Source organism: Mesoplodon mirus, assembly GCF_964341445.2.
Source record: "Mesoplodon mirus genome assembly, chromosome: 6".
In the NCBI taxonomy this organism is placed as follows: Eukaryota; Metazoa; Chordata; class Mammalia; order Artiodactyla; family Ziphiidae; genus Mesoplodon; species Mesoplodon mirus.
The window spans coordinates 8,151,609-8,210,055 of NC_138982.1; the positions used below are offsets into that span (position 1 = coordinate 8,151,609).

At 41.4% G+C, this 58,447-nt stretch overlaps 1 protein-coding gene and 1 pseudogene across 3 annotated transcripts; both read left to right on the forward strand.

Annotated features, from left to right (window-relative positions):
- Positions 1–709: 709 nt before the first annotated feature.
- Positions 710–45,960, forward strand: LOC309806520 (annotated as a pseudogene). The gene is made up of 10 exons: positions 710–889; positions 3,023–3,175; positions 6,863–7,010; positions 9,255–9,385; positions 9,725–9,946; positions 26,110–26,245; positions 32,909–33,015; positions 40,905–41,017; positions 45,593–45,675; positions 45,795–45,960. The product of its transcript is annotated as an uncharacterized misc_RNA (transcript).
- Positions 45,961–46,701: 741 nt separating this feature from the next.
- Positions 46,702–53,106, forward strand: RNF7 (ring finger protein 7). 2 transcript variants are annotated; one of them, XM_082624620.1, is made up of 3 exons: positions 46,702–46,987; positions 50,532–50,579; positions 52,160–53,106. In XM_082624620.1, exons 1-3 carry the CDS (start codon positions 46,820–46,822, stop codon positions 52,214–52,216), a joined length of 273 nt encoding a protein of 90 aa, XP_082480746.1. In that variant the 5' UTR covers positions 46,702–46,819; the 3' UTR covers positions 52,217–53,106. The 2 variants fall into 2 exon arrangements, with proteins under 2 accessions (XP_082480746.1, XP_082480745.1); XM_082624619.1 differs by having other exon boundaries at positions 46,713–46,994.
- The last annotated feature ends 5,341 nt before the right edge of the window (positions 53,107–58,447 follow it).

A 58,447-nucleotide genomic window follows, 5' to 3' on the forward strand; every position in this document is an offset into this window, starting at 1 on the left:
GCACTGGGACTTCCCTGGTGGCACAGTGGTTAAGACTCTGTGCTCCCAATGCAGGGGGCCTGGGTTCGATCCCTAGTCAGGGAACTAGATTCCACATGCGTGCTGCAACTAAGAGTTCGCATGCCACAACTAAGGAGCCCAAGTACCACAACTAAGGAGCTGGTGAGCCACAACTAAGGAGCCCACCTCCTGCAACTAAGAAGCCCACCTGCTGCAACTAAGACCCAACACAACCAAATAAAATAAATAAATAAAAGTAGGAGGGCTTCCCTGGTGGTGCAGTGGTTGAGAGTCCGCCTGCTGATGCAGGGGACATGGGTTCATGCCCCGGTCTGGGAAGATCCCACATGCCGCGGAGCGGCTGGGCCCGTGAGCCATGGCCACTGGGCCTGCGCGTCCGGAGCCTGTGCTCCGCAGTGGGAGAGGCCACAACAGTAAGAGGCCCACGTACCGCAAAAAAAAAGTAGGAAACTTTCTAATGTACACATGTATATCTGCAAAAAAAAAAAAAAACTGCCCTCAAAAGGCTCTTTAAAAAAGAAAAAAAGATTAGTGAAGCACTTTATGATTTTCAGAGAAGGGTATGCAGCAATACTTGCTAATTTTTAGTGGGGAAAGTGTGATCTGCTCCTTAAAAAGACATCTTGTGTTGGGTTTCAGGGCAAGTTACTGTTTTCAGAAACCAAGTGGAATCTAACACTATGAAACAATGCCAAGAAAAAAGGAAGGAAAACGCAAAACTAAAGGAGCACCCCTACCCATTGTTCCAACTCTTCAAAAGTTTCTGAAAACATATGAGAAGCATTGTGCACAGACTCAGACGTCCGTGTGTCCAGCCATCAAAAGGGACTTGAAAGCCAGCATCAACCATGAACGGATTCTCAGGAAGGTGAGTGTGTCCTCTCCCCTCCTTATTCTTCCCTGAAATGAATTGATGAGGGTTTCCTCCCAAGGAACATGGGTCCTTAATCCCCTCAAGCCCAGAACTGGTGGTGTCACCCCCTCTGCGTTCCTGCTGCGTGCTGTCCAAAGCCTGACGCTGGCACCAAGGTCTGCTCAGCACTTCTCCTACCATCCCCCTCCTCTCTCCCCATCTGCCCATCCCCGTCCTTCCAGCAGGTCTGCCTTTTCTCACACCATTTCACCTCTGGAATGGACAACCCACCCCTCCTCCCATTCTACGTCTGGAGAACCCAGCCCCAAAACACCACTTCTGTCATCATTGCAGGGCCTCCCTCCCCAGCACTCCTGACCCCTCCAAAAGAATGTCTCCTTGCCTTGACAGCTGGTGTGTCCATGCCATCAGGCCAGACTTGCACACACTCACGCCTCCATTCTCACTTGGAGTGAGATCAGCAAACACATCATTTGGGTTTCAGAAAAAAACCTGATGTCTTATCTTTGCTGAGATTAAATCTAGGGATTGGGTGTAAGGGGAAAAGAAGAGAGGCCAGCAGTTAAGCTAAGTGGTCAACTCTTGGGGTGGAGCACCTGACAGACCAGAAGGGGGAGACTGGCACCCAAAGACAGACTGTCCAGCTTTACAACTTTTCTATCACCAGCCCAGAAAGACAGTCTGTGTTTTAATAATCACATACCTACTGATTTCCTAAAATGCTGTGTTAAACAAGACAACAAACTAAACAAAATAATTAGATAGAGACAGGTGCTTTTAAAAATCATTGCTTTGGACTTTCCCTGGTGGCACAGTGGTTAAGAATCCGCCTGCCAATGCAGGGGACATGGGTTCGAGCCCTGGTCCGGGAAGATCCCACATGCTGCACAGCAGCTAAGCCCGTGCGCCACAGCTACTGAGCCTGCGAGCCACAACTACTGAGCCCACGTGCCACAACTACTGAAGCCTGCCCGCCTAGAGCCCGAGCTCCGCAACAAGAGAAGCCACCGCAATGAGAAGCCCACGCACCACGGTGAAGAGTAGGCCCCGCTCGCCGCAACTAGAGAAAGCCCGCCCTCAGCAACGAAGACCCAACGCACCCAAAAATAAATAAATAAAGTAAAATAAGTCATTGCTTTAAGGTGACTTTGACACAAATCCATTACACCCATATTTTTCCTGAATGTGTTTGGGGGTGGAAGGGTGATTACATTGCACCCCACACAAAGAGACCCTCCTGGAGTTCCTCTCTACCATCTCTCTCTTTCGCCTGAACTCCCACTTCCCAGGGCAGCTGCCCTCCTCCCTCTCTCCTCTGGTCCCTTCGGTCTCTCCCTCTCCACCTCTTCCACTCTGCTGTTCCCCACCTGCCCTCATAGGTCTTTCTAATTCCTTCTTTTGCAGTTGCTTCTCTGGGCTCCCCCAGCACCCACATATCTCCCAGCTCATCCCAATGGAGGAGCTTCCCAGTCATCCTTTTTGTGGTAAAATAATTATTAATTCATTTTTTTCCTATGTAGTTTTTATAATTAGGCTGCACTACTTAATCATAAGGGTTCGTCATAAATCTCGTTCAAATTTATAACCTCGTCAGCAATGTTTTCCAAACATTTTTAATTACAGTCACCATCAGAAATATAATTAACATCATGACCCAGTATATAAGTACTGGAGTGAATCAGTATGACCATAACAGCTGTTTATGTTGGGTGGGTTGCTTTGGTTGGATCTCCATTTTGATTTTGAATATCACTAAAATAAAGGTCTCATGAGACAATTATTCCTTACAGCATAGTATACACTCAGATCATCTCCCTTCTTTTCTATTTCATTAAAGAAAGAAAAAATAAAAAGGTGGTTACAATCCACTAAATTGATTTCCCAACCCAAAGAGGGACAGTAACATGCTGGAAAAATCTCTACCCTGTGGGACTTTTCATGGAGCTTTGCATATGGCAGGAACACCCTAAGTTTGTGTTGAATTATCACCCCAACGCACACTTGATCCACAGTTAATAACTATTTTAAATGTTCTTATGGTGTTGTCTAATGACAATATTCTTTCTCCACGTATTTTATGACCTCTCTTTATGGTGCCCACCTGTAGTTTTTTTTCTTACATTCCAGTTTATACTTGTAAGACCCGATGACTCCCCGCCAAGCATCCTACCAATTTCCTTGGAACCTTTGCTCATGACAGTCCAGGATGAGTGTTACATGCTGGAGAGAGAGATCTGCATCTGGGGCTTTCAGCTGAGCAACCCAGAGATCGCCAGACTCTTGAGTCATGCGTTTTAAAAATAGCTCTGCAGTTAACCTTAAAATTGAATATAAGCATATTACATCATGTGTTCCAACTATAGTTTATTTGGTTGTTTTGGAAAAAAAAACAAGTATTTTTAATGAAATATTTCAAACATATAAAAGTGTAAAAAATAATAGAACTGACATCTATGTACTCACCGCCATGTAATATACTTTTTAGGGAATGAAAATTGCAGATATTTACAAATACGATAGCTAAAGTGTCATCTTACTTCCTTTCCCTCATCTACTTCCCAGAGGTACCACTAGCCTAGAGTTGATGTGTATCAACCCCGTGCATGTTTTTATACTTTTTTGACATATGCATGTATGTTTTTACTTACATACATGGAATTGTACGTTGTGTATGATTTTGTGGCTTACTCTTTTACTTATATTATGTTGTCAAGATTTCTCCATGCTCATTACTTTTGACTGCTATCATATCACACATAATCTTCATTCCTGAATGACAGTTTTGCTGGATATACACTTATAGATTAAATACTATTATTTTTTAAATTGAACTTCCATTATTGTGACTGAGAAGTCATGTACAGGACTCTGCTTCTGGAAAGAGCAAATCAGATAATTCAGATCAATCCTTTTGCTGAGGGCAACAAGAAGCTAAAATACACAATATGGGATATAAAGCAGCTTGATTCCTACTTCACATCATACCCCAGAATCAATTCCAGATGGATTACAAATTTAAGGCAAAACAATAAAGTTTCTAGAAGGTAATATAGGACAATACCATCATGACTCTGGGGTTGAGAAAAACTTCTCAAACAGGACCCAAAGAGCACTAATTTTTCTAGTCCTTTGCCTTTTTGAAAATCCCTTTTATTTCTCTGAATGTGTTCAACTTTTATTTTATAATCTGTGTCTAATAGTTTCAATAATCTGAATTATTTTAGAGTCTGATATTGCTGACTCTTGCTTCTTCTGGCTCTTACTTATGGTGACATTTCTTTGTATGTTTTTGTCATTTCTTTTTGACTGTAAATTCATATTTCATGAAAAAAAATAGTTGTAGCAATTCCTTGAGCTCTGATTTGCAGATAGCTTTCTCCAGAGAGGATTTGTAGTTGTTTCTGCCACATACTCAGAGCTACATGAAATTAAATTCTTGATCTGAGGTTTCTTTGAGCCATCCAAGTGATGTTAATTCAGGGTGCAAACCTGTGCTAAGGCTAGTTTGTGAGTTCTCAGGGGATGTGTTTTTTCCCATATACTCAGTATCAGTTTGAGATGGGCCATTTTCCCTGGGATCCTTTGAGGAAGGGAGAGTTGGGTTTATTTCTAGTTCATCCTTACTCTAAGGACATAGCACTATAATCCACTTTATGTTTTGGGCCACACCTCTATGTAGGATTTCCTGTTGGACTCCTCACCTTGGGCCTAATCTCCTATCCCCGGACTGTATGATCCATTAAAATCATAGCTCAAATCTGCTGTTTTAATGATGCTCTCAAAAGGAAATCTGGCCTCAGTGCCCTCTAGGGTCCTACTTTCTCTCATTCATTGACCTTTGTGTATTCCTCACTAACCTGCCAGTCAATCAACACATTTTAAAAAGATATGTTTAAAACTCTTAGAAGAACGCATGCGGAAAAGCTTCATGATATTGGATTTGGCAGTGATTTCTTGGATATGACACTAAAAGCATAGGCAACAAAAGAAAAACTAGATGCATTGGACTACATCAAAATGAAAAACTTCTCTGCTTCAAAAGACACAATCAACCGAGTGAAAAGGGAGAAAATAGTTGCAAATCATATATCTGATGAGGGCTAATATCCAGAATATATGAGTTCTTTAACTCATATAACTCAACAACAAAAAAAATAAGCAAGCTGATTTAAAATGGTCAAAGGACTTGAATAGACATTCTCCAAAGAAGATATACAAATGACCAATAAGCGCATGAAAAGATGTTCAACATCATTAATCATTAGAGAAATGCAAATCAAAACCACAATGAGATACCATCTCATGTCAGCTAGGAGGGTTACTATCAAAAAAAGCAGAAAATAATGTGTTGATAAAGATGTAGAGGAATTGGAACCCTTGTGCACTATTGGTGGAAATGTAAAATGGTGCAGCCACTATGGAAAATAGTATGGCGGTTCCTCAGAAAATTAAAAAGAGAACTACCCTATCATCACTACGTATCATCTGGGTACATACCCAAAAGAATTCAAAGAAGGGTCTCAAAGAGATATTTGAACATTCATGCTCATAGCAGCATTATGCACAAAAGCCAAAGATGGAAGCAACCCAAATATCTATTGACAGACCAATGGGTAAACAAAGTATGGTATATACTAGAATATTATTCAGCCTTAAACAGAAAGGAAATTCTGACACATGCTACAACGTGGATGAACCTTGAAGAACTCATGCTAAGTGAAATAAGTCAGAAACAAAAGGGTATTGTATCATTTCACTTATATGAGGTACCTAGAGTAGCCAAATTCATAGAGACAGGAAGTAGAATGGCGGTTACCAGGGGCTGCAGGGACGGGAGAATGGGAGCTTTTGTTTAATGGGTACAGAGTTTCAGTCTTGCAAGATGAAAAAAGTTCTGGAGGTGGATGGTGGGGAGGCTTGCACAATAATGTGAATATACTTAATGCCACTGAACTTTACCCTTAGAAATGATTAAGATGGTAAATTTTATATGTATTTGACCACAACTTAAAAATAGAATTTTAAAAAGATATTTTAAATATATAACCAGAATTTTTGGTTGTTTTTATTCAGATGGTTAGTCAGGGTACCCAGTCCATTCAAGCTGGAAACAGAAAGCTGTCCTTGAATGTTCACAGTGATCCTTAGCAGTTCCTTAAAATGTACCCTCCTCGGTAATCTGGAGGCTGCTGAGGAATTCTATCCGCGATGGCCGTGGTCTTGCCCACAGCAGTGCGGGTGCCCCAGCGGGGGGACACTGCAAACCACTGGCTGAGATCTTCTGGACTTGGTCCAGAGTTTGTTTTGCACAGACCAATGTTCGCATCAGCAGTGATGTGTCACGTGGCCTCCTCTGTCAGAAACACAGCTTCAGAAATCTGATCCAGCACTCAAACTAGACTTTCTCTCTTTAAAGAGGCCTCAGGCACCAGCTCTGTAGTTAAAGTTGCAAGGGCTTGTTTATGCTCAACCGAGGTATAATTTGGAATCCTATCTCTGACCAACATGTCATTACCTCACAAAACCCTAAATCCTCCAAACCCCACCAAAGTCACTTTCAGGCTTAAATTCTGAACTGAGGGAATTCTCAGGTTGTGGTGATTCTAATTGCTAAAAGGTGGCCTTCCTGATTTGATACTCTCTCCTATCAGTTAGGTAGGGATTTAACTGTCATTGGGATCCTTTGTTATCACAAGAAATGACCTTGCCTTAGGCTTGTGCTTATAGTGTGCTGCAATATATCTTCTCTCATCATAAAGCTTGATGTTTCCCATACAATTTTTCAATGAGTCTTCATTTTAAAGGGAAATTATTTTGTGTTCATGCCACTTTCTCCTTGGGTAATTAGAAAGTTATCTTAGAAGCCAAAATGTTGAGGTAATTAACATGAGTGACTTTGAAGTAACTTATAAAAACACAGAGCATATTTATCTTCATCGTGTCAGCACTTTTTACCTACGTTCTCAGGCTTTGCTTCTGGAATCGAAGGGGCGCAACCCCTGCCCATTTACCACCCTCGAACTAATTGATTGCAAGATGGATCCGTGGTCTTTGGGGAGACTTGGGAGGGCTCTGCAGTTCAGCAGTTGCATTTTCTTGTCCCCAATTACTGCAAGTAAGGTGGAATGAGGAGTTCCTTCAAGGCCCTTCCTGCTGTCAGCAGAGGGTAGGCAAAGGCAGGGGAGGGAAATGTCCTGGTTTCTTGTGCTTCATCAAGTCATTGCTGAAAGGGGACACTGTGAAGCCTCCTTAGAGTTCATGTCCCTGAGTAAATGTTAGGGTTCTCAGAAAGAGTCTCTAGCCATTCATTTATTCTTTCAACAAATATTTGTTGAAGGCCAGTTTGTACAAGGCACGGTGCTTGTTGCTAAGGAACGTATAAATATATTTAAGGCGATGCCACTGTCCAAGGGAGTCCTTGGTATAGTAGAGGGAGGAGACGTGCTCTTGATTATGTATAGTGCAAGGAAGAAAGTCTGAATATCACAGAATATGTCCATATACATTTTAGTGGTAGTTTGGATAAGGGAAACCACGATTCCCTAGGTGATGGGTCAGTATTCACCAGGAGAGGAGGTGGGAGGAAGGGTAGTGATAATAACAATAATAATAACAGCTGATGGTTATTGAGTGCCTACTGTGTGCCAAGCACAGTGCATGGATTTTCTCACTTTTTTCTCCCAACAATAAATAGATGTTTACCATTACGTAGAGATGTATGATACATAATGATAGATATGTACCATTTCTAACCCTTGAGTATAGGTGAGGAAAGACTCAGGGGGATTAATTGCTTTGTTCAAGGCCATTCAGCTCTTAGGGATGGAGCCTAGATGTGAATTCAGGTGTCTGAATCAGAGCCCACCTCTGATCCATGCTACTAGATTGCTGGGGTCTATAATTTACCATCCATAAATAATTTCAAACTGCTTGTGTGATCTGGGGTAGGTCACGTGACTTCTCTGATCTATAATGAGATGATCTCTTCCACTTCCTAAGTCTATGATTCTGTGATTCTTCCCATGGAGTCAGGTGATGGCTTGTACTCAAAAGGTCAGTGGGCTGTGAAGTGAAAGAGATGAGTCATGCCTGAGAAGTGATATCACAATGACACAAAGGCCCCATTAAAGGACTAAGATCTTATCAGGGCCCTGGTGGTGACAAGTCCATCAGCAAGAGCTGGGGAGAGCCAGTATCCTGTGGAGGTTCTCCAGCTTTCTGAATTGCTGGGAGGAGCCGTAGTCAGGGTCTCCTAACACAGGGCAGCAGAAGGTCAGGGTCCTTGGGATACCATGCAGTGATGCAGGATTGGCCATGGGGTCTCCCCAGCTCCCCAGCTGGGCCAGGCAGACCCAGCTCCACTGCTAAGAGACCCCTCTAGACTCCAGTTCCTGTGCTAGACCCAAAGATCTGCACTGGGGAGAAGAAAGAAGGAATTTCCATCTTCAGGAAACAGCTTACTTTAATCGTCAGTGGAAATCCTGCTGTTGCTAAGACGCCTAGATTTGTCAGGGTTGAGTAGGTGGGGTCAGCACCGAGACCTCAACACTGGTCAGATTGCAGGTTATTAGCCTCTGGGGATTGGAGTTCCTTCCTCACTGTCTTCCCTGATAGGCTGTGAAGTCTAGCAGGCAGGATACCCCTCCTTCTTATACACAGCTGCATCCTCACAGCCGCCATGGTAGCTGGCCCTCAATAATTACTCACTGAAGGAATTAATAAATTTTCAAAGTTATTTCTGTTAATACTACTCACTTCATTTTAAAGTTCAAGCCTTGACATTCCAAATTCCCTGAAGATGTCCCGTTACCTCATTGGTCCTCAATTTATTGACCTAATACCTACCTACCCCTAGAGGCTGTTGCCGGCATGAATGAGTTGATGGGTGTTCACTTTGCAGACTCTAGTGACTGTGCAATACAAGGCAAGGAGAACCTCAGGGCCAAGGAGAGCCAAGAGGTTGAACTTTCTTGAACCTGCCCTGGACATGTCTTAGAAGACTTCTCCTTACAGAGTCCTAGTACCACTGGGTCTTCCCCGCCTCCTTGGTCCCTGCCAGGTGGGCCACCTCTCCTGTCTTCAGGGTTCACAGCTTGCTCTCTGTCTGCTCCCTGAATGGGTATTTCAAACAGTCCTCCGCTCGCTTTGCCCAGGAGGCAGACTCTGGTTCCCCCTCCTTCACACACAGGCTTCCCCCGCAAATCATCCCAGCCCACATCCCCCCCCAGCCCTGGAAATCCAAACTGAGGACCAGCAAAAGTGCCTCTAACTGCCCTGGGGAGTGCCTTAAAATTAATAATCTAATGGTGACATAGTTTTAAAAGTTACTTATTTGCTCCTATCATTTTTTTTTTTTTAGATTTGGAAATGAAGAAATTGAGAGTATTTTCTCAGGCCTGGAGAACAACCAAAGGCTTCAAGGCCTTAGTCTGCGCTACTGTGGGCTAGGGCCACAGAGCGGGTCGAGGCTGGGCTCCGCCATACGCCAGAGTGCCATTTGGTGAGAGGGTCCCCTGCTCCCCCTCCTACAACTTGGCACTGTTCTGTCTTGACTTATATAACTAGTTACTTACAGAGCCTACTAGCCCATGAGTTCCTTTGATTTTTTTGTTATGATGTTTTTAATCATCTTCTTCCCCTCCAGTTATTTTGTTTTCCTTTTCTTAATTATAATAGAAAGATCCCTTAGTTACATTTGAGAATCAAGGATGTCATGTTAAATGCATATTTTGGCCAGTTGATGTGGCTACTAGGTCTATTTTTTATGACGTGGTCTATTATTATTTATTATGATTATTTATTATTTTGTAACTAGGTCTATTATTTTATGAGGTGAAGACCCAAATCCAAGTTTGAGAACGTGGAAAGAACAGCAAATGAACGGTGTATTTCACCCCTTCCCCAGTGAGCTGCACCTTGATGGCAATCACTTTCAGTGTTCTGGAGCTCTGGGTCTCCTCTGACCCCTAGCAGAGTATGCAGAGACGCAGGGGAAAGACCAGCCAACCACTTCCTCACCAGACCCCAGGAATCCCCCTCAGGTGCTCCAAGGTAAGCAGTGGGGAACTTAGTGCTAAACTCTGTTGGGGCCATCTGAAAGAAGGAACATTTGCTTTGCGATTAAAAGTGACCTCCCCAGTGATCAGTGGAGATTCCTCTTCCTGAGAATGTGTGGGAGCAGAATAAAAGACCCCCAAAGATGTCTTTGTCCTAATCTTCAGAACCTGTGACTATGTTACCTCACATGGCAAAAGGATTGTTATAAGAGGAAGGCCGGAGGGTCAGAGTCAGAGAGAAGGAGATGGGACAGTGGAAGGAGACGTTGGAGTGAAGTGGGGAAGGGGCCATGAGCCAAGGAATGTAGGCAGCCTCTAGGAGCTGGAAAGGTCAAGGAAACGAATTCTTCCCCAGAGCCTCCAAAAGGAACGCAGGTCCACTGATGCCTTCACTTTTGCCTGTAGGACCCATTTCAGACTCTGACCCCCAGAACTGTAAGGTAATACACTTGTATTGTTTTAAGCCGCTAAGTTTGTGGTCATTTGTTACTACAGCAATAGGAAACTAGTACAGCATGTTAATCAGCACTCTTTCAGTTAAAAGTGAAAGCAACTCAAACAGAACTAAAGATAAATAGGGATTTATTGGCCCACATAACTGAGACATCCACAGGTGGAGCTGTCTCAGAGATGGCTGAATTCAGGAGCTCAAACCGTGTCATCAGGAAACCCCGAGTTTGCTGCTCGTGACTCTACTTCCCTTCCCAGCGTTGGCCTTCTCTCCCAGGGCAGACAGGCTTCCTCCAAGCAGGAACAGCGGTTGACATGTCCGCCAGCAGTCCCAGGGCTATATCATCATTACTTGTAATCACCCAGAGAAGTGTGAACCTCTTTCTTCTGGTGACTGTGGGTCAAATCCCATTGAAAGGCTCTAATTGGCTCTCCTTGGGTCACATATCTACCTCTTGGACCAATCCCTACAGTCCAGGTCATGGTAAACCATGATTGGCCAGGACTGATCACACACCCCATGGGGGTGGGGTGAAACACTGTGATGGGAGCACTACCAGAATCACAGTATTTCCAGCGGGGAAGTGGCAGTCCCCCTCAAAGAAGTAGGCAGATGAGGAGCACAGATGCAGGACAGATGAGAACAACAGCTGCTTACTTCCCCATAAGAGGGTTATCGTTTGTTTTCATAGATCCCAAGTACACATATTCATGACACGTTTTAAAGCTGACTACTTTTAATCATTGGTAACAGTAAATGGTAGCAAGTTAGTAGCATAGACTTAGAGTCAGACCTGCGTTCAAATCCTACTCCAGCTGTGAGTGACTCTGGGCAAACTCAAATTGATCTAACTTCAGTTTCTTCAGCTACAAAATAAACATAACGATAACTACCCCCCTGGTGTTTAGTGCAGTTTAAATGACATAATGTAAAGCAGTTAGCACATGCCTTACACACAATAAGTCCTTGAGGGATGTTAGTTATCATCATCACTATCATCGTTATCATTACAGCAAAAACAACCCTTTCCTAGCTTGAAGCATGTTGGTGACCACGACCACTCTACTTGCTGGAAAAAAGTGGAGATAAACAGCTGAAGTCTAGCGTACAGCATGGTGACTATAGTTAACAATGCTCTGGTGCATATTTGAAAGTTAAGAGAGCAGATCTTAAAAGTTCTTATCACGGGGGAAAAACATTTGTGACTATGTGTGGTAATGGATGTTAACTAGACTTATTGTGGTGATCGTTTCACAACAGATACAAATATCGAATCATTACGTTGTACACCTGAAACAAATGTTATATGTCAATTAGATCTCAGTGAAAATTACTGAAATACAATTATTCTCTGACCCTTTTGCTGTGTCCTCACATGGCCTTTCCCAGGTGTGTGCACCCAGATAGAGGGAGCTCTCTGGTGTCTAATAAGGACACTATCCTAACTGATCAGGGCCCCACCCTTATGATCTCATTTAATCTTAAGTACCTCCATAGAGGCCCCATCTCCAAATACAGCCATATGGGGGGGTTCAACCCAGTTTGTTTCAAGGCAGAGTTGTAAAGGTCAGGGACTGGGGAGCTCCAGGGGTCTGGCAGGATGTGCTACAGCATGGGTTGTGGGGGGTCGGTGCTGGATTTCTTGGCTCAAGAAGCACATTTGAGGGTGGCAAAGTCCAGCTGGAGGGGCTTTGATCCCACACCCCCTGGGGCCAGGTGAGGGCTGGCAAGATACCATAATCATTTTTATTGCCTCATATGCCTCTTCTTTTCATGTGTGGCTAATCCTGCTGGCAAAGAAGTGAAATCAAGATGGGAAAACTAATTTGCCTGAGCAGAGGTCTATCAATCCAGTTCTGAAACAGAAGGCACTTTTACTCTGTGCTGGTGTTACCGTTATGGACTGAACGTTTGTGTCATCCCCACTCCCCCCTGCCAAATTCATAGGTTGAAGTCTTCACCCGCAAAGTGATGATATTAGGAGGCAGAGGCCTTTGGAAGGTGATTAGATCATGAAGGTGGAGCCCTCATGAATGGGATTAGTGCCCTTATGAAAGAGACCCCAGAGAGTTCCCTCGCCCCTTCCACCATGTGGGGTTATAGCAAGAAGACGGCCATCTGTGAACCAGGAAGCGGGCTCTCACCAGACACGGAATCTGCTGGTACCTAGATTTTGGACTTCCCAGCTTCCAGAACTGTGAGGAATAAATGTTTATTGTTTATAAGCTACCCAGTCTATTGTGTCTTGTTATAGCAGCCCAAACACACTAAGAAAAAGAGTACACACAAACTTCCCAGTGGCTATGTTTGAGGGGGTGTGGATGGTTTTTTAAAATGTCTGGATTCTCACCTTCCATAATGACCCAGTACCTGTGGTTAATATCGTTGGTCACAATCATCATTCTACTCGGCAGACAAAGGTACGCTTGTCTCCCATCCAGTATCTCATCAGAATATCTCCTCTAGGGAGCAAAAACAAAGAGACAATTCAAAATATGAATATAAGCGTTAAGAAAATGAATGGCTCTAATAACTCAGTGACAAATCAATTTTTACACATTGTGTGGCTTCCAATTTTTGCTTTTAACAAAATTGAAGGACTTAAGTTATCAATGGACAGATCATTAAAAAAGATTTTTTTGATCAATCACTATATTAATTTTTAGCCTGAAACTCAGGAGTTCAAAGAATTGAATAATACTGCTGTGATAAAACTCCTTCTAGGATTTATTTGAATTTTAGATGAGAAACAAATAATGTATTATACGTATGTTCCATGCAATGTTTAGGATACACTTAAAATAATTATTCTTGTTTATCTGACATTAAATTGAACTGGGTGTCCTGTATTTGGGGGACGAGGGAGATTAGGTCTGGCATTATTCCATTGCCATCCACCTGAACAAGATTTCTCAGCAGTTCCAACTATAACAATGAAAAATAAAAAAACATTGATGCTGAAGCCTGCCTCATTTTAGCAGTAATATTCTTTAATGAATACATGAATTAATTATAAAAACAAATAAATAAAACAGCACCATCCATCTCTTTGGGCAAGGCAGTCAATAAAATTTTAGTTTTGTATTTAATTAGGATTTATCAAAATATATAAAATACATATGTTGTATTAATCAATTGCATACTTCTAAAATTGAGTAATAACTGCAGAAGAATTTTTAATACTTTAGAGGTTTACAAGCCCAAGAAATTTTTAAAATTTAAATATTTGTAAATGAAGCATTTTTATTACAGAGAAATATTACAGGATGGCCTATAAATGACTTTCAAATATAAAATTCTGCAGAGTTAGTAAAATGGAAATAACAGTAAAAACACAGGAAAAAAAGGGAATCATGTAAAACTTTCAATCACTCAAAAAGAATTGCTCATGTTTTGAGCTGTTTGGGATTTATTAATGCATGATGATGGGTATCAAAGTGCTTGGAATTTAGATTCCATCTGATATACTTAAAAGAATGGTGTACCAGACTTCATTTTTATTGTTTTAAATTTATTTATTTTATTTTATTGAAGTATAGTTGATTTACAATGTTGTATTAGTTTCAGGTGTACAACAAAGTGATTCAGTTATATATACATATATACCTATTTTTTCAGATTCTTTTCCTTTATAGGTTATTACAAAGTATTGAGTAGAGCTCCCTGTGCTATACAGTAGGTCCTTGTGGGTTATCTATTTATATATAGTAGTATGTATATGTTAATCCCAAACTCCTCCCCCCTTCCCAGATTTTACTTTTAAACGTCAACATTTTCTACATGCTAGAAATTTCATTGTTTGAAATTTTAAAACTTACGATGAACAAGTTTAGATACAAGACTAAAAATGTATGAGACTGTACATAGCTCTTCCATATTCCTCTAGGATGTTATGAGGGCAAAAATGTTCTGAGGCCAGTGCTCCGTAAGGCCCAGATGTTTGGTTTCCTCTCTGTTCTGTGAGCTGCCCCAAGCATCCTAGTAACTTTCCTTGCCAGAGGTGGGCACAGAAGCCTTCTGTTGCCCACAGTCAAAGAGGCACAAATGCCAACGAAAGTTTGTTTCCTTAATCGCTTGTTATAACGTGTAAAATGCAATCGGTAACAATGCTCTTTCCTTCCTTCCTTCATACGTGTGTGTGTGTGCACCTGTGTCTTTCCTTACACACATTAGAGCATAAAACTAAGACCCCTGCCCCTGAGGAAGGGCTGGGAATGCTGTGTATGTGTGTGCCTAGGTGTGTGTCAAGGGTGGGGGAATCAGACAATTTTTAAAAGTCATAAGAAATATAGAGCCACTATAGTTTATTAGAAGATGATAACTGCTATGGAAAAATGAAAAAAATCAAGGAAGATAAGCATGTTTGGGAATCTGGTGTAGGAAAAGATGGTTGTGGTGTGAACTTATTTTATTTTTCCCCCAAATCCAAATAGCTTTCTTGTTTGCTAACTTTCTTATTCACACTCACACACACACACACACACACACACACACACACACTTTCATGAGCAAATGTAACCAATACTGAAAATTCTTAGAAGTGGAATTATAGGGCCAAAAGGCATGTAAATTTAGAATGACTTTAAATAGATGGTTGGGTATAGGCCTCCTTGAAGAGGTGGCATTTGTGAACAGACACAGAAGGTGAGGGAGTGAGCCTGCGGATAAATGGGGAGCATTCCAGGAATGCCCCAGGGCTTTGCACAAGGAGCAGAAGGTGCCTGGCCAATAACAGGGGCCAGGGGGTCATGGGCCTTGTTAGCTAGGAAGGCGCCAAGGAATCAGGACTTAGTTGGGACTTAGGTTTGAGAAGGACCCTCAATCTGCATAGCAAACAGATTGGGTGTGGGTGGAGGGCACAGAGATCTTTTGGGAGGCCGTTGTCATCCAGATGAGAGGTGGTGGTGAGAGGTGAGAGGCTTCCACCCAGGTGAGACTAGGGCAGCAGCAGAGGAGGTTCTACATCTACACTGTGGCCTGATGGATGGGATGTGGGGTGCAAGAGAAAGGAAAAGAAGGGTCCAGAATGACTCCAGTGTGATAACGCACCAATATGTATTTTTAAACATGCCAAAACTGTGTTCCTCTCTGCTACGTTCTTACTAATTCCCGAGATTGGAGCCACTTTTTTTTTTTTTTTTTTTTTTTTTTTGCAGTATGTGGGCCTCTCACTGTTGTGGCCTCCCCCATTGCGGAGCACAGGCTCCGGATGCTCAGGCCCAGCGGCCATGGCTCACGGGCCCAGCCGCTCCGCGGCATATGGGATCCTCCCAGACCGGGGCACGAACCCGTATCCCCTGCATCGGCAGGCGGACTCCCAACCACTGCGCCACCAGGGAGGCCCTGGAGCCACTTTTATAGAGGGCAGCTGTGGAGCAGAAAGAAGAATTTACACAAGGCCCTGCAGGATGATTCTTGGAGCCCTGCTTGGTTGCATAGTCTCCTCAAGCCTTTGAGGGGAGAAACATGAAGAAGACAGGACTGAAGTGAAGTCAATGGGTCAGATAATTCTCTTTTATGAGAAATACCTCTGTCCAAAGTGTACATAAAATGAAGGCAATAACCTATATTGAAGTGTGTCAAAAATCCATTCATGGGCTTCCCTGGTGGCGCAGTGGTTGAGAGTCCGCCTGCCGATGCAGGGAACACGGGTTCGTGCCCCAGTCCGGGAAGGTCCCACGTGCCGCGGAGCGGCTGGGCCCGTGAGCCATGGCCACTGAGCCTGCGCGTCCGGAGCCTGTGCTCGGCAATGGGAGAGGCCACGGCAGTGAGAGGCCCGCGTACCGCAAAAAAAAAAAAAAAAAATCCATTCATGTGGACTTCCCTGGCGGTCCAGTGGTTGAGACTCCACACTTCCACTACAGGGTGCACGGGTTCGATCTCTGGTTGGGGAACTAAGATCGCATGCTGCACGGTGCAGCTGAAAACAAAAAAAAGTCCATTCATGCAACTTTGAATTATCTTTTTTTAATCTTTTCTATTTTTCCATACAGCCAGACAGAGAGGAAGTACAACCTTGAACCAGATTACAAAGTCATCTGGAGGTGTAACAGTGAAAACTACTTCAGGGAAAAAGAAGAGGAAAAAAAGGTATTTTTGTGGTTGTTTCAACTATTCCTCCCACTTCCTTCATCTTGTAAATCACTTCCTCCTTTCATAGGCTGTGTGTTCCCCTTACTAAAGTAATTACCCCAAACAGAGAGAAAAACTCAAGTGGAGAAAAATAAGACTCATCTGATGGCTTCATATAAACCAAATATAGAACAGCTTAGCCATATCCACCACAGGAATATGTCTTTGGCACATTCAACAGGGCCAAAAAACAATTATGGAAATATCTCTGCAATAAACAGCCAGCAGGACCTGATAAATTCAGCTTGGAAACTTTTCTCCTATGCTTATTCCTTAGAAGCAGAAATGGAGTCATTCAGAGGGAACTTTAAGAAGTCACCAGCTCCATAACCTCTGAGCCGGATTAAACTAAGGGAGAAGCTGTCCAGTGTTAAAGTTTTGTAGGGAACCAGGATTCTGTTCCCAGCACTTGCCCTGATGCCTAGGTTTCAGCATCCTGTTCTGCAAGTCGAGCACTTGTGCTCACAGCTTCCTAAATTCCACTCCAGCTTTAACAGTTTGAAGTTATGAAGAGACAGCACAAGATGATCAGTCGCTGAGTGTGTCAGCAGCACAGTCTTTGAGAAACTCCTTGTGGAAGCTAACCTAAATGTCTGTTATTCCGTTTTAGTCCACTTCGGTTTTTTTGTTGGTTTGTTCGTTTTGTTCTGGTGTTCTTGTTGGTTTCTTTCATTTTGTTTTGTTTTTAATAGCCTGTGGAAGGCAATAGGCCCTTATAATGAAGCTCTTCACCCTCTGGCTTTCTCTTCCTCAATTTTAATCTGTTCTTGTGTGGTCTTTTTTCTGTCCTTGAATTATCCTTGCATCTTTTCTGTGAAATCTCGCTGAATTCAAAAAATACAATTTTATGATCTAAAAAGCCAGATGAAAAGGTAAAGTGAGAACATTTATCAGACCCTGGCTCTGTTGTCTGATGTAAATATAGTCTTTCTGCTGGATAGTGCTAGTAGATTCTGGAAAATCTACTAAAGGGAGAAGGAGGAAGGAGTTGGGGTGGGGGAGCAGCACCATGCCAGGTCATCATTTGTGTTAGACAGTTACCATCCGGGAATAGTTTCAACCAAGGATGCTTTCAGAGAAGTTCCTCTGGGGACGAGGAGGATCAGTGTCTCCGAGACAGGCAGCCACAGAGAGGACAGTCCTTACACTGGGCCAGATGACATCTGAGGGGAGAGGACTGCTGGGCCACTCATTCTAACTCTGCATCTAGACTTTACAGAAAGTAGTAGCGGGGACAAAGACGAGGCATATGCATCATGCTGTGCAGTCACGTCGGCACTGCAGAAAGACCAAAAGGACAAAATCTATCTGGGAACTTCAAGGCTTCCCAAGGTTGGAGAGAGTCTCTGACCGCTTCCATTTGTTAAGCTACTTGAGCTAAAAAATTTTTTTCAGTTAATTAATAGCAAAGGTTTAAAAATGCATACTATTTGAAGTCTTTATATTTAACAAGCAAACTCTTCTAACACACATAAAAACACAGAGAATACCTGCCTGCCCTCATTAGGCGATGACACCAGGGTCTGAATGTGAGTCCTTCATGAATATGACACCTCCTGTGCACCAGCCCTCACTCGAGCCCTCCAGACCGCCACCCTTAAGTAGGCCCTGAGATGTTAAACCCTTACGGAAGGTGAACAGTTTGAGGAAAAAGTTTTTTCTAAAAAGCAATACTATTAGTTATCCTTTAGCTCTTAAATAATAGCTATGTTAAGGCCCAGGTCACAATAACAACCTTTCAGTTACTAAAACCTGACCCGAAAGTACCAAACTTGCTTCTTCTGACCTTCATGAACTAGCTGTATACAGTCTCCTGCCAGGCCCCCCGGGGAGTCCAGTATCTTACAGTTTTCCAGGCTCTATGTCATTCTTTCAGTCAACACTAATGGAATTAAATGTCCTCAGGGCCATTTTTGGCTGGTGTGTGAGGGATGTAGGAGAGAGATTCCCGGTCTCTGCCCCAGGGAGCCATCTTCCGGTCACTGCAGAAGATGGTTATCAGGTGCCAGCTCTGTGTGGGGCCCAAGGTGTGCTCTTGCCTTTTAGGGGTGTATTAGTTTCCCAGGGCTGCCATAGCAAAGTATCACAGACTGGGTGGCTAAAACAACAGAAATGTATCATCTCACAGTTCTGGAGCCTGAAAATCAAGATCAAGATATTGGCAGAGTTGGTTCCTTCTGGAGGCTTTGAGAGAGAACCTGTTCCATGCCTCTCTCATGGCTTCTGCTGGATTAATGTCCATCTTTGGTGTTCCTTGGCTTGTAGATGCATCACCCCAGTCTTTGCCTCACGTTCCCCTGGCGTTCTCCCTGTGTGTGTCTGTGTCCAAATTTCTCCTTTTTATAAGGACATCAGTCATACTGGATTAGCGGCCCACTGTGCTCTAGTATGACCTCATCTCAACTAATTATATCTGCCATGACCCTATTTCCAAATAAGCTCACTTTCTGAGGAACTGGGGGTTAGGACTTCAGCATATGAATTTTGAGAAGAGACATGACTCAATTCATAACGAAAGGACTCAGAATGTAGTTTTGAGACAGGATATACACCTAGGAAATGAAAAACCACACAAGGCAGCATCTGCCAAGGGCCAAATATGGACACTGGGTTCAGAGGGCATTCTCCCCAGAGATGGAATTGGAGAGAAGGCTTTGTGAATGAGCTAGGAGCTAACCTGATGTGAAAAGAAAGGACTTATATGGAGAAAGACTTAAGTGAGGAAGAAAGGCCTGAATGCAAGCCACAGAGGAGCTGAATAGACATTTTTCCAAAGAAGACATACAGATGGCCAACAGGCACATGAAAAGATGCTCAACATCACTAATTATTAGGGGAATGCACATCAAAACCACAATGAGATATCACCTCACACCTGTTAGAATGGCTATAATAAAAAAGGCAAGAAAAACAAGTGTTGGTGAGGATGTGGAGAAAAGGGAAGCCTCAAACACGGTCAGTGGGAATGTAAATTGGTGCAGCAGAGATTCCTCAAAAATTAAAAATAAAACTACCATATGATCCAGTTATCCCACTTCTGGGTATTTATCCAGAAGAATGCAAAAACACTAATTCAAAAAGATATATGCACCTCTATGTTCATTGCAACATTATTTACAATAGCCAAGATATAGAAACAACCTAAGTGCCCATCAATGGATGAATGGATAAAGAAGTTGTGGTGTATATACAATGGAATATTACACAACCATTTAAAAAAAAAAGAAATCTTGCCATTTGCAACAACATGGATGGATCTTGAGGTTATTATACGAACTGAAATAAATCAGACAGAAAGACAAATACCATATGATTTCACTCATGTGGAATATAAACAAACAAACAAACAAAAACCAAAATAAATGAACAAACTGAATCAAAACAAACACATAGACACAGAGAACAGAGTAGTGGTGACCAGACGGGAAGGGCATTGGGGTGGAGGGTGAAATGGGTAAAAGGGATCAATTGTATGGTGATGGATGGAAACTAAATTTTTGGTGGTGAGCACACTGTAGTGTATACAGAAGTAGAAATATAATGTTGTATACATGAAACATATAATGTTATAAGCCAATGTTATCTCAATAAAAAATTTAAAAAAAATTTTTTAACTAAAAAACAATGCAAGCGGGGCTTCCCTGGTGGCGCGGTGGTTGAGAGTCCGCCTGCCGATGCAGGGGACACGGGTTCGTGCCCCGGTCCGGGAGGATCCCACATGCCGCGGAGCGGCTGGGCCCGTGAGCCATGGCCGCTGAGCCTGCACGTCTGGAGCCTGTGCTCCGCAGCGGGAGAGGCCACAACAGTGAGAGGCCCACATACTGCACACAAAAAAAAGAAAAAAACCCAAAACAATGCAAGCCACAAGCCTACAAGTTTAGCTGGAACAAGAGGATGCAGGAGGATGGACCTGGCAAGACGGTGTGGGTCACATTAAGGAGGACTTTGCATGTCAGGCCATGAGTTTGGACTTAATCCAATGGACAGTGGGAGCCATTAAAGTCTTTTGTCTCCCAAGGAATCCTGTGCCTCAAATCAATAGAAACAACTTTGTATCTAAGATGTATTTACTTTATAGCTTCTTTTCAAAGTAGAGCATTTTCATGCTATCCAGACTTCACAAAACAAATTAAAAAACAGCTTCCCATATTGGATTATTACTTTCATAGTCATAAGGTGTTTATTTGTCTGGGGATGAGTTTGGTCTTTGGTAGAAGAGTTTTACTTGTTTCAAAATAAAGGGTCAGATTGAGCTGATTTACATCAACCTCCTGGGTGAGGAGTCCAGATGGTTTCCATTTGGTTCCAATTGGAAACAGCCAAACTATTTTTATGCTCGCCCCTTTGTGGACAAGAGGCTTTTGGCCTGCTGCTTGGAAAGTTGAACTCACAATATTGTATGAGTCAAAACCCCCATTCAGAAGCCTGACACACTTTATTTTCCTTCCAAATGCATGATTACAAGAATGTGACAACTTTACATTTAGCAGCCATCTGCAAGTTGATAGAAGAGGCAAAATATTCCATTTCTATGCTTGCAGAAGGTAGATGTCTGTTTGTCCAAGCCAGTCTTGCCTCAAAGCATCACTGAATATGAAAAATTATTAGAACAGTGTTTCTCAAACTTGAGCAGCATCAGAGGCACCTGGAGGCCTTGTTAAAACACAGATTGCTGGATCCTGCCCCCCCAAGGATCTGAATCAGTAGGTCTGAGATAAAGCTGGAGAATTTGCATTTCTATTAAGTTCTCAGGTGATGCTGATGCTGTTAGTCCAGGGCCCACATTTCGAGAACCACTGTTTTAGACTTGAAGAAAATCAGATTGCCTACTCTTGATTTATTTTGCTGAGCAAAGAAAATCAGAAAGCAGAGTGAGGCTCCTAGATGCCTCTTCTCTGCCATGGAAAGCACAGAACAAACAGGGACCAGACCTGTTTCTGTTCTGGCTTCTTTGTCTCTTCTAGACTCAGTCTGGCCACCTCTGAGCCCCATGGCTCTGTACCAAGGGTTTACAAGAACTGTCGACCCTGGGCCTGGAGGGTGATCGGCACTCACTTGGGTGATGTCTGGCTTGACTTATCCTAGTCACAGGCTTGTCAGGTTCATACAGAGCCAGAAGATGGCTGAAGACTGAAAGTCACAGAAAGGTCATCAGGAAGAGTCATCTGCAGATAAGGCAGCTTCCCTGCGCCCCTTTCAGTCCCCAAGCTTGGGATTGATCAGACCCTAACTACAGTACTAATGCCACCCAGGTGGCAAATTCACTTCCCAAAATAAAGCATTATTGCTTATATCATCGACAGAGACCATAGGGATGCTTAGTGGCACTAAGGAATGCAAGGTCAAGTTCAAAAGTCAAGATGAAATCTTCAAAACAGCTTTATTAGTTCCAAGTCAGGAAGTTACTGGTTATAATCCAGAAATTATTTTACTCAGGATTTTATCGTGAGTGATAGCTAAACAATGGAAACCGTTGTGGACAGGTTCCAAGGTCCAAGGTGTGAATCATCCAACACTAATTACACTTCGCTTCCTTAAGTCCTGCAATCAATAGAGTTTATATTCTGGCTGATAAACCTCTGGTAATTACACAGAAAATCACGTATGCTCCTTGTTGATGGAAAGAAGCTGTTTTAATAAGTTAAAAAAAAAATCAACGTCAAGAAGAAGGTCCTACCGGGACCTGGCATCCACAGATGAACATTTGAGAAGTGGTTCACAGTCTGATGTCCACAGGAATGTGTGATGCCCACCTGTTGGTCTCAGAAACGGCTAGATGAGGACCCTCTCTGGGGAACTTCTGGTTCCATGAAAATTTACACTTGACCTTTGGGAGTTGGCCCATATGGGAAACAGAGCTCTCTCTGGAAGGAATGAGAAGAAGTTCATCAACTGGGAAAGAGAGGGCATTCTAGGTAAAGGGAACCACGTGAGAAGAGGTTCACGGGATGAAAGTGCCTGGAGTGTTCAGCATATGGGAAGTGTGACATTGACCACAGAGTGGTCAGGTCATTGGTAGAGGGCTGGAGGATGTAGCTGGAAAGGCCAGTGGAGCCCACATGGCCAAAAGCCATGCATGCTGTTAAGGAATAGGACTTGCTCCTGTGAGCAAAGGGGGAGCCATGATGCTTTTGCAGCAAGACAGTGACATAATAAGAACTGGATTTTTACAAAGAACTTCCAGCAGCCTTACAGAACTTGTTTTAGAGATAGGGACATCTGGATGACGGGAGATGAGTTTGGAGATTTTTACAGTAGAAGATAAAGTGCAGAACTGAGCCTGCAGTGATGGAAAGGTAGAATCTAGATATATTTAGGAAGGAGAATTGACAGGACCTAGTAGCCAGTGCAATGAGGGTGGTAAGAAAGATTCTGAAATCAGGGACAATTGGGGAATCCTGGCAATTAACCAAAGAGAAAATGGGAGAAAGCTCAAGGTAGGGCAAGTCCACACTGGATCTGTGGTGTGGCTCCTAAGGGAGGTATGCAGTTGTCGTAAATATGTATCCGATCCTCAGGCAGTGGCAGAAGGGGGACATCTTACACACGGAGGTTCTCCATCAGGTTGCACCCATTCCAGGGTTTCAATGACATGAAGTCCAGCAGTAATATTTGCTGTGCACTACATGCCTCTACAACCATTGTTTCACCATGCTTCCTAGTCAATCTTCACAATACCTCTAGGAGGTGAGTATTATGATCTATACATCAGCAATGAGGATATTTAGGTTCAGAGAAGTTAAGTGACTTTCTGGGGCGTCACACAGCATTTTTCAGAGAGGTTTCAAACCTGGAGATTCTGATCATTTCAGTACACCACCCTGTCTCAGGCACAACTGGCATCTCTGGTTGCTAAATTCTCTGAGACAGAGGAGCGTAAATTAAAGTTGTCATTGTTGGTGAGCTTGTTTTTGTTTTAAAGTAAAGGAAGTGTAAGATTAGGTAAAAACAGGTTGGAGTGAATACAGCTGGGGTGGATCAAGTATTACCAGGGGCTGAGCGTGTACTTACTCTTACTCCAAGGAATTTGTTTCCCATTCAGAGAAAAGAATTTGGTTCTGCTTGAACTTTAGTTAGAGGCCTGCAGCAGGAAATCCCTGCGCTAAAGCAGCATCAGCCTTCCTACCCTCTAACAGGGCACTGGGACTAAGTAGAGGTCTAAATTCTGGAGCATGCCTTGGACAAGCATTTTCCAAGTTGCTTATTTTTCATGGGCCCAGATGACATTGTTACCTCTCTTACCACCAACTGGAGGGAGATTTGGATTGTTTTTTCCCATAGGGATGCAAGCTGGACCAGGCCAATCACAAGCCTGGAAGCTCCCTTCCTCTCCAATGGCACACATTTATGCCATGCTGGCTTAGGTCGGGGTGTAGACTGGCTGAGCCCATTTTGTTTCTTTTCCTGCAAAGCTGAGTGGCTGCAAAGGAATTTGGCCTCCGGCCTTTGGCCTTGGTCCCCTTGGCCTCATGCTTCATCACTGCTGCTTTCTGGCATGCCAGAAGGGGGCAAAAAGAAATGAGTGCCACATGCAATTAGGATCCACATGGCTAATCATCCTGGGCCGTCAACTCTTCACAGGTGTTTATATTTGTGAAGAGATTTCAAAACTAGAAAAATCATATTTTATCCATGTTCCTGAGTTGTCTCAGGGCATTATTAACCACGCTATGCTTGGAAAAACAATGAATGGTGAGATAAACTTTTCCACGATATGATTACACTGTTATTCATTAATTCACTCATTTATTCAACAGTTACCTATGGCGTACCAGATACTGTGCTGGTATATTGTTATATTATTCATAATGGCTGTCATTTGCTATCATTCCCACACCCTGAATGTAAGGAAAATGAGATTTGGACAAGTTAGGCTTATCCCCAGTAAAACTAAAGGATGGGCTCGTTTTCACCCCTCCAACTGTGTTTCGAAGGAAAATCAATCCTGCCTATTTCCTTCAATAACTCAGCAGATTAGATTCATATCCAAATAAACCAACTGAATCCTTTTTTAAAGCGTGCTTTTTTTTTTCTTTACTGGCAGAGTAGAATGACCCAATGTCAAATTTATCACCTTTCCCTAAAAAGTCAGTTCTCTTTCATGACCTGAAAACATCCCCTGAGTTATCATCCACTCTCCTCTCTTCCTGGCTCTTCCCACACACTAGTTAACATTCACTCTCAGCTTTATGAAGGCAGGAAGTTTTGTCTCTTTTCTTCCCTGTTGGATTCCCAACAGCTAGAACTGTGCCTGGCACATAATAGGAGCTCAAAAATACTTGTTGAATGCTGAATGAATTCAAGTACAGAAGAGTCCCATTTAGCCCTGGGGTTAGGTTCTCAAGTCAGCATGTCAGGCAAAATTATTGTGTAACTAAAGGAGCCTTTTTTTTTTTTTTTTTTTGGCCACACGGCTCGCGGGATCTTAGTGCCCTGACCAGGGATTGAACCCGCGCCACGGCAGTGAAAGTGCTGAGTCCTAATAACTGGACCGCCAGGGAATTCCCTAAATGAGCCTTTTTTTTTTAATTTTATTTTTTTATATAGCAGGTTCTTATTAGTTATCTATTTTATACATATTAGTGTATACATGTCAATCCCAACCTCCCAATTCATCCCACCACCACCACCACCCCGCCCCCTGCTTTCCCCCCCCTTGGTGTCCATATATTTGTTCTCTACATGAGCCTTTAAAATCCCTTAAACTGCCTGCACGAGACAACATATAGATATATTATCTCTAAGTTCCATGCATTTTCTTCCCCAACTTTGGAACAGATCACTGGTTTTCAGTCGGGCCCCCGCATGCAGTAGTTGGCTGGGGTTCCGAGGGTCATGTTGCACATAAAGCGTCTACCCTCAAACGCTTGGAGGCCCCCGGGAAGTGACAGGCTTTGAGACTGACTGGAGGTTCAGCTCTCCCATCTCACACTTAGAAGTGGATAAGCCAGCGTTATGTCCACGGCTCTTTTCTCCATCCCCTTCCTGTTGTTTTCTTTGCCAAACTCCTAAACTTGTAAATCAAGTGTGAACATGATGCCACCCCACAGCATTGACCCTGAACTTTGTGAAAGCTGGATAGAACACGGATGTACCAGACTCCAGGACCACTGAACTCAGTCATGAAGTCTACGAAGGCAGGACAGTTCTTCCTCCACATTTGTCCTTCTAGAGCTCAAAAAATATGACAACTTTGCAGGCTCTTTTAGAAGGGTGAATCCCTGTAAAAGGGCTATCATTTCCCCGGGACCAGCAGACAATGCATTCAGCTTCTACCGAGAACTTCTAGAGACATCGATTTTCTCTTTAGCCAAAGTAAAGGCAACAATTTAAACCTTAAATGAGATTTTCTTTCATACAGAGCAATTTTGGGCTTGCTGTTGTAAAGAATAAAAGATGTACTGGGTATTTTTAAAAAGGACTTCTTAAATTATATGTATTTCCTTGACTATATTGCCAAATGCATCCACTCACACAAGTAAAATCAGTATAATCTTAAAAAATAAAATCAACTTAGCTGGTCGAATGGGGGAAATATTGTCTAAAAATAATCAAATACTCTTATCTTTTTATAGGAATCAAGAAAAAAATTAAAGATTTGACCGAAGCTGGTCCTTGTTTAGTGAAGTTGTATTTGGCAGATAATGGCATAGATGGAAAAGGAAAACAAGGAGAGAATGATTTGCTGGAATTCACTCAAATTGTAACAAGGTGAGTAGAAAATTAAGAGGCTTTATTTGTTCACCTTCCAAAACGAGGTGCTTGGGTTAATCATGGGGACAATGATTTAATTGCATCTTGTTAACAGTGCCAAGTGAGATTTTTCAGCTGAGAGGGAAGGAGTGACCCATTTTGGTCTTCGTATGTGATCTTATGGGAAGGCCTGAAATCATAAAAATGGCATGGCGGACAGTTGCATGGAAGCCCACAAAGGGGTCTCAAAGACCTCACTAGAAGCCCCATTTTAAGAAGTTGGCAACTAAGGAAAGGCAAGAGGTATGACTTCCAGATTTTTCTTCCCTAAGGTCAAGATATGTAAATTTTACAATGCAAAATGTAAGCGATGTGACCTGAGGAAGAAAGGCAGCCTACTCAAGAGGGAACACTCCTTTGTGTATGATTACAAAGTTATCCCAACCTCCTTAGGGAGAACGAGCTATTCTCAAAAGCTTCTGAAAAACAGAATATTTCCTTGCCACGTTTATCTCCACAACCTTGAACGTCTCCACTTTTCTGGATCCACATACCCAGTAGGCCAAGCCACAGGTGAGCATCTGCAGCACTGTAAGAAAGCTTTCTGGATTGTCTCTAGGCTACACCATCTTAGGACATCAGTACTTACAGCACCTTGGGGCAATCAAGGGCAACAGAACATAGCCAAGATTGGAGGATTGAGGGCTTGATTGATGGCTATTTATTATTTTAGAAGAAAAAGATTCCTTCTCTAATATACTTCCTTATTCAGGAAGGTTGGGAAGATTTACAATTTGGATAGCTTTGCTGTGATTTTTAGAATCAATATATTAATAAACATTTTGTTAAACTTTTAATATAGCACTAGATTTAATATATTGCTGATGTACTGTCCTTTTAGTATATTGCTAACATTTTGTTAAGAATTTTTGCATCTATGTTCAAGAAAGATATTAGTCCATACGTTTCTTGTAATGTCTTCAGATGGTATTGGGGATCAGGGTAATTCTGGCCTCACAGAATGAGTTAGGAAGTGTTCCCTCCTCTTCTATTTTATGAAATAATTCGTGTAGAATTGTCATTATTTCAACTCTAAATATTTGATAGAATTCACTAGTCTTCGAAGACATCTGGACCTGGAGTTTTCTTTATGGGAAGATTTTAAAACTACAAATTCAATTTTTTAATAGATAGAGGGCTATTCTGGTTATTTGTTTCTTGGGTAAAGCTTTGTTAGTTTGTATCTTTTTAAGAAATTTGTTCATGTCATGTAAATTTTCAAATTTATTGGCATAAAGTTATTCATATATTCCCTTCTAATCTTTTTCATGTAGGATCTGTAGCAATGTCTCCTCTTCCAAGTTTGAAACTGATAATTTGTTTTCTCTTTTCCAATTAATCTGATTGGAAACTTATCAATTTTATTGATCTTCTCAAAGAACCAGCTTTTGGTTTTCTCTAATGTTTTTCTTTTTTCAATTTCATTGATTTGTTCTTTTGTCTTTATTATTTCTTTTATTCTGCTTACCTTCAGTATAATATGCTCTTCTCTTTCTAGTTTACTAAGGTAGAAGTGAAGCTTAAGTTATTGATTTTAAACCTTTTTATTTCAAATATAAATGTTTATATTAACACTAAGCACTCTTTCATTGCATCCTAGAAATTTTGATATGTTGTATCTTTATTGTCATTCAACTCAAGCTATTTTCTAATTTCTCTTTTGATTTCTTCTTTGACCTATGGGTTATTTAGAAGAGTGCTGTTTAGTTTCCACATATTTGTTAAACTTTTAGATATTTTTCTTTGGTTGATTTCTATGTAAATTCTGCTGTGGTTGGAGAACACGATTGTTTTATGGCTCAGACTATGATCAATCTTAGTAAATCTTCCATGTGCACTTGAAAAGAATGTGTATTCTACTGTTACTGGAGGAAATGTTCCATAAATATAAGCTAGCTCAAGTTGGTCAGAAGTGTTGTCCAAGTCTGCTGTATCTTTACAAATTTTCTGTTAACTTGCTCTATCAATTATTGAGAGAGAGAGATAATTGTGACTTTGTTTATATCTCCTTGCAGTTTAATCAGTTTTGCTGCATGTATTTTGAAGCTCTGTTATGAGGTGCATAAAGATTTAGGATTGTTAAGTCTCTTGAAGAATTGACCCTCATTATCATTATGAAATCCTTAGTAATATTTCTCTCTTATCTCTGGTATTATTCCCTTCTCTGAAATCTACTTTGACTAATATTAATATAGCTACTCCAATGTTATTTTGATTAATATTAGTGTGATATATCTGTCTCTATCCTATTACTTTTAACCTATCTATATTATTATATACAAATTGGGTTTTTTGTAGACAGCATATAGTTGAGACCTTTCAAAAAAATCCACTTGGACAATCAGTCTTTTAATTGTTGTTTAGACCATTATATTTAATATGATTATCAATATAGTTGGATTTTTAATCTACCATCATGCCATTTGTCTTCTTTGTCTCATTTGTTCTTTGTTCAATTTTAACTATTTTTCTGCCTGTTTTTGGATTGACTAATATTTATAAGTCCACTTTTATCTCTTTTTTTGTTTCATTAGCTATACTAGTCTTTTTTTTAGTGGTTGCTCTCGTGTTTACACTATTCATTTTAGTTTATCACAATTTACCTTCAAATAACATACTACTTCACTTATAGTTTAAGAATCTTACAACAGTACGTTTCCATTCCCTCCCATTCCTTGTTTTATTGTTGCCATATATTTTACTATTACAAATGTTATAAATCCCAGAGTACGTTATTATTATGTTTGTTTTAATCAGTTAATTTTTTTTAAATAAGAGGGGAAGTTTTTCATACTTATTCACATATTTACCATTTCTAGTGTTCTTCATTCCTTTGTATATATCCGAATTTCTATCTAGTATCATTTTCCTTTTTTTTTTTTAACACTTCACAAATTTGTGTCTCATCCTTGAGCAGGGGCCATGCTAATCTTCTCTGTATTGTTCCAGTTTTAGTATATGTGCTGCTGAAGACAGCACTAGTATCATTTTCCTTTTATCTGAAGGATTTTCTTTATACATTTCTTATAGTCCTGACCTGCTGGTGATGAATCCTCTGAGTTTTAGTATGTTTAGAAAGTTTCTTTTGCCTTCATTTAAAAAAAAATGTTTTTCTGAATATAGAATTCTTGGTTGACATTTAATACTTTCAAGAGGTTGCTCCACTGTCTTACGCTTGCATTGTTTCTGAAAAGAAGTTCACTGTCACTTTTATCTTTGTTCTTTTGAACATAATTTCTTTTTTCTCTAGCTGCTTTTAAGACTTTCTCTTTATTACTCTAGTGACCTACAATGTAAAGACAGCTTGGTCCAAATTTAACATCCATGGCCTTTGTATCATTCACCTATTCTAGGCCTTTTCAACCTCACTTTATCTCATAGGCAGTGGGTGATCTTCTGACGTGAGCTACATGCTCACCTCAAGGTCAGCTCCCCTCCCCACTTCCACTTTTGCAGATCTAACACACATTTTCCTTCTGCACCTCTCTGCGGTGCTGATAGGCTGGTGCCCTGGAAGTAGAAGCACCATCTTCCCAAGCCTCCCCCTCTACCCTAGCAAGTCCAGTTCTGGGCCAGCTGTAGAGCATGTTGGAGGATGATCAAAAAGGCTCCAGGGCTTCCCTGGTGGCGCAGTGGTTGAAAGTCCGCCTGCCGATGCAGGGGACATGGGTTCGTGCCCCGGTTCGGGAAGATCCCACGTGCCGCGGAGTGGCTGGGCCCGTGAGCCATGGCCGCTGAGCCTGCGCGTCCAGGGCCTGTGCTCCGCAATGGGAGAGGCCACAACAGTGAGAGGCCCGCGTACCGCAAAAAAAAAAAAAAAGGGCTCCAGGAGCACTTTGAGGAACAGATTTATGGTTCCTCACCTTTTATCATTGAGGGTCCTGAGTATCTACAAAGGAGGAGCTCAGTGAATGAATGGGGAGGCAAGGGACTTGTCAGGGGGCCTGCTAGCAAAGTCAGCTCCAGGGGTCTGCTTAATTGAATATTTACTTGGGGTGGCTTATGCATATGCATTTATATTGGGGTAAGATTTGGTGATGGAGATTATGGGGCACTAAACACCTGCCTGCCTACTGGCACTATTCACCCTTGGTACCACATGGGTCTAGCATCACCTTCAGATTAGCTGGTCCAGGGTCAAGGATATCATGCCTTTTGTTTGTGATGAGGCTTTACCTAGCTCTGCTGCTTAAGTCTATCCCTAAAGGCAGTATCGATGGCTTCTTTAATTTTAAGGCAGGAACCAAATGCCAGTCTGGGTGCAGAACCCTGCTGGTTCTGCCCTCATGAACGAGGCCTCCCTCTGACCACGATTCACCAAACAGAGGTCTATAGGGCTGACAGTTACTTAAAGCTGACCATTTGTTAGATTTTGCTTTCTGCTCTGACCACACTAAACATGATAGCAGGAAGTGGCTACAGAATTGGTTGGGACCCAGTGCAAATGGAAACTCATGGGCCCTTGTTCAAATATTATTAAGAATTTCAAGATGATGATGATAGAGCTCTAAACCAAGTGAGGAGCCCTTCTGAGATCGGGGCCCTGTGCAACGCTGGCCGTGTGTGACAGGGATGTAAATACCACTAACAAGGTGCACCAGTGCCAGGAATTCCTTTCCCGTGTTTTTGGTTTTTTTTTTCCAGTTCTGACACTAAACACTTACATCTTTTTGTTCTCTTTTTTAAAGTTTAAATATTGAGAACTACTGACAATTAAAACATTTTCTTGGTTTATGTGAATCATGCTCCATGGTTATTTTCAAACAGACTGCCTGAGTTCACATCCCTGCTCCATGATTTAATCTCAGGCAAGCTAAATAACTTCTCTGTATTTCAGTCCCTCATTTGTAAAAATGGGATAATAATAGTGTCTAAATCAAGAGATTGTTACAGGGTAAATTAGATCATATATGTAAAGTGTTAAATATAGTGCCTAAGGCTCCAGCTAGCACCTTTATACGAATTAGAAAAAGAGCCCTTCTGGGCAGATGAATTAAAAGGCACTACCTCTCACCAATGAGTCAGAGGAAGTTACCACTTCCAGGTCTATGCTTCATGCCCAGGACTTGGCAAACAGAGCTTGGGTGGCTTCCAGCCCCACTCACACCCTTGCAAGGCCCCTTTGTGCCAAGCACAAGTGCTTAAGCATGTGGATGGCCATGATCATATCTGATGCATAGTGAATGCTCCATAAAACCATAGCTCTTGTGAGGCCTGTGTAGCACAGTGGTTAAATCCATGACCTCTTTGGGGTCATGCACAGAAAAGAGAAAAAAAATCCATGGCCTCTGGACTCAGACTAGATATGGAATTGTTGAGTTGTAAAGTTTGTCTTCAACACTCTCCACTCTCCTTCTGTGCTTCCCCTTTCTCCATCTCCTCCTTGAAGCATCCCTGCTCTCCCTTATCTTGTCTGAAGGAATTGGACATAGTCAGGCAGCTCAGGAAGCCAAAGCCTGTCCACTCCTGATTAGACACACTGTTTCCTTGGGAGCAAGACCTTCGAGAGGCGGAGTCTGGCAGGACCATTCAGCCCTGGCCTTGAATTCTGGCTGCTCAATCAATAGAAAATGTGTATGGGAAGCAACAGAATGGCCTTGTATTCACTACTGACCCTAACTGAAATTTCATATCCCCAGCACATGGTAAGGGCTCAAAATTGTTTTATTGATGGTCATAGGATAATTTCTTTCAGTGCAGAGGCCATGTGTTAAATTCCTTTTAATCCCTGCAATGTTAGGCACTTAATATGCATTTAGTAAGTATGAACTCAGAATTAATAGCATCACTGATACTGTGTTTTGCAAGATGCTTTCATAGAAACTGCTTCATTCTGTTTTTCCACAACCTTATGAAATAGGTAGAACTGCCCTTTTGAGGCCAAATTTACAGATGAGGAAAGTAAGACCCAAGAGGGCAGGCACATGGCCTGCCCATGATCACAGGGTTGACAAGAGGTAAAAGCTGACCAGCAACCCAGGCCTTCACCCAGATTCCATGCTCACTCACAATGCCAAAGATTCCCAAAGTCCACTTGGCAGGCCAAGACCAGGACATGAAAGAATTTTCAATAGTCCTCAAAGAGATCAGAAAAATAAAGACAGGTAGAGTGTGCCTTTTCGTAAAGCTAATCTTGATTTTAAAAGCTATCCTTTATTTTGAGACTGTGCCCTTCCTAATTTTATATAAAAATATTTGTTCTTTTATAGTGTTGCCAGGTGAGAGTTATTAGACATACTAAAAGGTGCCAAACTGACCTTTGCCTGTTCCCACAACTTATTTGACATTTTACTGGTAGGTAAAATCTAAAAGACTGAGAAGCTCTGCACAATAACACACCATATCCTTTGAATAAATAAATGAGTGGTAGATTTAAGGCAACTAAAATCCTTATCCTACCAACGCACTTAGGAGAGGCATCCAGACTACAGAGATTAAATTGGGAAAAAACTGGATTCCAGATGTCTCCAAATTGGGTCAGTGCCGCATCTTTGGGAGCGCGGTGGGGGAGGGTGGAGAGGACCTAAGGAAAAGAGCATACTCCGGAACAACTGGACTGTGTTTCTTGGAGTCACCACGCTTGACACAGCACTATTTTGTTTTGTCATTTTCTCTGGTCAGCCTGATCAAATACTCTGCCCACTTAAGGGAGACTGACCTTGGAAACAATGTCCTGGGAGAAACGGCTGCTGCTGACATACTTGAAGCACTGAGAGCCAGAAAGACAGGTAGGGCATTTTCAGTTGGTGTTCCCCTCCACCTGTCCACGCCTACTCCTTCCCAAATGCAGCGCTAACTTACAACTTGCTCCACTTTTTCCATTAAATAAGTGGCTTGAGTTAAGCAATGACCAGGATCACTGTCACAGGCCGGCCACCATTGTGTCGATGTGCCCTGTGATTTGCACAAAGTTCAAGAACTCTTAGGATGTCATATGTAGTCTTCGATCTAGGTAATGAATATTGTTGAAGTGAAAATCTGTTGCTCTTTCTTTTCTCCCTCTTCTCTCATCCTCACCTGTTCTCTGAGGAATTCTCTCCCATTCTCGATTCTTCCCCCCAACCTGACCTGCAAAGATTTCTCCAGGTATCAACTGGAAAACTCAAGTACCAGCCCTCGTAAGATTCTGATGTGCTTCCTGGATCATCAAAGAACGGTTAAAGTGCGACTGGCACAGAGACAGCATTAACGGTGTTTTATGATCATGTAATCCCTTGAAAATGAGAGAATCACATATGGAACAAGCTGTTTAGCGTTGGCCACACCTGTCCTCTCCTTCACAATACGCATGACCAGAATTAACAATAGCCAATCTCACTGCTGACGGAGAGATGAGGAAACGTCATTTTAAATAAAGCCTAATGAAAGACATCATAAACACAGTTGAAAATCCAAATTCAACGTTAACAAAAGCAGGGAGAAATCTTGGTGCACTATCTGGTAGGTTATGTGGAGAGAATTAAGTGATACAAGCATCCAGTCTTTTATCATTTCTATAATAAAACAGTTTTAGAGACATGACATAACTCTAGATTTCAGTTTTTTAACACTGGAAGTTCTAGAGAGAATTATATTACTGTCTACTTCATTGCCACTTTTAAACTAAAACTACTGTATTGCCATTTCTTAACAGCCAATCAAAGGATTCCAAGATTTTAAGATTATCCCTCTATTTTTAGAGAAACAGAACATCTACTCTGTAGTCCATCTGAGTTGAACTCAAACTCAACAGAATTATTCTGTTAAAATGAATTCAAATTTAAGTTTAATTTAGGCTCAATAAACTGATGGCAGGTTAATGATCTCTTGGTTTTTCTTGGCACTGCAGCAACTTTTCATTACACACCGCACTAGAAGACATAAAGCTGCAGGCAGTCTACTGACCATCTCTGTAGTGGGTGCTAATGATGGGTGGTCTCAGATGGTTTGATGGAAAATAATTATCACTGAGTATGTATCTGGAGCTGCAAAACATTGTGCTTGCTTAGTAAATGGCTCAATTTGCATATATAGGAAGATGATCATGAAATACCCACCTGAAAATACTCATCTAAAAAACATTAAAATGTAATTTCTAGTTCAAGAAATCAGTTTTTTCCCAAATGTGGTAGTATATATGAGTAGTTTTAATGCATCCATATTTTCACCCAAAATAATTGAGATACTTCTGATGGAGCACTTCAATCAGACTGTTGGTTTGAACACCAAGAAAGACTCTTCAAATAGGGTTACCTGGTTGGATTTTATAGGGAAAATATCTTGCCATTTAGCCCTAATGACATCATTTTAAACATTAAAAGCAATTAGTAATATCACTGATTATAGAACTAATGTTCTTCTGGTTGCTTTTGTGTTCTTATCATTAGCAAGTTATCAAGCTAATTTCTAATTCTAATTCTACTTCTCTCATGAAATCCAAATTAACAGCCTAAGGTTATTATATTAGCCTACTAAGGAGTTCTTAATGACCTACTTTTAACGATGGAATACATACAATGAAACCTTCCTCAGAAACATCAGGAACCTCACGTGTTTAAAAAGAAGTTAATAAAAAGATAAACTGCTATCCACATCTTACAGGGTTGTTTTTCAACTCATATTTTTAAAGAAAACAAAACAATACTTCAGGATCACTTCATTTATTTATTCTTATTTCTTTCTTCCACATACATTTATTAAATGCCTCTTGTGTGCCAGGCCCTGTTCTAGATGTTGGTGAACTGAGCAATTAATTCCTGCCTTCGTGGGGGTTACTTCCTAGTGGAAGACAGACAGACAGTAACAACAAACCAACAATAGACAGACAGTAAACTAACAACTTCAAAAAGAAGGAAAACATATACTATTGTGTATCAGATGGGGATTATACTTAAGGGAAAAATAAAGCAAAATAAGGAGATAGTGTGTGTATGTTGGGGGCTGGGGGCTGCAATTTTAGTTAGGGCTGCCAGGGAAAGCTGTACTAAGAAGGGACATTTGAGTGAAGACCCAAAGGAGCGAGGGAGCAAGCCATGTAAATATCTGTGAAGGCACATTCCATGTAAATGGAACAGCAAGTGCAGAGGCCGTAAGGCAGGAGCCTACGTGGTGTGTTCTAGTGACAGTAAGGTGGCCAGCATGGCTGGAATGGGGTGAGAGAAAACGGGAAAGTAATAAGACAAGAAGTAAGCATGGAGGGCAGGGGACCTTTAGTTTTTAACTCTATTGAGATGGAAAAGCATCTGAGAATTTTAAGCAGAGGAGTGACCTGATCTGACCCACATTTTAACAGGACCATTCCAGCTCTAAGTTGAAAACAGACTGGAGGGGAGGCAAGGGCGGAAGCAGGGAGACCAATCAGGGACTTTTCTCTGGAAAGATTAAACAGCCTTTCAGCAGACCCAAGGCACCCAGCAATGAGGGTGAGGCGAGAAACCGGAGAGAGGAGGAGTAAGGAAAATTCTACAAAGTTGGGATTCAGCCTTTCCCTTCACCCAAGCCTTCTTTGTCTGCCTTGCTTCCAGAAAGCTGATAGCCATGTAGAAGACTGGGGTATTCTTTGAGAAACTGAATAGTCCCAGAGAAAGGAATTCCAGATGCTAACAGCTGGCCACTCCCTCACCATTCAAAGAAGCCTAGCAGGTAAGCAAGCCCTGCACATACACAGGAGCTTCCTGTCAGCCTTTGGAATCCTCATGGCTCACTGTGAACAGAAATCTGAGAATCTCCAGACACGTGAGGCAATTCTCCAACACAGGAAACCACACCTGAAACAAAGAGAACAAAAGAACCCTGAAGATATAGAGACAATGCAGAAAAATTTAAAAAGAAATTAGTTATAACACCCTCAGTAAAACAGAAGATAATGCATCTATAAAATAAGAACAGGCTGCTATGAAAAAAGATTAGAAAACAATTTTTAAGTTCTTAGAAAGTGAAAATGATAGCCAAAACAAAAACTTCAAAACAAATGTTGAAAAATGAAGTCAAGAAAGTGTTCAGAAAGTAGAACAAAAGATAGGGAGATGAAAAACTGGTGAGAAAATATGAGCAACAGGATCAGTCTAAGAGCACCAGTATCTAATTCATCGTTTCAGAAAGAGAGAACAGAGAAAAGTGACAAAAGGGAATTATCAAAGGAATAAATGGAGAACTTTCCCAGAACCAAGGGACATAAATCTGCATACTGAAAGAGCCCCCTGAGTCTTCAGCACAGTGCATGATAATCATGGCATCTCAGAATGCTAGGAATAAAGGGGAGATCCTAACAACATATGACAAGAAAGAAGATTGCACACAAAGGACTGGGAGTCAGAAGGATCTCAGGCTTCCTAACTGAAAGCTAGAGGCAAGGAGCACGGCCATGGCAGCTCTGTGAGAACCCTGCACATTCCCAACTCCTCACCAAGTGTGAGCGTAAACTAAAGATGTTTTCAGCTCGCAAGGACTCAAACTCCGTACCTCCTCTATATCCTTTCTCAGGAAGCTTCCAGAGAAGATGCTTGAGCAAAATGAGGGAATAAATCACAAAGACAAAGAATGCAGAATCCAGAAATCAGGAGAATCGATACAGAAAAGTAGAAAAGGGAATCCCAAAAGATGGTTGAGGGTCAGACCTAGTCCAGACGGGTCAGAAAAAGGGAGGACTTTGGAAATGGGGAATATTGCATTAAAAACGGAATTAATAAAGCATTGGAAATGCTTAAGTATTTTGAAAGAAATGATGATATGTATGTGAGAAATAAAAGAAATTGGGGGAAATATTTCTAATAGGTACATACAAAACTATGCAAATGAAAAAAAGGGCAACTATTAAATCAGGCAAAAGAAAGTTATATAAGAAAAAGAAACACTGTGAACAAAATATGTATGATCATACCAATGAATCTAACGTGTTGATTTAACTAAAAATTGTGATGTATCTCTATTGAAAGGTTTGCTGAAAGTGACAATAGTAAATATGTAAAAATTTAAATGGAAATATTGATAAATAATATAGAAGTACTTTGAAGTAAGGCACTAAACATGAAAAACAGCTGATTGAGTTGAAAGTGGTTGTCTCTAGAGAAGAGTGCTGTGGATGCTGAGGTAGGAGGGGGAGGGTCTGCTGATTTTCATTATAAACTTTTTAATCCCTATTTAATTGTTTAGCTATCTGTATGCATCGGTGTTTTTATTTTTTTTGGTTTTTTTTTTGCGGTACGCGGGCCTCTCACTATTGTGGCCTCTCCCGTTGCGGAGCACAGGCTCCGGACGCGCAGGCTCAGCGGCCATGGCTCACGGGCCCAGCCGCTCTGTGGCATGTGGGATCCTCCCGGACCGGGGCACGAACCCGTGTCCCCTGCATCGGCAGGCGGACTCTCAACCACTGTGCCACCAGGGAAGCCCTGTATGCATTGTTTTGATCAAAATATTTTTAGGGAATCGAAACGTGCATAGCTTTCTCACCATGCCATTCATTGTTCTGTAACTCCATCTCAATATCTAATTACTACCTTAAGTCATCTCAGCTTCTGCTAAGGAACTGGAGCATTGAATAATGAGTAGAACCTTATAAGGAGAAGAAGTGAAAAGGATGACCAGAAGTGTGGTGATAAGGGAACATGACAGTCTTCTGTGGGTCTGGGTGCCACACGAATCCTCTGAGGCCTCATTTCAAGTGGCCTCCAGCCCCTGACACTTGTCACAGCCTGAGCCACAAAATCCCACACTGCCTCCTGACCCCTCCTCAGTAGTCAAGACTTTGGACCTTGTTTTCCTTTTGAAGACCTCGTCCTCCTCTGCTTTGGACCCATCCTTTTTTTTTAAACTCTGAGCTTTGTTTCTCTCCTTGACTATGATTTATACTATTTGCTATTAAATTCTGCATCAGGTAGAGATGATGCTTGATTACATGTAACAGGACTAGCTACAGTGGTGAACTCAAGTAGAGGAATATTAGGCAGGTAACAGACACTCCACCATGTCGTCCGTGTCCCAGGTTTCCCCTCTCTTTCTCCACCATCAACCTTAGCAAGTGGCTTTTATCCTCATGGTTGCAAAGTGGCTGTTTCACCTGTAGCCTCCCATTTCCAACTCACACCAGAAGAAGGAGAAGGAAGGGACAAGGAGAAAGTGCTTGTACCTGTATGAGAAAATCTCAGAAATCCCCAGCATAGTTCTGCTTATGTCTAGTTGGCCAGAATTGTGTCACATGCCCACCCCTAATGCCAAGGAGGACTGGAAAAAATAGATTTTATTTTTTATCTGGGCACATTGTTGCCCTAAAAAAAAAAAAAAATGAGTTCTTTTAGCAAAGAAGATGAGAAGGAAAAGATATCAGGCAGGGAACTGGCTGTCTTTGCCTCAAACTCTTTTAGAGTGCTATAGATGAGTTGGCCAGTCCTTTGGACTGTAGACATTGTTAAAGGCCCTTGAAGCCAGTGACCCCTCCAGAGTGGCCCAAGTGAGAGACCAGGGTCTTTATTAGACATTCGGCATAGCCCCTTGAGTTGGCTAGCAGACCTGCATCTGCATAACCTGCTGCTCTACGAGGGAACATGGAAGACACACACCTGGGCCAAAAGTAGACCCAGGAAACACGAAGGGCTGCTGCACGACCTCCCGCTCTAGGCACGCCCCTGGAAGGTGACTACCTTAGATTTTATTCTGGACCAACCCCACTGTGGAGTATCAGAGCAAAGCCCCACCCCATTAACACACACCCTGATTTTCCATGATGAGCCATGGGATGGAAGGGCCCCCTAGCACACCAAGTACCAATAAGCACTGCTCACCAGAGGAAAACATCCAACTAGGATACTGACTTTGCTTCTCTTCCAGGCACAGTTGTACCACCCAGACCCTCTGTGGCCCAGATTCTGGCACTTTCCAAATCCTGAAATTACAAACCATATTGCTGTATACCTCCAAGTCCCTGACCCTCCACCGCCCCTCACTGGGCCCAGCCTGATCCCACACCCTTACAACCATTTTCATGTTTCAACCTCAATTCAAATCCAGGTTGTTACTTGTACTTCTGAGCAACTGGCTGTAAATCAGTCACTCATGAGCCCCTCCTTGGTTCGATTAATTTGCTAGGAAACCAGTTTACTAACTAGATTGTTGGTTTATTACAAATAATATTAAGGTATATGAATCAACAGCCAGATGAAGAGATACGTGGGGCGAGGTCCCAAACAAAGGAGCTTCTGTCCTTGTGGAGTCTGGGACGTGGCACAGTGACACATAGAATCGTTCTGTTTCCCCAACGTGGAAGTTCTCTGAACCTTATCCTTTTGATTTTTATGGAAGCTTCATTACATGGGCATGGCTGATTAAATCACTGGCCATTGGTGATTGGTTTAACCTCCAGCCCCTCTCCTCTCCCCTCCCTGGAAATCAGGGCAAGGGACTGAAAGTTCCAACCCTCCATTCCTGGTTGGTTCCCTTGGCAACCAGCCCCACTCATTAGGGAATTTCTGAAAGTCACCTTATTAACATAAACCCAACCAGTGGTAGCAAGGGGCTTGTTATGAATAAGAAGGCACGCATTTCAACTTGATAGCTCTGAAGCATTTTCAGGAATTGAGGACACACAGATGCTGCCATTGCTCTTATCTCTCAGGAAATTGCAAGGGTTTTGGGAGCTGTGAGCCAGGAACCATGGACAAATACAAGAAATGCATATTCCTCACAGATATTTGGTCAGCCAAATGACCAAATATATATTTCTTATAAATCAAAATATCACAGGTCCATACAGGAAAATCAGCGAGACATCTTGGTTTCAAGTTATACAAAACCAACTAAAACTGATTTCAATACCAAAAAGAATTTATTGACTCAAATAATGGGAAGTCCAGGGGTAGTTCCAGCTACAGGTTCCCCTAGAGTCAGGGATTCAAATAATGCCACCCACCCCCACCTCCTGAAAGTTCTGCTTCTGTGTCGACTTTATTCACAGGCAGGTTCTTCCCACACAGTGGCAAGTAGGATGGCACTAGCCAGAAGTTTACAATCTGCCTGTTTAATCTCAAGAAAGAGCCTTTCTCTTTACTTTCATTGGACCATCATGAGTCACGTGCACTCCTATTGACCAGTCACTGTGCCAGGGAGAAGAAATGCATGAATTGGCCAGGTCTGAGTTACATGTCCACCTCTGGAGGGCAGGGGAGTGGAACCCCAACGGAAATTCAGGGTTCTGTTCCAGCAAGAAGCTACAGTGGAAGCTGGGCAAGCACAAACAAAAGATGTCTGCTGAAGATGGACAGCCAATGATGTTATCAGACTGATGAATGACAAGAGCAGAATTTTGCTTTTAGGTGATTAATCTGGAAGCAGGGTCCAGGACAGATTTGGGATTGTGGAAGTCTGAGGTTAGGAAGACCAGTTAGTTAGAAGGCTACTGGAATCATCCAAGATATGATAGTGGGAATGGAAAAAGAAAGGACCAGTATAAGAAGTTATTACAGAAATAAATTAATTATTATGATCACTCACATCAAGAAGATATAAGGAAAGGGTACTGGGTGAGAGGAAAGTTGCCCAGTGAATAAGAATGTGGGAGAATGCCCAGCTCAGAAGCCTAAGACCCAGTCCATCAAATGGGATTGTGAGATAGCCTACCCCGTTACTATTATGTTCTTCCTCCTCTCAGGTAAACTGCCCGTCTTAAAAATTACAGTCACTCCCCAGATCTCTTCATACACCTTCAGATCTATTTGGAAAAACAGCAAGAAATCTAGTATTACCCGTAAAAAGAAGAAAAAGGCATGCTCTTGATATCTATGCCTGTGAGTAGCAGCCACCAGGGGGCACTGTCTGGAGCCTGGGCACTTTGCTGGGATAGATGGTGCCATGAGTATAGCACATTATGGGCTTGATGAGATCATGAGCATTTGGGTTCAAGGTAACACTCCCCTAAAGCATTGCTCCATTCTGATGGACGATGATTGTACCAAGGGACAAGCAGGAAGAGAACAACGTAGTTCTCTCAAAGATTAGTGCAAAGTCCTCCTCCTCTCTTCAAACCTCCTCCACCAACCCCAACACACACCACACACACACACACACACACACACACACACACACACACACACATCCTGGTTCCCGTTAGCCTATTGTGGATCTGAAATGGTGAATTTACCTAAACTCTTTATGAAGCTGTGCTACCTCTTAGGGGGGGTAATTGTTCACATATGCTTACTCTCTACTATATAAAGTTGAACTTCCTTTTTTCTTTTTTTCCATTTATGATTTCCTGTTCATTTTTTCACAGGCTAAAAACTGAATATGGACACCATATAACCACATGGATTCTATCTATTTCCATGGCCAACTAGACATGCCTGGAAATATATTGCTTGTTCTATAATATTTTTCACTGTAACCAAACCCCTTTCAAGTTCTAAAATTTGATAAGACTCTTTTATGAAAGTTTAAAGTAGTGTTAGTTCTGTCACGCTTGTCATTTTCTAAAATGTGGGTTTCACAAGTATGCCTTAGTAAAAATAAGTGGGATTCTTCTCTTGTGCATGTGAAATTTATAATTTGAAGGAAGTCATGATCTTTAAGAAAGAAAGACTCTTCTTTCATAAATATATCTATGGTTGGGAACAATAGGAATTTGGGGAAATAATAACCATTTTCTAAAAGACAATATCCCGAAAAATGGGGATCTTCTCCCAAATGAGGAAACTTCTGCTCACTCCACCCCCACCCTCACTAAGATTTCAGACAGGGGCTTCCCTGGTGGCGCAGTGGTTGAGAGTCCGCCTGCCGCTGTGCCTCAGTTTCTCCTTATGTAAGATACAGATAAGAATAGCACCTATTTCATTTGGTGAGCATTGAATGAGGTAACACATCTCAGGTATTTTAGGACAATACCTGTTTCATAGTATGTTTTCAAAATTAAATATTAATGGCTGGTATTATTGTTGTTAGAATTGATGATTCCAGTTATTTCACTTAGAATAGCTACACAAGAAAAATAGAAAAAAAAAACACTTAAGATCTCTTCATTTTGAAGTTAAAAACAAAAACAAAAACTGTCATTCATTCTATGTACAATGTAACAATTGCTGGCAAGTTCCAGGCACCAAACTAATTGTACAGGTGAGGATGAGTATAGTAAATTATGTCCACTCTTGAGGATCTTAGCATCTAGCAAGGAAGACAAGATCCTCATACATTAAAGGTAAACATTAGAGCATGAGTTGAAATAGTATAAATCATTAGTCAGGGTAAGGAAGCCTATAGGGTAGTGATATCAATTTAACAAATCTCTAGAACTTATATATCCAATGTATGAGGCTTCCTGAGAAATTGTTTCCACTCAAAAAAATAATAATAATAACTTTTTAAAGATTTGCCACCGACATCCACTGGTTGGGAGTGTAAAATCTGTGCTGATTTAGGGGTCTTTTGGCAATGTCTATCAAAATGAAAAATACATAGCCTTAACTCAGGCATACTACTTCTAGAAATGTACTATATATATTCTCACACATGTGCAAGGAAATATGTATAAAGATGTTCACTGCAGCACTATTAATTATACATTGGAAACAACTAAATGTCTCTCAACTGGTTCTCAGAGAAATAAATCACAGGAAATGTATATAGTGGAATTCTATGCAGCCATTAGGAAGAATAATGTGGATATGAAAGTGCTTATATGGAGACATGCCCTAGTCATACTACTGAACAAAAAGAGCAGCCTGGAGAATAAAGTGTGAAAATTTCATATTACAAATGAATTAATATGAGTCAGCAACTTCACTTCTGGGTTTGTTGCAGAAAAGAGAGTAGGGCGCGAGAGGAGGGTCCCATCCCAGGTCTCAGGTGAGTCCCTGGGACGGCCGCCAAGTGTGGGTTCTTGGCTTCACACAGTAAAGAATTAAAGAGTGAGCCATAGTAAAGTGAAAGAAGGTTTATTCAGGGAGATACACACTCCACAGACAGAGTGTGGCATCTCGGAAGGCAAGAGAGGCAAGAGGGTATGGGGCTGTCAGTTTTTATTGGGGTGGGTAATTTCATAGGCTAATGAGTGGGAGATTATTCTAGCCATTTTGCGGAAGGGGTGAGGATTTCCAGTAACTGAGCCACTGCTCACTTTTTGACCTTTTGTGGTCGTCCTTGGAACTGCCATGGAAGCTGGGGTGTGTCATTTAGTGTGCTGATGTGCTACAATGAGCGTATACTGACGCTCAAGGTCAAGTAGAGCTGACTCAGCCATCTTGGACCTAGTTGGTTCTAATCAGTTTATGTCGTGCCCTTGGGCTATGTCATTCTTTTTTTTTTTTTTTTTTTTGCGGTACGCGGGCCTCTCACTGCTGTGGCCTCTCCCGCTGCGGAGCACAGGCTCCGGACGCGCAGGCTCAGCGGCCATGGCTCACGGGCCCAGCCGCTCCACGGCATGTGGGATCTTCCCGGACCGGGGCACGAACCCGTGTCCCCTGCATCGGCAGGCGGACTCTCAACCACTGCGCCACCAGGGAAGCCCTGTCATTCTTTTAAAGGTTGTGCCCTACCCCCTTCCTGTCTCAGGTTTATATCCGAAAGAATTGAAAGCAGGATCAAGAAGAGATAATTGTACACCTATGTTCATAAAAGCATTATCCACAATAATCAAATGATGGAAGCAACCCATGTGTCCACTGATGAATGAACAGATAAGCAAAATGTGGTAAATACATACATTGGAATATTATTCAGTCTTAGAAAGGAAGGAAATTTTGACACATGCTACAACATGTATGAACCTGGAGGACATTATGCTAAGTAAACCAGTTACAAAAAGACAAATACTATATACTTGCAATTATGTGAGATACCTAGATTACTCAAACTTAGAAACAGAAAGGAGAATGGTGGCTGCCAGAGGGAGGAGGGGGAAATGGTGAGTTGTTTAATGGGTATAGAGTTTCAGTTTTGGAAGAAGAAAAAGTTCTGGACATTGGTTTATAACAATGTGAATGTACTTAATACTACTGAACTGTACAGTTAAAAATGGTTATGATGGTAAACTTTATGTTATGTGTATTTTACCACAGTTAAAAAGTTTTTAAATGAGTTGATGTGTTTTGTCTCTGAAGTACATACGTAGCAATTTCTGGAGAGTCCATTAACAGTACTTGCTTTTTTTTCCATTGGATACTCATTTTGCTATTTTAAGGTTTTTATCATTTATGAGCTGTAAATTTAAAAACCTTAAAATTGTTTGATGAACATCAGTAACAGCACTTTTGGGTTGTTATGCGACCTGATGCCAAAAGAGTGAATTGAGTGCTATGGTTTTTCTGGGAGGAATGAATAAATAGTGGCAAAGAGTGGTGAGTACGGACACAAAGATAAGTGAGTTTTTCCTCATTTAAGAAGCAATGTAGCCGGAGCAGGAAGGGAGAAGTTCTGACCAATTTCAGAGATGTTACAATGTGAGGGGCAAAAAAAAAAAGACAGTCCAGGGTGTGTTTGGATGACTGAGCCGACTAATGTGATGACGGTCTCAGTGAGCAGTGCTTAGGGATGACTACTAGGAAAGTAGACTGGGGCTATATGGTGGCAGGACTTAAGGGACCAACTGGCACATTTAGATTTTGTTCTAGTGATAACGCAGGGCCACGGAACATTTTGAGCAGGAGAGTGCCAGGTGGAAAAGTGGACAGAGGAAAACGAAACAGGCACTTTAGACTGAATGCTAGAGGCGGGAGGAGAGACAGGAAGGAAGTCAGGCCACAATAATCCAGGGGCAGGGTGATGAGGTTCAGATTCAGCATGGGCATGTGCCATTTCTCCTTCTTAACCATCCTCTAGACTTTCAGCTGAGGTCCCTCCTTTTCTCTTTCAGACTGCCCAGTTCCCACCAACGGGGGGCATTTTATCCTTATCTGGTTCCAGCCTTCTTTTTTTTGACTATCTAGCCTTTATAGCCATCTCTAGTCAGATGTGCGGTAGCTTAATGTGAATGAAATGTGTTTTGGATGGTTCACCTAGGTTTGTTTACAGGCGTGTTTGTCTGCTCATAAAGTTACTGTGGTCAGATTTACATCTGCCACCACCATTACTGCGCTGTTCAAGCTGACAGCCTCGCAGAGGTCTGCTTTCTCCATTCACTTCCTGGCCTCCAAGGCCTCCCATCTCCGCCCAGTTCAAACTTCACCTCTTCCATGAGGCTTTCCCTCACTACATCCGTCCTGAGGAATGTTTCTGTCCCTCACAGCACCTAACTGCACCACTCAACGAACAGCACACATGAGCATCTAGCCAAATGTGACCATGTGTCCACATTTATATTTTTACATATATAAATACGTAAATGCATAAGCATCCCTGTTCCTCTGCCAGATTTCTGGAGTTTGGGTAGCCCTGGCCCAGGCACAAGGCCTGGCATCAGGAGATGAAGGGATGATTAGGGCCAGTAAGAAGAGGTGGGAGGCTGAGTCCCAAACCTGACACAGCAGGTGTCCACCACTAGGTGGTAGTGGAAATCAAGCATCTTCTTCCGCTCTCTGTGCCTCAGCTTTCTTATCTCTTATCTTTTAAATAGAGATGTTATCTGCTTTGCTTGGGACAACATAATAATACGACCCTGGGCTAGCAACAGAAGAACCCTGGTTTCCAAACTGGCACCTTCACGGAAGAGCAGTGTGCTCTATAAGTTACTCACTTTTCGGGACCTCATGATTCCTACGTATAAAAGGAGGTTAAACTAGATCAGAGGTTCTCCGAGTATAGTTCCCAGGGTTCCTGGGATCCTTTCAGGGGACCAACAAGGTCAAAACTATTTGGATAACAATATTCACAGCTATTTCTCTTCACTCTCTCTTGTGAGTGCATGATATTCTTGTTCTAAGGACAACTTGTAACGGGTTTCTTACTGTTGTTTTTAAATGAATTAATACATTTAAATTTTTTCCCGTTTTCTTAACAAGGAAATATATAGTATGAGTGTGTATATGTATATATCCATCCTACACGAACAAAAGTTCTTTAATGTCCTAATAATTTTTAAGTGTAAAGGGGTCACGAGACCAAAAAGTTTCAGAACCGTTAAATCAGATTCCTAGATCGTCATTCATTCACTCAACAAATAACTGCCCCTCCTGAGGCTGCATTTTTTACATACCGAGGAGAAGGTGGTGATCAAGACATGGTCCCCGCTCCGATGCCGTTTACATTTGGGAGGGACGAGGCAAACGAATATATCAACAAGACAACTTCTGAGAGCCGTAAGTGTCATGAAGGCATAAAGCAGGACACGTGTTTCCTGCGCAGTGGAACCCTCCATTGTGCGGAGTCGGCTCCGGGCCCCTCAGGCCCCTGAGCTGGCCAGGCGCGAGGGCGCGGGTACATCATGACACCGAGACACCCGGGCACCGGGAAGCTGCAGCGCTGACGTACGGTGACGTCACTCGGGCGCGCCAGCCAATCGCGGGCGGCCCCAGTCCTGGGCCCGGCGGTGGCCCGCGGCCTGCGGGCGGCGCTGTGGCCCGTCGGGCGGCCCCACGGAGGCGCCATAGCCTCCCGCCTCCCGCGACCCAACGTCTCCGCCGCCGGCCTCGCGCCGCCGCCATGGCCGACGTGGAAGACGGCGAGGAACCCTGCGCCCTGTCCTCTCACTCCGGGAGCGCAGGATCCAAGTCGGGAGGCGACAAAATGTTCTCTCTCAAGAAGTGGAACGCCGTGGCCATGTGGAGCTGGGACGTGGAGTGCGATACGTGCGCCATCTGTAGGGTCCAGGTGATGGGTAAGCGCTGCACGCGAGGCCCGGGCCGCGCTGCGGCCTCCACGGGCCCGGTTCCGGGCGTAGGGGACAGACCGAGCCTCGGAGAGACTGTTCCTGGAGGAGTGGGGGCGGGGTCGCCCTGCCCCGGTGCCCGGGGACCGCGGGCCACGCCCGAGCTGCCGCCGGTCAGAGGGCTGCGGCCGCCGCCAGGGGCCGTGGGGTCGTTCAGCAGGCGCCCAGCGCCGGGGACTGGTATTCTGGGGAGAGAAACGGGTGGTAAGCAGTGCAGTTAAACAAGGTAATTTCAGGTAATGATGGGTGTGATCACGACAATAAAAGTAGGCGATTTGATGGGAGCTGGGAGGAACCACTTCGGTTTGTGTGGCCAGCTACGGCACCCTTTTCAAAAAGCCGATCGCAGAGAGGTTAGGGTCAAGGCCCTGAGTCAGCGGGTCACTAAAGTGGTTCTGGTCACACACAACAAAGTGATGCTCTGGAGTCATCTTCCACAAAAACGACCCCTAGTCGTGCTCTGAGGAGGCGCAGGGAAGAAAAATGTTCCTAGCCGTTGCCTTTCTGGATGGGCTACTGTTCTGCTGGCTTTTAAAGCTGGATGATTCGAGACTGGTCAGATAGCACTCGCTTGGCTTGAACGGGAAGAATGTAAGCCCTTTTATTCAGAAACATAAAACTTCATCTCCTTCCTGGTCCCTTCCTGTCATAGGATGCCATTTCTTGGAGAAGACAGTGCCCTGAAGTCAGACCTTTATGGAAAACCCTCTTTTACAAATAACTGTTACTTCTTTCTACGATATTTTTAATAAAAATATTGGACCAAGTGAAACCTTTCGGAAGAGCTTCATCTCGTTATGTTTTATATGGTTTCTGTTTTAAGATCTCCGACCACCTTGAAAAAGAGGTGCTCTTGAAATGCACGTTATGTTTTTAAATGGGGCATTTAAAACTCCTGCATTTAAGAGCATCTTAAGTGTTGTTTCTTGAAGGTAGTTGGAGAACACGGAGGTTTCTATAGTTTGAAAGCTTTGTGTCTTGCACTGAAAAATGAGAGAATTGGAGAAAATAACTTAAAAATTGCTCTCTTCTTGAGGAATGAAAATTGAAACCTACCAGAATCAAGCGATTTCTCAAGTTACTGTCTCCTCTTATGCTTTTTATTCATAAGGATTTGTTTTAAAGAGAATTTACAACCATGGGATTCAAACATTTTTTACTTTTAAAAGAACTTGATTTCAGATGTGATCCGCTTATATTGTGTATCAAGTTTTCAAAGTACCTAGTTTATTGGCCTGCAATACAGCTCCCTTGTCCTTCCCCTTTCTTGAAAACTAGAATCATAATTTCCAGTTTGAGTGACATTTTTAACTTATCCAGGCGATTTTTGTTATTTTGTACGGCAAACCGTTAAAAATTTTATCCCCTAAATTTCCTTTAGTTAAAAAAAAAGAATTTCCTAAAAGAGCATTTTATTTTCCTCCCCGAAGAAAAATTTTAAAATAGTAAACAGAAATGCAAAATTAAAAATAATGGTTGCAATTTTGCAAGAAATAAACTTGCCTGGGATATTTAAAGTAAGTCAAAGTATGGGCTGTAAATGACTCACGGTTCACATTAACTTTCTAATTATAGCAAGTATCCTGCTACTGTGGACTAATGTTACAGATTTACAACAAATGTGCTTTGGGTTCAGGGACGTATTCCGGACTAGAACTCTGTATTTTGTTTATGAGGTGTTCAAATCCACTTAGTGGTCAGGTGACAGCAAAAGGAAGTTTGTTTTTTAGCATCATTCTGAAAGGTGTTACTATACTCTTTAGAAATGTGCTGTTTTCGATATTAGGAACATCATCAAAAGAAAATGTTTTCCTTTATCTGCAGCGTTAGTCATTTTTATCCATTTAGGTCAGTTTTTGATAATGAATCTAAATCAAAGCTATCAGCATAATTCAGAGACTTCTAGATTATACAAAGAGCCCACTTAATCCCAGGTCCTTTCTGTGTGGAATTCATCTCATACGCCTAAATGATTGGTTATGACTTCTGGATCTAAGATTTGCCTGCCAGCCCACTCTGAGGTAGTTAACACTCTCTTCCTGGGTCTCCACTGTCCCCGCTTCATCCTGAAAGGAGCAGATGGTACAGCGAGCAAGCCCTGGTGAGGAAGAGGCGACCAGGTTTGCTAATGCTGTCCAGTTATGAAGAGCCAGAGTAGCCCTCCACAGCTGTATGTTAACGTGGACGTTTGAGCTAACTTTCTGGAGTCTTGTTTTCCTAATTTGTAAAAGAGACGGTTGGGATCATGAACTCTAATTCTGTGATGACACAGAACCAGAGCCATGTCTTCACCCTTATGTCATGATCCTTATGATATTTCGTCGTTCGCCTATCTACCTCACCATTTACTGGTGAGACCAGGGACCCAGACTTGGTCATTTTGGTGTCGACAGTGCATTACTCTTTGCACAGAGTAGATACTCAGTAAGTGTGGAATTGAAGAAGGCCTCAGGAGGCGGTGGTTGTTTTTAATCCACACTGAAGAGGCCAGGGTGGTGTGTTTTCTTAAGGGTGAGAGCATGCAGAGAGGAGCAAACAAATGCCTGAGCATAATCCAGTGTAAGAAGAGAAGCAGGCTTCAGCTCCACCGTGTTTCTGTTTTTACAGAATTATTTTCCTCCAATTTATGTTAAAAACTATTTTTTTCTGTTGGTTTGAGCTTCCTTTTACCCAACTTTGACTCCTTTCAGCTAGTGAATGAGTCCATTTCATTGGTTCCTAAAATATTCTATATTACCTCATTCATCAAAACAAATAGTAGTACAGATTCAATTTTGAAAACTTCTAGTATACCCTTTTGGTTCCCATTCCTCATGTTTTCTCCCAAGTAATTTATTAAAATATTTTACTGTTGTTGGGTAAATGCTTTGGGCTCAGAGGGAGCATTTCCTTAAAAGGAAAAAAAGAGAACCTAGTATTTAGGAGTTTTTTACATTTAATTTTTATAGAGATTATACAGTCACATAACTTAGAAACTTGAGAAAGTACACAGTGAAAACTCCTTCCCATTCCATCCCCTCCCAGGTAAACTTTATTATTAGTTTCTTGGATATCCTTCTAGAGTTTCTATCTATGTGTAAGCAAATACAATATATATGCATGGCTTATTTAAAAGGATGTCTTGAAAATAAACTACTCATAAGGTTGATCTGTGTGAACATGCCCAGTGAGCTTATTTATAACTCCTAATATAGTGTAGTATAGCATATTTTTCTCTGGTGGTTACATTCAAGTTCTTTACATCAGAGCTTGTAAAAATAGAGGGTCAGTAACCCTTGTGAAATTGCTCGTGGTCATAAGTAAATTAGTAGAGTGCCTTGTACTTTATTCATCTTTAAGCAGTTATGTTCAGATGAGAAATTAATAGTATGAGTCTTTTAATCTACATCTCTAACCCTTAGGGCCTTTATTTGACTTTGAAGTGTATGGGTTTTTAAAATTGCATTCTGAGCATCAGAATGAGAATTGCTATTTGTTTACTTTTAGATGCCTGTCTTAGATGTCAAGCTGAAAACAAACAAGAGGATTGTGTTGGTATGTTGTAATTTTGTTCTCTTGCTTTTTCAACTGAAGGTTTTCTCTCAGTGGGGATGTTTGAATTTGCAATTAAGATTGACTTTATCAATACACAAAAATAAACTGTAAAGCAGTGATCCATTATTAATATAAAATGTGTTGGTTCTCAAATGGTCTTAATGGAATTAGACCTTCAATTGCTTTAATTGAGGAGAATTGGTTATATATTCTAGACATGGGCATGGTAAACATTTTGATAATCAAAAAAGAAATAATTCTTTTCTATTAAGAAGAGTATAAAATAAGGAATTTGCCAAAACATCCTTCAAGTTTTGAGTATGTTACAGGTTAGTTTTGGTCAGTCAGGATTTTATTCTAACAAAGCATTTCAGTATTCAATATTCTTTTATGATCCGGTATTTAACTTTTCTACTAAGGTAAAAACAATTCTAAATCTCAAGATTTTTTTGGATGTAGTTTATAGATAGAAGTTTGTTAAATTTGACTTACATCTGGGACTACAGAAGTTGTCTTAGGCCAAATATTTAAGCAACTCAAAGGTTTTTATGTCCCAGTTCTTGAGGTCATCACTTCTAGATTGCTATATAAAAGCGTTTAAATATTTTTCTGAAATGAAAGGTTACCTTTGTGTTTGTGTGGCTTCTTAATGATTTATGTAGTTTTGATCAAATCCTGTTTCTTCCTCCCAAAAGACTTAGAATGAGTCCCCTAGCTTCCTACCCCTACAAACAATTTTCACAAAAAGTTTTGTGTCCTGGTTTTTTTTCCTATTTCTTTTATTGTTCTGTTATAGCTCAGTTGGTCAAGCAAGGGATAAATGAAGCCCATGTTTGAGATTGTATCCCAGATTATGGGTGATTCCCCTTGGTTAAAATTGTTTCTTCGATTCTGTTTGTTTTAAAATTTTTCATTTGGGAGTTGTGAGGTGTAGGCCCGCTTTCTCTGACCATAGAGAGACCCTTTTCTTGAAAGAGACCTCTCTTTCGAAGCCAGCCACTTTGAAAGTTCCGTTCTGTTTGTCACGTGAGGAGTTGCGTTGCCTGTGGATCCTCACCACGTCCAGAAAACAACTCATTAGAGGTCCAACTAATAATGTTTAGAAGCATGTCACCTGTTTATAATAGCCTGCTGTGAGCTAAAAACATTAAAATTCATTATATCTTGCTAAATAAAAATCAGGAGGACATCTTTCACTAAAATGAAGACCCAAAGGTCTCCAGGGTCAGTGCCTGACTGAGGTAGTCTGGGATCTAAGGAAGACTAAAGTCTTTTAATCTCCTGACTTGAGAAAGATACCATGTGGAGCTATGTAGGAACTGGGGGCCACCACAGCACCCACAGATTCTCAACAGTGATGGAAAGTTCCCAAGCACAGTGGTGTATCTCATTTCTTAAGTGTAATTTACATATGTAAGGTTCCATTTCTTTATAGCTGGAAAAAATTATTTTGACCAGTTAACCATCTTTATTCAAGATTATGAACCCTAATTATTACATAATCTAAAATAAGCTAGAATTTTGAGCTCGGTAATTTAAATTGAAATATGTAATGTCAGATGTTCTTTTTTTTCTTTCAGTCGTCTGGGGAGAATGTAATCATTCCTTCCATAACTGTTGCATGTCCCTGTGGGTGAAACAGAACAATCGCTGCCCTCTCTGCCAGCAGGACTGGGTGGTCCAGAGAATCGGCAAATGAGAGCAGAGGAAGGTGTTCTTTGTGCAGTTGTTCAGAGCCCTGGTGGATCTTGTTATCAGGTGCCCTACAAAGGCTAGTACTCTCCAGGGGACTAATTCTTTGAATCGGAGGCGGTGCATCTGCGGTCTTTTGGGACTCATCAGAGGCACGGGTTAGCCTTTTTCAGTTTTATTTGCAGAAATTCTCTACAATTAAGAAGATAATTTATTAAAGATGGTCTTTCCTACCTCTGTGGTATGTGTCTCACACACTGCTTATAAGTGCTATAAAGGAGAGAACTATAAATTGAACGACGTTTATCATTTACCTACTGATATCCAAGGAGCTATGGAAGCAGTTCCGTTCAGAAGAGAACTTTTTGCATGCTTATGGTTGATCAGTTTAAAAAAAACCCAATGTTATAGTAACAAATAAAGTGCAGTTTAAAACCCAACTCTTACCCTTAATCTGTTCCTGATATTTATTTTTGGCAGGGAAGGGGATGATTCATGAAATCTTTATTTGATATAATGAGAATTTTAAGTTTGGACCAGTGAACAGGGTAAATAAAATTTAACCTTTGGTTGTATGAGACTTCAGTTGTCTTCTACGTTATCATTCTCTGTCTCTGACTCATCAAGAAAACCTAGATCTGCACTCACCTCACTGTTCAATTACTGAGTGGTAAAGGACAGAAGTATTTTCAAGTTCTGGTCATACTGCGTTGTAATTTAACTGTGTTTTAGGTGGAATGTTAATGAGGGGAAAATGTTTACCATTGTAGCATTGGATTAAAAAGTTTATTTTATCACATGATGTTTTAATAAACGGTTTATTCTGTTTACCTCATTTGAATTGTCATTGTTGCAATTTTATGCACAACCTTCAACTTAATAAGCTAATTTGTCAAGTGAATGCTTTTGTTTAATTTGAAAAAATATTCATTTGCTCTTTCATTGGTAATAATAAAATTTTAACTTTATTACCTAGAAACATAAGTGTAAGAAAATACTAAAATTTTATCAAACCAACTCACATTCAGTGGAAGTTATCTTGGAACAATTTATGAACCACAATTTATGAACCCATGAATTTTTCCATAATAGAGGCTACTGCTATGCATTTAAAAAACCAAAATCTTAACCATTCACTTCTGCAGTTTCAGAGTTTGCCAATCTGAATCTCTTTGAATCTAAGGAATGTGGATACATAAAAGAATATTAAAAATATAATAATTAGGGCTTCCCTGGTGACGCAGTGGTTGAGAGTCTGCCTGCCAATGTAGGGGACACGGGTTCGTGCCCCGGTCCGGGAAGATCCCACGTGCTGTGGAGCAGCTGTACCCGTGAGCCATGGCTGCTGAGCCTGCGCGTCCAGAGCCTGTGCTCCGCAACGGGAGAGGCCACAACAGTGAGAGGCCTGTGTACCGCAAAAAAAAAAAAAAAAAAAAAATATATATATATATATATATATATATAATAATTAAAATAAAAATTAGAATTCTGTATGCCTTCACCTTGCCTATTTATTTCTTGTAGATTTTGCTTTATTATCTTTTTTTCACAATTATCTACTGAAAGAATCACAGTATACAAATATGTTTGGACCATTTGAATGTGTTTCTTGTGCAGTAATCTGTTTTAGCAGCTCTTTAATCTTTTTAAAAGGTTGTGTCTATAAAATGTGAACTAAGTATTTGGCTTTGCAATGAAGAGAAATAGAATGTTGAGTTATTTCTGTCAGTATGACAGTATGTAAATGAAATGTAAAGGATGGTGGTAATAAGTTGATTTTCCACAGGGCAAAACTGCAGGCCCACCTTCTAACAAAGCTCTGTTTCTATTACACATCAGCATCTGAGGGTAGAAGAGGAGGAGGAACTGGGACAAAGCAGCACTGATCCTACCCAACCTGGGATGATATCAGCTCATTTGCATAGCCAGCTGAAAGTTCAGTACACGTTGTTTCATCAGAAAGAACACGCTGTGACATTTATGAATTCCAGTGCAAAGGTTAAGCATTGAACAGGTTTTTCTTTCCATTTGATTAAACAATGTTGAATTTTACTTCACTAGTGTATTGGAAACACATTTGTCATCTTTGGCTATATAACTTCCCATCTATGCAAGTTGCATTCTCGTATTAACAGCTGACATCTAAGTAAATCTCACCCTACCAAACCCACTACTTCCTTTTTATAAAAAAAAAAGTCCCATTTACTATCCTGAAGTGAAATTCATAAATATATCTCCACACATAATTAAAATGTATACAATAATAATTGTAATATAAAGTAGAAATAAAAGGAAAGTAATTTATAATTCATTTCTTTCTCAGTATGTAAATGCTTGAGCACAGTTACACCAGAAGACATAATGAAGTAGGCTGATGAGTGTGTGCATGTGTGTGTGTGTAATCACTACACGAAGACAGCAACATTGTAGACTATTGTGACTCAGAAACATGAGGAACATTTCCATTGATAAGACTTTTTTCCCCCAAAATGGTGAACTGTGCTAGTAAAGTGCTGAACAACACAAATTTACAATCCTGATTTGCAATTTAGTTGCATATTTGGAAACCTCAGTGGATTTTAAAGCGATGCAGAAACGTACTTTGTATGGAAAAAGAAGTTAGGTTCTAGGCTCAGATAATAATAAACAGACTTTCTACTACGTGCATGAACCTTCGAAAGTGGCTCGGGGTGCTGAACCGTGTTTCTTCATGTGAGACTGTCTCTCACGTTACGAGACACCAGGATTCCCTGGCCTCTACCCACCGAGCACCAGCGGTGTCCTCAAGCCTCGTGCCATCCAAAGAGAACATTTCCGAAACATCCCCTTTAGAGGTAGCATTGGCTGGGGAGCAACGGTTTAAGTGCTTGTACAGGCAATTACATACTTTGCTGCCACTGTCCTAAACCTAATATGACACACACAATAATTTTTTTAAGTATAAAGGGTTCAGAATTTAGAATAACTGCTATCCTAAAAGGAAGAGTTCATAGAGCCAAATCTTACAGAGCTGTGCCCTCTTCTCTAGAGGTGTGAACAGCTATTAAATTAGTGTTTAATACCTAGGACACACATAGGATGGTGAATACTCACTTTAGGCTTAAAGAAGAAGCCTAAAATTGTTTTATAGAACTGAAGCTAACGTAGGAGGCTTTACGATGAGAAAAAACATTTGTTCCTTTAGAAGTTTGGTAGACATCTGATAAGAAAGGTAACTGTTAAAACAATGCTTTGTTGCTTTTTTAGAATATTGCCAAGGGCTAACTTTGGGTAATGCTCTGAAAATGAGAAAAGTTCCATGTTTGCTTTAGTAAGCCCTGTTTTAAAAAATACTTAAGGGCTTCCCTGGTGGCGCAGTGGTTGAGAGTCCGCCTGCCGATGCAGGGGACGCGGGTTCGTGCCCCGGTCCGGGAGGATCCCACATGCCGCGGAGCGGCTGGGCCCGTGAGCCATGGCCACTGAGCCTGCGCGTCCGGAGCCTGTGCTCCGCAGCGAAAGAGGCTACAACAGTGAGAGGCTTGAGTACCGCAAAAAAATAAATAAATAAATAAAAAAATAAAACGTTACTGATTTAGATGTAAGGAAAATTGGAATTAAAGTACAAATAAAATTGTGACCTTTTATATTGAATGTCTGAATGACGTAACAAAATACATGAGCAATGTTTACATGATCGTTCCTCTCTTGCCATCTTTTTTTTTGGCCCTGCCACGCGGCATGTGAGATCTTCGTTCCCCGACCAGGGGTGGAACTTGTGCCCCCTGCAATAGAAGTGCAGAGTCTTAACCGCTGGACCATCCCTCTTTTGCCATCTTTATGTCATTCCATTTCTACCACGGTTAGATTTTGTTCAACAGAATATGTCTTACGGGAAAAGTATTTTTTCTGCATTTTGCTACTCAGTTTAAAGGCTGAGAGCTGAAACTCTAGTGCCAGGAAACCTGGATTTGCATCCCAGTGCCACCATTTATTTGTGTGACCTTGAGCAAGTTACTTGACCTCTCTTTACCTAAGCTTCCTCAGGTACACTGTAGATAATAATAACAATACCTACCTCACTAGATCATTTTGAGGAGTGAAGATGACATGGATTAATACACGTGTAAAACTGACAACAGTTTCTGGCACATCGTAACTGTTACTGTTATTACTTCATTTTAGTCATTTTTGGAAGCTCCTGTAATAGAAGTGGCACTTTAAAAATAATGTGTCTTTAGTTATGGGGTAAAGCACTCCGAACTGTTCTCAACAAAAGTTTTGTAAGAAAAAGTTAATTGTAAACATGTTAGATTACTTGTACTGCTATGAGATTTTGTGGAGGATGGTACTGAGGCCTTCACGACTTGCCTGTTACAGTGTTTTCTAATCATTCAGTCAACATGATTTCCAGATTTTATATTAAGAAAAGGTCTGTAAATGTTGAGCTCTATTTTTAATTTTAGGTTTCCCATCTTCGTAGAAATATTTCATCAGACCTTGCAGATATGAATATAGCAGTACATCTTTAAAATTTTTATTGAAGAGTAGTTGATTTACAATGTTTGTTAATTTCTGCTGTACAGCAAAGTGATTCAGTTTTATATATATATATATATATATATATATATATATATATATATATATATATATATATATATATAAAGTTCCCTGTGCTATACAGTAGGACCTTGTTGTTTATCCATTCTATATATAATAGTTTGCGTCTGCTAATCCCAAACTCCCAGTCCATCCCTCCCCCACCGCAACCACAAGTCTGTTCTTTATATCGAGCAGTACATTTTTTGACCACTTGATTTTGGAGATATCCACATGTTTAGAAAATCAGTCTTTTTGACAGCCCTCGGTTTTTATCTTGAAAGGCTTTCAAAGCAGGAATAAGCTTTACAATCAATCTCCTGCTTTCTCTTGTCTACGCACTTGATAAACCCGAGTCAGTGGCTAGAACTCAACCTGCTTTTCCTAGGTTGGCTGCAAGCAAGCTTTTCTGAGTGACTATAGCTGCCATATAGCATAGTAGTAAGATGGCAATTCTGGAGCCACTCAGCCTGGCTTGGAATCTCAGCTCCATCTGTGTGATATTGCACAAAGTCCATAACTTCTCTGTGCCTATTTCCTCAACTAAAATAGAATAATAATATCTACCTTATAGAGCTGCCATGAAGATTAAATGAATTAGTGCATGTTAACTGCCTAGAACAATGCCTGAAACAGAGTAGGCACTCAATAAATGGTAGCCATCATTATAGATCACTACTGCCACTGCCAATCTCTGGCTTAATTAGAGAATGGCCTTTCAGAAAGGTATATTGCTTGCAGTGATGCTTCTTGTTAAGAATCCTGATGTTTGTGTGCACCTACAACCTGTAAAGAACTGTCAAGATGGGTTTTTAGGAGAAAGGTTTTCAACCTTTCTTTTTTTTTTTTTAATCCACCTCAACACATCCGAAAAGCACATTTCCATCAGTAACAATGGGCTCTCCCACAAAGATTCCCAAAAAAGTGTGTGTGTAGCAAATGGGCAGGGAGGAGAGTTAGAAACAACTGCCCAGATGAAAATCTCAGGTAAAAAACTTGGAACTATTTTAGCACAGACGAAATGTTCTATGCCAGTTGCATTGTATCCTAGCCTCTAAGGAGAAGCCTACTAACTACCTAAATTTATTGGAACTTACATAGAATATGTAACTAAATTCTCTCTACCAAAATTTTAGTGTAATAGAATAATCAGAATTCTTGCCAGACCACCAGGGCTGTGACTTTATAAATCCAAATACTACATAACATAGAACAAGCTTTGCATGGTTGGTATTCAGTCATCTAAGAATTGTAGTGATTCTTAGACTCTCCTTGTAAATTAACCCCTGCAGTGCTAACCCCTGCTCTGCTTTTTCTACTTTTATAAACATTATATATATATGACATTACATATTGATAATAAAATGTGATTATTTATTGCTTGCCATAACAATAGAAGGAATTTGAATACAAAGAAGTTTGCTATCTTCAGATACAACAGGGCCTGTTAGAGAATGTTCAATTTACAATGGAATTGTGGAGTGGAATGTAGTGAGCCTTCTAAGAGACATGCAGGGCTCTGGGAAGTAGAAGGAACAAAACACATTCTCTTGCAACATATACAGTACAGTCAGCCCTCTGGATCTGCAGCTTCTACGTCG

What these genes read in the sequence shown, in the direction of transcription:
- RNF7 (XM_082624619.1), top strand. Translation starts at nt 46,820, where the DNA reads ATGGCCGACGTGGAAGACGGCGAGGAACCCTGCGCCCTGTCCTCTCAC. An exon ending in CTGTAGGGTCCAGGTGATGG is followed by an intron (nt 46,995 to 50,531) that starts GTAAGCGCTGCA and finishes GTTTACTTTTAG; the next exon opens with ATGCCTGTCTTAGATGTCAA. An exon ending in CAAACAAGAGGATTGTGTTG is followed by an intron (nt 50,580 to 52,159) that starts GTATGTTGTAAT and finishes TTTTTCTTTCAG; the next exon opens with TCGTCTGGGGAGAATGTAAT.